Genomic DNA, 71,360 nt, shown 5'->3' with positions numbered 1-71,360 from the left:
TCAGATCGGATGTGGATGCATGCTAGGTTGGAGGATGGGTTGTTGAACCCTGATTTCCTGTAAGGGATTAATGAATTCATCATTTTTGCTAAGAAGCATTTAGAATGTACAGATGGAGATAAACTCAAGTGACCAAGTGATAGATATAAGTGTCAGAACTGTAGTTTTAAAGACGAGAATACTGTTAGATATCCGATGAAGCATGGTATTTACATGGGGAACCTGTCGGCAGACTATTGAGAATCAAAGTGGGGAATATATGCATGAAGCGAATGTCCAATTAGATGAGCAACCTTCCTATAATGCTTACAAGCAAATGTGCATGGATTTTACAGGACCTACTGTATTCCAGAATGATACGGAGGAACCCCAAATCTATCGGCTCAGAAATTATATGATATGTTAACAGTAGCTAATCAGGAGTTGTGGAGTGGATTTGAAAACCATTTTCAATTATCAGCCATTGCACGGATGCTTAACATAAAGGCAGAACATCATTTGTCAAAGAACTGCTTTGATGACATATGCCAATTGATGAAGGAGATGTTACCAACTAACAATGTAATGACAGACAACTTCTACCAAACAAAAAAGTTGGTCCAAGCCTAGGACTACCAGTGGATAACATTCATTCTTGTTTTAACGGATGTATGATATATTGGGGACAAAACAGTGAATTAATGAGTTGCAAAGTTATGAGTTTCCTAGGAACAAATGACGAAAAAGAGGATCTTCTAAACATAAAATGAATGTCCCATACAAAAAGATGTATTACTTTCCTCTCATGCCAAGGTGCAGAGGTTCTATGTCTCAAAATCAATGGTGAAGGATATGAAATGGCATGCTGAGCATCAGATTGAAGATGGTGTCATCCGTCATTATTCAGACTCACTTGTGTGGAAGCATTTCAATAATTCTCAGCATTTGTTCTCTGTTGAGAGTCATAATGTCAGACTTGGCCTATGCATAGATGGGTTCCAACCATTTGGACTATCAGGTCAGCAATATTCATCATGGCCAGTGATTGTAATGATGTATAATTTGCCACCATGGCCGTGTATGAAAGAGGAGTATATGCTTCTTATAGTAATAGTTCCAAGACCAAAAAATCTAAAGGATAATTTAGATGTATACTTGCAGCCACTTATTGCAGAATTGAAATAGTTATGGGATGTAGGAGTTGAAAATATGATGCATCAATGAAGAATAACTTTCAAATGCATGCCGCACTCCTTTGGACGATAAGTGATTTTCTAGCATATTCAATGTTGTCTAGATGGAGCACAACTGGTAAGACAACTTGTCCTTATTGTAGGGAAGAATCAGGTGTATTCACGCTGACAAAATGTGGTAAACAATCTTGGTTCAACAATCACTGCAAGTTCTTACCTCCTGATTGTCCTTTTATAAGGAATAGAAATGCATTCAGAAAGAATAGAACGGTAACTAAAATAGCTCCTGCTGTCTTGTCAGGCATGGAAATTTAAAACAAATTGATGATTTGGGCTTAAAAAGGGTAATAGATCTAGGTGCAGATGATAAAAACAACCATATTGGCAGGAGTTTTGGTTTGGAAAAAAAAGAAGCATTTTTTGGGATTTACCTTATTAGCCTATGAACATGATTTGACATAACCCTAATTCATGCACATAGAGAAAAATGTGTTTGAAAATATTTTCAACACTGTGATAAATGTTGAAGGAAAGACTAAGGACAATGCAAAATCAAGAGAAGATTTAAAGGAATTATAGACGACCTGAGTTAGAAAGGAATGAGATGATAGGGAAATATCCTAAAGCATGTTACACGCTTGAGAAAAAATGCCAAATCAGTGTTGTGTGAGTGGCTAAAAAGTTTAAAATTTCCAGATGGATATGTGTCCAACATGGGGAGATGCATCGACATGCGAAAACTTAAGCTTTTTGGGATGAAAAGCCATGATTGTCATGTGTTCATACAAAGATTAGTCCCAATAGCATTTAGAGAACTGCTACTTGTACATGTTTAGCAGCCATTAACAAAATTAAGCTATTTCTTTCGAGACTTAACTTTGGCATCAATTAGAGAAAAGGACAAGTTAAGGTTGAATGCAGAGATTCCTTTAATATTATGTAAGTTAGAGCGAATATTTCCTCCAAGCTTCTTTGACTCAATGGAACATCTACCGGTCCATTTGGCTTGTGAAGAAAGGATGGCTAGTCTAGTGCAATATTATTGGATGTATCCATTCGAGAGTTAATAAAGTCATATAAATTATTTTATTTATTCCTAATGTGTATTACATGCATTGCATAATTAAACATAAATATAATCCTTTCAGGTACTTGAGAAAATTAAAGAATAATGTACAAAATAAAGCCAAAGTTGAAGGTTCCATTTGCAATGCTTACCTTATTGAAGAAACATCTTCATTTTGTGCTCATTATTTTGAACCACATGTGAACCAAGGCATCAAAAGGTAACACAGAATGCTGATACTGTAGAAAATGAAGAAAATCATGTAGGGAATCTCTCGATTTTCACACATTCTAGTAGGACCTTGGGCAAAGGAAAAGTAAGATTTCTAACCAATGAAGAATACCTTGCAGCACAAATGTACATATTATTGAATTGTCCAGAAGTTAAACCATACATTGAGTAAGTATTTACATCCATAATAAAATTAACTGTGTCTTTAACATTAGCTTAATTGCAATAGTTTAATTTTGTTGTTTTTACATTGTTTGAAGCATTTATGTCAATGAGTTACGTTCGGTGAATCCATTAATCAATGAAAGAATCATTGATGAGATACTGGAGTGGGAATTCGCAATGTGGTTCTATACGTATCTGCATGATCCCTCCCAAAACAACACAAACCAGACCGTTTAAGATGTGTTACATCACACAGTAGCTATGTTGTTAATGGATATAAATTCCAAACTAAGACTCACAGCTCTAACAGGGTAACAATGAATAGTGGTGTTTGCATTAAGGAAAAAAATTACATCATTGACGAGAGTGACTATTATGGACAGTTGGTTGAAGTTATACATTTAGAGTACCCAGGATTACCCATTAAGAGAATTATGTTGTTTAAATGTGAATGGTTTGATCCGACACCAAACGTGGGAAAAAAGGTTTATAAATAATATCAACCAGTGGATGTTAATCATAAGCGTTCATTTAATAGGTATAAACCATTTGTTCTCGTAGTCCAAGCCTCACAGGTTAATTACACCACATATCCTAACTTAAGGCATGAAAAACTTGATTGGTGGGCAATTTTCAAAGTGAAAGCTAGGTCTATTGTAGAGGTCCCTAAAAAAGTTGATGTAATAGCTCCCTCCTCCCGTGAAACACCATTTCAAAAGGATGAAACGGAAGTCCATTTGATACAAATAGATAAGGATGATGCTCCATAAGCATTGAATGATCTAAGTGGCACACTAATTGAAATTGATGAGGAAAAAGTAGAGGATAAAGAAGAGCCTGATGTTGAATAAAAAATCGAGGATGAAGAAGATGACCTTTATGTAGATAGTGAATAAAATAAAGTAATTGTATATGTTAATATATTTATAAAACCCAAAAGACAACAAATCATAAACAATTTACATTGAATATCACAGTTTTGTAAATAATGATTGCATTATTAATTATAATTAAATGCTTATGGAGTGAGAGGGATGGGATGTAGAGGAGTAGCCACTAGTAGAGGTTCGACCGATAGGGCTAGGTTATAGGATGCTCCTGATGACCAAAGGGATCATCCCATGCATGATGCACATGACACAACATCTTTTTTTACTGCACGATCTATTGTTGATCATGCCTTCAGCGATTCTTCACCTGCTGTCCATGCTACCCCATTAAGCCATCATCATTCTTTGCATCAACTTCTGCTGCATCATCATCTTCTTTTCCAGTAGCTACATCAACTTCCCACGTAATTTATTCCCCTCCTACTAATGGAGATGCATCACAATCTCCCCCTACACCTACATAAACCATACCAGCCACACCTATTGCTATTGTCCATCACAGGCCACATATAGGCTACTAAATAACAGGTCAATGTTAATAAGATTTTATGTTGTATATATATAAATTTATTTGATTAGGACAAGTTTTAAATTTGTTTATTGTCAAACACTAATTATTAAATAGGTATGTCTTTATATATGTTCACAGGTTGCATCCTTTTGACATCTGTGCTAGGAAGATCACGTCCATCTTAAAGGGAAGTTGGACATGGAAGGCTATTATTGGAAAACCGTATCGAAAGAGACGAAAGACTTTTACTGGACTAAGTTTCAGGTAATTATACACTTGTCAACTACTGTAACTGAATGTAATTCCTATTCCAACATGAAGCAAACTGTAACAATTAATAGTTGTATTGAATATTATTGTGTATGTTGATGTTGATCTATGAGTTTAGATTGATGCTTGCGTGTGAGTTTGGTTGATGTTGCAAATCTTTAAAGTGTTATTTAACAGGATTTTTAAATGCCTCGTGTTAAGGCCGAATGGTAATTATTTAGGGGAGATTCCATTAGAACTCATTTTTTCAAGTTTCTCATAATTATCTATCAATTGCCCCTCACGTCTATTAGTTGGAAAATTTACATTCTCCTTTTGTTGTTCTAGCTCATACACCACCCAAGACTCAAATTTATAATCTCCTTTTATGAGAAATATGGGGTTATCTTGATCTTGTCATTGATGAAAAGCTCTCATGAATCATGAGATACTTTACAATGTCATACTTTACACTTCTCTAAAGCGTAACATGCCTCCCGTAACATGTTCAACGGATGCCAAGATCGACTTATTAGAACTCGGTGAACACATTACAAGGGATAGAGTACAATTTAAAACCATTTTAAAATCATTTTACTTAATACAAAACATAGTAGTAAATATTTTACTGCAGAACTTCAGACTAATAAAAAACCATCAAAACAGCTTCAAATAAAAAATTTGCTATCACTTATTTAAAACTATATTCAAAATATTTTGTAATCATAAAATTTGTTTTTAAGTCAGACATGCGTTTCTTAGAAAATTTGATAGTTTCCTAATATAAGTCCACTGCAGGACTATTTCTGTAAATATAATTATAACGGTTTCAAACAGACAAATAATAATTTTTTTAAATAACATCTATGTAAGCCTCATGGCAAGTCTACAACCCATCAGTTACACTGGTATCAGAATTAAATACTAACTTTCATTGTTCAATTTATATAAAACATGCTATAAAGTATATATATATATATATATAGTTAATAAAATCGTTTAATACTCTGCTTAAATAGTAAATAAAATATTATGTTGCATAGGTTTAACATCATATATAGATAAAATCAAGGAACCAAGCCACATACATCAAGTCTGTAAGGCTCCTGGATTATTTTCTAACGAGTGCTGCTCCTGCTCTTCTGGATCTTTCTCCTTTCCCTTATTTGCGTTAGTTAGAAAACAACTAACGCTGAATACAAATGTATGCAGTGGTGCACAATAGAAAATAACAATAAATCAAGTAAAAACATTTTATAATATGTCATGACAATAAATACACAATTACTCTTACATATGCTCATAATAATATACATGAATTATAAAAAACAGTTTCATATAATCCTTTTACTCAACAAAGTATCAGTTTAAAACACATTTGCATTTTTTTGAAGTCCAGTGTTAATCTCATCAGCCATATGAAAGACTAATCCGATGGACCATCTTCAAAACTCATCTCACCTCATACATGAGGGAGTCTATATCATATCAATGTGTGCCCACAATCCATATCATATCCTGATCCATATCAATATCAATATCAATATGATCGATTTATCCATCTCAACCTCATTAAATGAGGATGTTATAACATATCAATATCCACCCAAACACTAATATCATCTCAACAAATAAGGGAAGGGTAATAACCATGTCAAGCATTAGCTGTGAGATATGAAAACAATATCACAATTTCTTTCTTTCATGTTAGAGTATGAAAATCACAATATATATACATTTCTTATAAAATCATAGTATCATACCCACATCTACATCCAATTCACAAAACCACTATGGAAATCAAATTTTCATATAAGAATCCTTCGTAACAATAATAAACTTAATCAGTTGTAGAAATAAATTATACACTGGAAAATATAAAATATGTAACTGTAAAATTAATTTATTTATCTTCTTTTCAATATAATATATATACATAAACATATAATAATTTAATACTAGTTGTGCACAGACCTCTTTTCCTCCAAATTAAGCTGATTTAACCCTTTGCAAGTACCTCCACTTTCCTCTCTATGAACTACTATCATTCAAAAAAATATGGATATTTTAGAATAGATTTCTTATCTATTCTTTTTATTTGGTTTGCATTGGCAAATAAACACTTTCGTCCACTAGTTTCGCTGTTTTCTTAAGAATTGTCTACCCGGTTAACCATAAATAATTCTCTAGTCACTTAACCATTTTCTATACATCACTTTAAGTTCATTTAGGCATTTTATCAAATACTTGGTGTGCATAATTCACATGCTTAAATGAACTAGTCCCCTTTATTTTTCAGACCCCCAGAAAATACCTTTGTAATCTCCGTCAAATGCACTTTAATCCTACTATTTAGAATCAACCAATCCACATCCATCCAATATCAAAATAATTCATTGAAGTGGGTGCCCAAAATACAATATTTCCTCATTTCTAACACCTTTTTACACACTTTAACTAATGGAGAATTCTATTCAATATCAAATCAAGTGTTCTAATGCTATATTTCATGCTTAGGACACCTAACTAGCTTATTTAACTTGTTAATTTGGATCAAAACCTACTTTCTCCCAAAGTTCCCATCTTCGTTGAATTCTTCTCTTAGAAATCCTAGGTTAATTTTGTTTCATCTTGCTAAATTAGTGCAAGTTTGGAGTGATGAAAACTTGTTAAAAATGCTAGAAAAACTAGTTAAACCTAATTATCTTCATAAATTCTTCATCTCCTACCAAATTCCAAATCAACCCAACATAAACCCTAGATTCTCTTTCTTCAAAGTTATGAATTTATAGAAGAAGAAGTAGAAATTAATTGTATAGAAGTGATAGGAAACCAATTTACCTTGATTTAGAATTGAAAAATCAAGTTGAAAAGCTTGAATTCTTCCTCCCCTTTCTCCTTCCTCAATTCAGCAACTCTCTCTCTCGCTTTTATTCTTTTTTGTTTTTCCTTCTTCTTTTATGAATTCTTAATATTTATGGTTGAAAATAACATGTGCAAGTCACATGCCAACTCTTCCTTATTCCTATTATGCCCTTAGCCTTCTTTAAAAATGCCATTTATATCCCTTTTTGTATTCTAATGTAACTTATGTCTTTCTTTTTATTTTTTTAACTTATCATTTCTTTATTATACCTTATTTAAGTCTAATTTAAATGTCTTACAGGGTCCCACACTAATTGGAGTAGAAGACAGACCCGAAATATAGATTTAAGTTACTTCCCGACCTAGTCACCCAGTGCTGCAACTCAAGCACATTTAATTGATTTCTAATCCATTTCTTTTGATTATATTAACATTAATTAACCTTTACATACTTAATTTATGACTCCTCATTTCAAATTAAGAGTGGCTTCAGCCATCCTAACTGTCCGAATAGACATCAGTCACCAGAACAGTATAATGCTTGGAACTGTCTAAAGTGAGGCTGTTACATACAATTTATGGGATTTGTTCAACCTATTGCCATTTACAACAATCCTAGCAGTTATTGGATGTTGAAAATCTATTCTTCAGGCTAGGAGTTTGGTTATAACATAGCTCTAAAATGAATGGACTAATCTATGGTGTAGGACATTCATGGCAGTTTTATGTTAATGGTAAAATATTAGAATGAAAGATGACAAATCCCCCTAATGATCTTGATTTGTGAGATGGCGGTAGCAAAATGAATTACAATTAACTCTCCAATATGTTTGTTTAGTGATTAAATTGAATATATGTAACACCCTCATGTTAAGTAGTTTGTACATTCTCCTGTTCCAATGACTAAGGTTTGTCCGGACAGTTAGAATGTCTAGAACTAAACTTAAATTATATAGAGAAGTCATAAATAACATTGATAAAGATCAAATGAAGGTGGATAAAAATAAAAGGAATGAAGCACAAATGGGTTACATAAGCTGAGGTCTCGGCGATGGGTGACCGACCCGAGAAGCAACTGCGAGCTCAGTTGCTACCCTAAATTCTTGTAGGTTCTCATGACACCCTAGGTGAAGGAATAATTGTGAAACTATTGGAAACTAAAAAACTATGGAAATAAAAAGAGAACAAGCTTAAATAAGTGAATCAGAACTCAAGGAGTTCTCAAACATTATTAGAAAGATGGATTAGAATCGATGAGGGGCATTTTAGTGAATTCACTCTTAGAGGTGACTTTTGACTTAAATGTCCATTAAATTGTGTGAGATTAAAATAATAGAAAATAATTAAAAATGAAGAGATGTGTATAGAAAAAAAAAGGGGATTAAAAATCCAAATTCTAATTGATTTATGACATCACCATGACTATTGATGACATCATTAAAATTTAAATACAAATAAATGAAGATAAATACAAGAGGGTAAGACAAAAACTAATCAAAATCAAGAAAGCTATCTTCTTCTTCTTCCTCCTCATAGGCTGAACCACCCTTTTGAAAGCCAACCTCTAATTTTGAACTCTTTAAGCTCATAAAACCCTAAATTTTCTTCATAATTTCCATAATTTCCAACACAAAATCTTGATATTAGACCTTGATTAAGAATTTGAAAGCAAAGAAAAGAAGAAAAAGTGAAGAGATTGAAGTTTGGGAAAAGCTTCATAGAGGTAAGTGATCTTTCAAGTCTCCTCTCTTCTTCTATCTTTGAATTTGAGTGCAATTGTGAGAATTTAAGTTGATAAATTGAAGAAATTATGCTTGACCTTTGGAGACTGAAATTCAGCCAACTTGGTGGGATGTTAGGGTGATGTGTTTTGATGGAATTAATAAAGAAATCTTGCAAGTGTGATGTAGTATGCATGATTAGTAGGATGAGACTACATGATTTTGTATGAATTGTGAAGAAGAGAGTTAGGGTTTTGGTGAGAATTAGGGTTTTGGTGAAATGTTGACCAATTGATATTATCATGCCTAATTGTGGTCATTAGTATATTTTGAGTTGAGAATTGATGTGTGGAATTGAGAAAATTGATGGTTGTTGAATTGCTGGATTCTGGACAGCCTGAGTCCAGTCCACTTAGATGGTTATAAGTTGCATTATATATCTCCAATTAGTGTGAGGCCAATTTGTAATACCCCTATTTGCATAGCCTGGTAAATTTTACTATTCCGGTGACTAGTGTCGGTTTGGACAATTAAGGAGATTAGAACCATGTCTAAGACAACTAGATAAGCCCTGAACACAAATAATTAGTAATTGTCAAATAGTTAAGTATAAATAAGAAAAACAGAACATAAGAAGTTAAATGAGCCGAGAGGCACAGCAATGGGCGACCTTCTCGGGAAGGACTGCGAGGTCGATTTAAACTCAAATTTCGAACCATAAAATGTGACGCCGCGGTCCTTAGGACTATTGCGAAAATAGTGGAAAAGAGAAAATCACGAAAAAGAATTGTTAAGTCAGTCAAATAATTAGGTCAGAGAGCTGTAAGAAATAGTGAATTATTTGAAAACCAGGTCGAACCGGTGAGGGGCAATTTGGTCAATTGACCCGGAGAGCTGACTCCTGACCTAACTGTCAAATAAAATCAGAAAAAAAGAAAATTTTAGAATCGGGAATTAAATTAAAGAACTAATAAAAAAAAAGAGAAAAAAAGGAAAAGTAAAAGTGATGACATCATGCATGACCTCATGCATGATGCAATAATTATTATAACTAAAATTTATTTTATTTAAATTTTGGTCTTCCTAAGGATAAACTAATAAAAGAAAAAGAAAAAAAAAATAGAAAAAACTCATCTTCCATTCCTTGCCGTCTCTCTCTCTCCTAAGCTCTCTCTTTCAAAATCCTCCATGAAAGCTTAAATTCAAGCTTTCAAACCTTCAAAGTAACCATCGATTTCCCCAATTTTATTACTTAAAACTTCTTTTGGCAACTTGAAAAGAAGTTTGAGTAAGAAAGAAAGAAGAAAAGAAGAAGGGAATTGAAGATTGAAAATCAAAGGTTGAGGTTAGTAAGAAAACCTCCATTTCTTAGTTTAATTTCTATGTTTTTGGTTCAAGTAGCTTAGATTTTAACTTAAAATTAAAAGAAACTAATTGTTGGAGGACTAAAGGAAAATTTAGCCAGCTAGGGTTTGTGATGATAATATATGAATTTGATTGAATAAATAGTGCAGGTAAGTTTGAATGAGTTAAGAAAGCATGTGCATATGTGTTTAACTAGTTAAATGCAACAAATAGGTGAATTAGGGTTTGGCACCTAGGTTTTAGAATACAAAAATGTGAGAATGTGTTAAATGGTGTGTTGGACTTGGTTTGAGGTGAGAAATGGTCATTTGTGACCAATTGGAGTATGTTAGAAGTGTTAGAACCAAATGCAAATTCAGATTGCTTAGGGTCATGCTGCAAGGTCCCTTTCAGGGACAAAAACTGAAAATTTACAAACTCAATTGGTGTGATGCCAATTGGGAATGAAACTAGACACAAAATGACACATTTTTCATTTAGGAATCATGCCCAAAAAGTGACCATAGTACAGTGAACAAATTGGCCAAATCCGGATGTGAGTGTTCTGCCCTGTATAAAAATGACCAAATGAATAGTATTTGTTCATTGAACAGTTTGTATAAAGTTTGTAATAAATTTTAGTTTGGATTTTCCTAATGTACATTTTTAGTATGATGTATATAAATTGTTTTACATTTAATTACATATGAATGGAAGTATTTTATTTTAATTTGAATGAAAGTAATTAGTATTATTTTGGATGATATTTGAATTAGAAATTATGGATTTGAATTTTTGGAAATTGATAAGTGATGTTGAAATTGATTGGGATGGTTGTAAAATTGAAGAAGTTGTTGAGATAAATTATTGGAAGTGCTTTTTACAGGTATTTGAAGAACTGTTTTCTCAAAATACAGGTGGCACTCTGCCGAAATTTTTATAAAATTTGCGAAAAAATAAAATAGGCAAAAAATTTTAACTAGTTTTCAATTTTAATTAAATGTTTTAATACTTATTAGAAAATGCTCACCACTTATAAGAGTAAGAAAATTGTTTTAAAATCCCTTGTAGGGTACTTAATGAGTTATCGGTAGGTGAAGTTTGGTAGTTCATTAGGTATTCTACGGGATCATGTTATGCCTTGCAGAGGGGTAATGTGTGACATGTTTTAGTGGTATCAGAGCAAATTTTTGAAGTATGTTTTAATTTATGAATTTGTGTCTTTTCTTTACTAAGTACAATTGCTCAATGTCCTTATTTGTTACATACAGTGCATTACATCATAAATATGAACTAATGGAGGGAAATCTCCTTGTGTTATTTGCTCAGGAGATACCCTAATTTCAAACTGAAATGGAAGAAGGAGATCGCTCAGTTGAGCAATATGTTGAAGCTGAGGCACAAGGGAAAGCCCCCGCTCTACAGAATGTCAATGGGTCAGTAGCACCAGCCCCACAAATACCGCAGTTTCCTGCACAGTTCGCACAGCAGATGGCTGTGATATTTCAACAAATGGCTGGGGGTATGCTTGCTCAAGCTCCACCCCAAACACCTGTGGTACAACCATTGCCTCCAGCCAGACAGTATGATAAGTTATTGAAGTATGGAGCTATGGAGTTCAAGGGTACAGTAGACCCTTTAGAGGTAGAGCAGTGGTTAGAGAGAATGGACAGAGTGTTTAAGAAGCTACACTGCCAAGATGAGTTGAAATTTGAATACTCTGTGTCGCTATTGCAAGGGGATGCGTATGATTGGTGGAAGACCATCCCCCACAGCTTAGCTGAACCACCAGTACTGACCTGGGATGACTTCATCAAAGAATTCAGATAAAAATACATCCCAGACGCATATGTGGATCAAAAGTTACAATAATTTCTGAGTCTAAAACAAGGCAACAGAACAGTGGCAGAATATGAAAGGGAGTTCTCTCACTTAAGCCACTATGCTGGGAGTCTTCTTTCTACCAGCAAGGCAAGGTGCAAGAGATTTGAGATGGGTTTGAAGCCCAGTTTGAGGATGCAAGTAGTGGGATTTAGACACAGCAACTTCTCTGAGCTCATTTCTCAAGCACTTGAGTTGGAAAGAATTGAATCAGAAGCGACCCTAGCAAAAGAAAAATCAGAGAAAGCTGAGAAATCAAAAAAAGATAAAGGGAAAAAGTCAGTAGAGCTAAGTTCTAGTAGTACTTCTGGGAAGAGGAAGAAATTTGGTGGACCTAGTAGAGGTCGAGGTGGACGGTTTGGAAGGGGCCGATTTTCTGGACAGAGACCCCCTAAGTCTGGTCAACAGTCAAGCAGGGGTTCACAACCTCCCCGCCCCTGTGAGACTTGTGGCAAGATTCATGGGGGAGAATGCTATTGGGCTACAGGAGCCTGTTTTAACTGTGGAGGCAAGGGTCATATTGCAAAAGACTGCACTAGTGCTCCTAGATTCGGTCCAGCTCCTACGATTGCAGAAGGATCCATTTAGAGTCCTACTCCCAGAGGTTCACAACCAGTTGGCAGAGGATGAGGTAGAGGTAGAGGTAGAGGCACTGCTTCAGCAGTCAGGGTACAGTTGGTCAGTTAGTACAAGGAAGTGCTTCAGCCAAAGTCTATACGTTGAGACAGCGAGAAGAGGCTGAGACTTCTGATATTTTAGCTGGTACATTTTCTATCTCTGATCAAGAAGTATTTGTGTTGTTTGATCTGGGTTCCACCCACTCATATATTAGTGCTAGCATAATCAGTTCACTTGTTGTTTCGTGTGCCAAAATGGATTTTGAAGTGCTAGTAACTAGTCCGTTAGGACAAGAGATCCAGGTCAACAGAATCTATAGAGACTATCCTTTGGTGATCCAAGGACATGTTTTTCTGTCAGATTTGATTGAAATGCCCTTTAGAGATTATGATATTATCTTGGGCATGGATTGGTTAGCCAGGCATCATGCCATGATTGATCAGAGATCAAGAGTCACTTTTGGTCTCCCTCTGTACGGTGATGTGGTAATACATGGGGAGAGGCATTTACTACCATCAAACATCATTTCGGCTACACTAGCATGAAGGATGATCAAAAAGGGGTGTGAAGCATACTTGGCACAAGTGATAGACACCCAAGTGGGGAGTCCAACACTTAAAGACATCCCTACAGTATGTGACTTTCCGGATGTGTTTCCTGATGAATTGCTAGGATTACCTCCAGAAAGAGAGGTGCAATTTGAGATTGATGTTATGCCTGGTGTGGACCCAATCTCCATAACACCATATAGAATGGCACCTACAGAATTGAAAGAGTTGAAAGTGCAGTTGTAAGAGCTGCTTGACAAGGGCTTTATCCGCCCTAGTGTGTCACCTTGGGGAGCGCCAGTATTGTTTGTTAAGAAGAAAGATGGCACTCTCTGCTTATGCATTGACTATCGACAGTTGAATAAGGTGACAATAAAGAATAGATATCCATTGCCCCGCATTGATGACTTGTTTGATCAGTTGAGGGGTGCAGCTGTATTCTCCAAAGTTGACCTGAGATCAGGTTATTATCAGCTAAAAGTATAAGAGCAGAGTATTCCTAAAACTGCCTTTAGAACCCGCTATGTCCATTATGAGTTCTTGGTCATGCCATTCGGGTTAACTAATGTTCCGGCTGCTTTTATGGATCTGATGAACACTATCTTCAGACCATACCTCGATCAGTTTGTTGTGGTATTTATAGATGATATATTAGTCTATTCGAGGAGTGCAGAAGAGCATGATAGACATCTGCGGATTGTACTACAGACTTTGAGGGAGAAACAGCTATATGCCAAATTATCAAAGAGTGAATTTTGATTGAAGAAAATATCTTTCTTGGGGCATGTAGTATCAGTAGAGGGCATCAAGGTAGATCCAAGTAAGATAGAAGCTGTCCTTAATTGGAGGCCACCCAAAAATATCACAGAGATTCACAGTTTTCTGGGTTTAGCTGGATACTACCGTAGATTTGTGAAGAGATTTTCCATGTTGGCATCTCCATTGACCAAGATGCTTAGAAAAGATGTGAAATTTTAGTGGACGGATAAATGCCAATAGAGTTTTGATGAATTGAAGAAATGTTTGACTGAGGCTCCAGTCCTGACTTTACCTACTCCAGGTAAAGAATACACAGTTTACAGTGATGCTTTTCACAATGGGTTAGGCTACGTGTTGATGCAAGATCAAAATGTCGTTGCCTATGCATCACGCCAGCTGAAACCGTATGAAAGGAATTATCCGACACATGATTTAGAGCTTACAGCTATTATGTTTGCTCTTAAGATCTGGAGACACTATTTGTATGGGGAGAAATGCTACATCTACACAGATCATAAGAGTTTGAAGTATTTGGGCACCCAGAAAGAGTTGAATTTAAGACAGAGGAGATGGTTAGAGTTGATAAAAAACTATGATTGTCTGATAGACTATCAGCTAGGGAAAGCTAATGTTGTGGCTGACGCTTTAAGTCGCAAGACTATGGCAAGTCTATGGGTTACTCCTTTATCTATGGTACATGAGTTGAAATCATTACATGCCAGCTTAGAGATTAATGATGAGGGGTAGATTGCAGTTGCGTGGCATGTACAGCTAGTGTTGATTGATCATATCAGAATGGCTGCTCAGAATGATGAAAGGTATCAGAAGCTGTTAGAAGAAGTCAGACAGGGCAAGAAACCAGAATTCTCAACAAGAGATGGCGGTCTACTGCTACACCAGGGTAGAATGTGTGTTTCTAATGATGTTGAATTAAGGAAGATCATTTTGAAGGAAGCACATGAGTCTCCTTTTTCCATGCACCCTGGTGGCACAAAAATGTATAGAGGGCTAAAGGAGCATTACTAGTGGATGGGTACGAAAAGAGATGTGGCAGAATTTGTTTCCAAATGCCTAACTTGTCAGCAAGTGAAGGCAAAACATCAAGTACCAACTGGTTTGTTGTATCCACTACCAGTACCAGAATGGAAATGGGAGAGAATAACGATGGATTTTGTGATGGGACTTCCGAGGACACAGAAGAGTCATGATGCAGTTTGGGTCATTGTTGACAGACTAACCAAGTCTGCTCATTTTCTGCCAGTCCGGATGGACTATAGTCTAGAAAAATTGGTTAAGCTGTATATTGATGAGACAGTAAGACTGCATGGAGTGCCAATATCCATCGTATCTGGCAGAGATCCTAGGTTCACTTATAGATTCTAGGGTAGTCTTCAGAGAGCCCTAGGAACTAGATTGAACTTCAGTACGGCATTCCACCCACAGACAGATGGCCAGTCTGAGAGGGTAATTTAGATCTTGGAGGACATACTACAGGCTTGTGTGATTGAATTTGAGGGTAGTTGGGACATACACTTACCTTTGATTGAGTTTACTTACAACAACAGCTACCAATCAAGCATTGGGATGCCTCCATATAAAGCTTTGTATGGCAGAAAATGCAGAACTCCCTTGTGTTGTGATGAAGTAGGTGAAAGGAAGATGATTGGGCCCGAAATTTTTCAGCAAACTGAGGAAAAGATCAGGGTGATAAGAGATCGACTTAAGACTGCATCAGACCATCAAAAGTCCTACATTGATTTAAAGAGAAGGGATATTGAGTATGCAGTGGGTGAGAAAGTATTCCTCAAGGTTTCCCCTTAGAAGAGAATTATGAGATTCGGCAGAAAGGGGAAACTGAGTCCTCGTTTTATTAGGCCATATGAGGTTCTGGAAAGAGTGAGTCCTTTGGCATATCGTTTGGCACTACCTCTAGAGTTAGAAAAAATACATAATGTCTTCCATGTGTCTTTGTTGAGGAGGTATCGATCAGACCCATCTCATGTACTACCAGTAGAAGAAATTTAAGTGAATCCAGACCTCACATATGAGAAAGAACCCATAGAGATTTTGGCTTATGAGGTGAAGCAGCTACGGAATAAGCAGATACTGTTAGTGAAAGTGCTATGGAACCATCATTCGGGCCAATAAGCTACTTAAGAACGAGAGGAGGACATGAGGAGACAGCACCCACAGCTGTTCAGAGATTGATACCAGGTAAAGTTTCGAGATGAAATTTATTTTAAGGGGGGGAGAATTGTAACACCCCTATTTGCATAGCCTGGTAAATTTTACTGTTCCGGTGACCAGTGTCAGTCCGAAAAATTAAGAGGATTAGAACTATGTCTAAGACAACTAAATAAGCCCTGAACACAAATAATTAGTAATTGTCAAATAGTTAAGTATAAATAAGAAAAATAGAACATAAGAAGTTAAATGAGCCGAGAGGCACAGCAATGGGTGACCTTCTCGGGAAGGACTGTGAGGTCAATTTAAACTCAAATTTCAAACTGTAAAATATGACGCCGCGGTCTTTAGAACTATTGCGACCATAGTGGAAAAGAGAAAATCACGAAAAAGAATTGTTAAGCCAGTCAAATACTTAGATCAGAGAGTCGAAAGAAATATTGAATTATTTACAAACCGGGTCAAACTGGAGAGGGGCAATTTGGTCAATTGACCTCGAGAGCTGACTCTTGACCTAACTGTCAAATAAAATCGGAGAAAAGAAAATTTCAGAATCGAAAATTAAATTAAAGAACTAATAGAAAAAAAAAAAAAAAGGAAAAGTAAAAAGTGATGACACCTCATGCATGATGCAATAATTATTATAACTAAAATTTATTTTATTTAAATTTTGTTCTTCCTAAGGATAAACTAATAAAAGAAAAAGAAAAGGAAAAAAAAATAGAAAACACTCATCTTCCATTCCTTGCTGTCTCTCTCTCTCCCAAGCTCTCTCTTTCAAAATCCTCCATGAAAGATTAAATTCAAGCTTTCAAACCTTCAAAGTAACCATAGATTTCCCCAATTTTATTACTTAAAACTTGTTTTGGCAACTTGAAAAGAAGTTTGAGTAAGAAAGAAAGAAGAAAAGAAGAAGGGAATTAAAGATTGAAAATCAAAGGTTGACGTTAGTGAGCAAACCTCCATTTCTTAGTTTAATTTCTATGTTTTTGGTTCAAGTAGCTTAGATTTTAACTTAGAATTAAAAGAAAATAATTGTTGGAGGACTAGAGGAAAATTTGGACAGCTAGGATTTGTGATGATAATATATGAATTTGATTGAATAAATAGTGTAGGTAAGTTTGAATGAGTTAAGGAAGCATGTGTATATGTGTTTAACTAGTTAAATGCAACAAATAGGTGAATTAGGGTTTGGAACCTAGGGTTTGGAATATAAAAATGTGTTAAATGGTGTGTTGGACTTGGTTTGAGGTGAGAAATGGTCATTTGTGACCAATTGGAGTATGTTAGAAGTGTTGGAACCAAATGCAAATTCGGATTGCCTGCAGCATGACCCCTTTCAGGGATCAAAATTAAAAATTTACAAACCCAATTGCTATGAGGCCAATTGGGAATGAAACTAGACACAAAATGACACATTTTTCATTTAGGAATCATGCCCAAAAAGTGACCATAGCATAGTGAACAAATTAGCCAAATCGGGATGTGAGTGTTCTGCCCTGTACAAAAATGACCAAATGAACAGTGTTTATTCATTTGGCCATAACTTGGGCTAGGAAGGTCTAAATGACCTGAAATTTACCAGTGGATAGATGAGATATATACCTAAAACTTTCATGAAGAACACAAACCCAAATTATGCCCTTAACCAAGTCATTTAGCCACCCAAAGTTAGTGACCCAAAACTGCCAAAACTAGAATTTGCCCATAAAATCTAAGTTAAGTCTAATCCGGCAACCACGATTCAAATGGCTATAACTTGAGCTACAAAACTCCAATTGGAGTGATTAAAAAAGGAAAATAAATTTAAGACAAAAGGGAACATTTTCTATGAAGAAAATTTTGCCAAATTCTAACAGCAAAATGACCAATGGAACAGTGCAACATAAGACACTAAAACTGAAAATTTGCAAATTTGCCTAAAAAACTTAATATTTGAGTAAACAACCAAAACCAAAAAATTTAGTAACCAAAATGTGGTATGTGGGTGAAGTTGGAATTCCCATACCTATTAAGCCTTAGAAAGTCAACAAATTGACTTGAATAGTGTCATAAATAGTAACCCCGAAACACAAATTTTAAAGAACATCAAGTTTAGCACATTAGAGCTAGGTAAAAGTGAATTTAAATTTATTTTTGGATTATGCTAAGTTATGATACTGAAACACTGTGAAACTGTTTGTTTCAGTGGAAAAAAATACCGGGAAGGAACCTGAGATGTCAAGTCAAGGCCAAAAAGGAGACTCATATAAGGTTTGTGCACAACGTATAATTTCTGTAAATTTTCTTCTGCATATTGTTTTGAATGAATTGAACTATTGAATTGTGACATCATTGTGAGAAAATATTTATTATGCTTTTGATTTAAATTGTTGAAAGTTATTTTTATATATTTGAGATGGCATAAATATTTAGTAAATTGTTAAGATAAGTTTTGAAACCACAGTGTCATGACCATATATTTGAACACCTCACGAGCATGTTTAGTGGGGGTAATCAGTTTCAAATTTTGATTCCTTTTCTGGCTGAAGTGTTGAGGTGTGTGCCAGTAGAAGAAGAAAAAGAATGGGTTCCCATATATTTGAGCTAGCTAGCCTTGAGATGTGATTTCTCCTTAGCCTCTGGCTATTGAGATTATATTTGTTTCGAATGGCATGATATAACTATGGGTTTTATGAAATTGGTTTTGACACTTCGAAATGAAATTGTTTGGATTAAAATCTCATAATTCATGTTTTGTATTTAATTCTCATGTTCAGTCCAATTTTTGAATAAATATGATTTAAATTCTGCATAAAGATTATTTTAGTATATTGTACACCACTGAGTCCTAGTACTCAGTGATGGCTGTTATTGCTATCGCAGATATAGAGATTAGAAGAGCAGCAGAGTGAGCTGCTGAAGACAGAGGAGCTACCTACTCTGAAGTCTATCAGGTATATCTTATACTCTGACTGTAAAAATTTATTTTGATGTATGTAATGTATGTAAAGGTATGGACATGTAAAACTGCTCTTGAACAGTTTGTATAAATTTTGTATTAAATTTTAGTTTGGATTTTCCTAATGTAAATTTTTAGTATGATGTATATAAATTGTTTTACATTTAATTACATATGAATGGAAGTATTTTATTTTAATTTAAATGAAAGTAATTAGTAATATTTTAGATGATATTTAAATTGGAAATTGTGGATTTGAATTTTTGAAAATTGATAAGTGATGTTGAAATTGATTGGGATGGTTGTGAAATTGAAGAAGTTGTTGAGACAAATTATTAGAAGTGCTTTTTATAGGTATTTGAAGAACTGTTTTCTCAAAATATAGGTAGCACTCTTTCGAAATTTTTATAAAATTTGCGAAAAAATAAAATAGGCCAAAAATTTTAACTAGTTTCCAACTTTAATTTAATGTTTTAATACTTATTAAAAAATGTTCACTACTTATAAAAGTAAGAAAATTATTTTAAAATCCCTTGTAGAGTACTTAATGAGTTATCGATAGGTGAAGTTTGGTAGTTTATTAGGTATTCTACGGGATCATATTATGCCTTACAGAGGGGTAAGGTGTGACACAATTGGAGATGAAACTTAGGACATAAAACCACATTTTTCACGTAGAGACCTTATCCAAAAACTGACCATAAATTGATTTAAAATTTGCTTAAATCTGGAATTGGTGTTCCAGACCTAACCAGAATTAATCAAATGAATAGTACATTTTCAATTAGGCATAACTCACACTAGAAAACTCTAAATTAGGTGATTCTTGAACCAATGGAAACTTGAAACATAGTAGAACATTTCTTATAAAGATCATGAACCAAATAATGACCCTAAGTTGGTCAAATTGCTAAGCAAAGTTAGTCTAATAAATCTGCCAGAACCAAACTTGACCTAGAAATCCTGGACAAATGGCCATCTGACCAGTTGTGGCAAAAATGCCATAACTTGGGCTACAAAACTGTAAATGCAGTGATTCGAAAACTAAAATCTTCATAAGACCTAAAACTGCAACTTTGATGTTTTAGCCAGAACCTAGATCCTAAAAGAACTTAGGGAAATTGTTAGGGCAAATTAGGACTTCCCAATATGGAATTCCTCCATTGAAATTAATTTAACCATTTGACCCTAAGATAGTAATTAGACCATAAAATTCCAAATGGGATGAGCCAAAAAGATCTGAAAACCTAAGACTTAGGGCTACAACTTTAGTTCTGAAACCTTACTCAAATTCTGATAATAAGGACCTCAAATGTGAATTGCAAAACCTGATCTGGAACCTAGAATTATGGAGCTGTAGGGTTATGAGTCCAGGTTGATTAAATTACCATAACTCACCCAATATAACCTCAAATTTGGAAATTCTAGAACTTGCGTAACCATGAGACACAGGGGAACAAGTCATATTAAGAATACTAACCACAAATTATGATCATAACTAGTCCAATTAGCTTGACCAAGTTAAGTTCTAGAATCTGCCTTGTTCTAGAACAGTATTGGATACTGGACCAGCACTTGGTAAATTGACTATAACTAGAGCTACACAACTCCAAATGGAGTGATTAAAATTGGAAAATGAAACTAAGACATAGAGGGACAATTTTTATGAAGAACACCTCACTATATTATGATTAGAACTAGGTCGAAATTGGGTTCAAAAGTCAAGAGGTAAAACTATCTAGAACCTAAGCTTTATGAAACTTCCTAAGTAATTTAAGTATGTATGATGCAATTATTGGATTAGTTATTGGAAATGTTTTGGATGAGTATTGAGACACTTTAATTATGTGTTTCAATTGAAAATGAGTCTTCCAAGGAAGGAGAAAAATTGAGTTAAGTTAAGACAAGTTAAGAAGATTTGTGAACAACTATTTCTAATTCTTTGTTTTCAATTTAGAATTGCTTTGAATAAGCCTATATGAATGATTTATGATTTTATTTGCATTGACAATTTTAAATTGAGGAATTGTGTGTTGCTAAACCTATAAAAGAAAAAAATTATGAATGAAATGTGATTATTGACTTGCAATGAAATTTTTGAATGAAATTGTTTAGATTTGTTTTTGAAACCACACTTAGCATGATAATTCATATTGTGTTCCTTCTCCATTCATTGGGGTCGAGTTTGATTATATTTTCTCCCTCTCTGGCTTGCTAATTGAGGTTGAGTTTGGATGAGTACTCATATAGCTAGCTAGCCACCTCCCTCATTAATTTTGGTTAGTGAGGTTGTAGATTGCTTTGTCGTGGTGTACAACACGGCATTAATTGTGAAATTTTGTGTAATGACCTAAGTTGTGTGAATTATTGACAACACTATTGTTTGCAATTTATTTTGATAAATTGTTTTTAAAAATATTGGTATCAGCTTTGTGATTTATGGATTTGTGAAAATTTTAAATTCCTGCTTATCAATTGATAAATTATGCTTTTAGTGACTTTTAAAAATTATAGTTGTGCACCGCTGAGTGTTTTGCTCAGTGACAGTTGTTTCATGCTATCGCAAGTAAAAAAAAGGAAAGAGCTGCAGAGTAAGCAGCGTAAAGCAGTGGTGGATATAATTTCGGGTATATACTAGGTATACCATATTGTATATGTATTTTGATGTAATTAGCATGTATGTACATATAGACAATTGAGCAGTTGTAAGAATAAAATTGTAATAATACTTTGATGTATTTTGGCTTGTATTTTGCATAAGAATACCCAGTTTGAATTTATGTTTATAAGATGAGAATTATTACTTGAGAATGATGAAAATAAATTGATGATCAAGATGCTTGAGTTGATTGAGATGAAATATGTTTATAAATTGTTTTCTACAGGTTTTTGAAGAATTGTTTGTTCTATTTTTAGCCTGTACCATACTGAATTTTTGTAAAATTATAAAAATACTAATTAAATATTATAACATTAATTTGAATAAGTTTTCTTTTAAAATTGTTTTCCTCATCACACTTAACAAAAAAAAAATGATCGTTTTAAAATCCCTTGTAGTATATTTAATGAGTTATCAGTAGGCGAAGTTCGGTAGTTCATTAGATATATTACGGGATCATGTCATGCCTTACGAAGGGGTAAGGTGTGACAATATATATATACGTGTGCACTTATTTTTAAAGATAATATATTTTTAATTAGGCCCCCCTAATTAAAAATTCTGCCTTCATCGCTGAAAGTGTGTAGGAAAATTCATAGTGTTCAATAAGATAAGAACAAAAAAAAGGAAGCTATAAATCATCCAAATCATCAACAACATCATCATCTCTTGAAGGTGGATCCTGATCCATAGGCTGTAAGGGTTATGAGAATTGAAACTGTGTCTGCCTCATCATCTCCTGCATCCGTCTTAATTGGTCTTGCACAAGGCGCTCACACTACTCCTCCCTCTCTTCCATCATGCTCTCGCAATCCTGGTCTCTTTGTTGCAAGATCTCAACTATCTGTCATAGTTGACGCAGCTCCTCCTCAACAGCTTATGCTAGCATGTAGGATGTAGCAGAAGATGATGCACCAGATGATTGGGGATAGAAAGTAGATGCCTGCGATCCAACTCCATAAACTTGTCGTTTTTTCTTGCCCCTAACAACCTGATAATATAATGCTACATCATCTACAATAGCAATCTCATTGGAGTCCTCCTGTGGATGAAGGACTAGTCCACAAGCAGTAGATAATGCTCCTAATAAATTCACTTCATTTATTAAACTGACAAGCAATGTACTATAATAGAATTGTAATGTGAATAATAAAATTTAAGTTACCTTGATAGATTGTGCTCGTGCATTAATGAGCTCTGAAGTGCCCTTCCTTGTATGGGTCACCTTGAAAAACTTGTGGGGGAGAGGATCTTGGCTGATCCTATCTCACTAAAAAATACATCAAATTGAATAATGTAAGTAGGACCTATATAAAAATTCTACTTATCAACATATAGGTGCAATACATACAAAAATACAGAGATTTATACTAACCAATATCTCTGTGTGCTATGCATGGGAAATGGAACTTACAGATGAAGCTTGACGATGTTGTTATGCTTTTCAATGACTTCTAAAGTGCATTTGATGATTATAATACTACCACCTGGCACCACTTGTTAACCATCTCTTTGAATAAAGTTTATATATATATATATATATATATATATATATATATATATATATATATATATATATATTCTTATATAAAAAAAAAAACACCTCCCTTCAATTGAAATTGTGCTAAGGTTGTGTCCTTAACATCCGCAACACGTGTTCAATTCCAATACAACTACAAGTTGCAAATTATAAATAAGTCCCTTTTTTTTGAAAATTTCAAGGGGGCCCAATGCCTCCCTCGGCCCTAGTGTGGCTTCGTCCCTACACATTTTACATTGTATTTATCTATACACTTTACATTATATTTATGGATTTCATGATTATGTCTTTTAATCCATGTCATTTATTTTATTAATATGAAATGGAGCTTTTATTATTATTTTTCTCCAATCGTAGATGATAATATTTTACATAATAGATCTTGTAACACTCCTCACTCCTCTACAGTGTAGTCGAGCAAGGTGTGCTACATTCGGTGCCGGAGCACCCTATCCTGTCTTGTCATGTACAATATTAATTTAATTGTCTATTTAGTATATTATCTTACCTGTAAATTTTTTTTATCCCATTTCATTTTGATGGAGACTCGAACGGAGTCTTCTCATTTTATTAGTGCATGGCGGGTTTCTTCATTTACTTGTTAAAAACCAATCCTATCCATTTCATTACATCATTTCGCATGTCAATTATTCATATACTATATCATATCATTACTCATAGAATTTTCAAGAAAATAAAATGGCATTTCATTCATATAACATTACTTACAATAATGTACCATTATATATACAATCCAAAATTTAGTTACACATCTCAATCTGGCTTACAACATTTACTTATATACAGTGATCCAAAATACAAAATTTAAATACACATGAGCCCTACCCAAAATGAACTGGTGAGGTGACACCGACCCTGTAGCAGATCTGATCCTCTCTATCTGTACTCTCCTACTACTGCTGCAGCTGCTGGTGCTCTCCTGTACCTACGCGATGAAAAAACTAACGCGCAAAGCATTCTGCTTAGTGGTGCAATAATTTTAAAATAAAAATAGCTAAATAATTGAAATAATTATTCCACGTATAACTTTATAAAGAAATATAGATTTCATGAGTTTATAATCTTTTACATGTTTATAGAACTTTGAAAGCAATTAAGGTAATCAGGATCTTTTTATTCATATATTTCATATTCAGTCTTACTAAATCCATAACAGTGATATCTTCATGTACTTTTAAGATGTGTTACTCATATCGGTGCCCAAGTAATCTATGACAAACTATAAAGACTAGATATACGGGAGTATACTAGTTAGATATCCTTATGTCTATCCAGTATACAATGGTCATGTTAGGCACTAGGACAGTGGGCAGGCATAAGCCAGTAATAATAATAATAATAATAATAATAATAATAATAATAATAATAATAATAATAATAATAATAGGCACTATGGCCATCGAGCAGGCATAAAGCCAATAAAACAATCATCTTAGACATATGTTGTTTGTCAATGATCATTCCTGTGGGCAGTACTGCAATCTGTAGTCCCTAATTGGTATACCAATTGATCCAAGCTATATAAATGAGTCTAGGTGTACTTTGGGCAGAATAATATCATTAATTATTTATAATTTCATTAATTAATATTATTTTTATGTTTAACAATTTATTCTAATTCATTTCATCTCATATACTCAGTTATTTTATGAACCTTTCTCAAGGTCCAAATTTAGTGTCTTCAATTCATCTAACCAATTGGCCAAGATGTGGCCACTGTTTGGTTATACTTCCTTCATGGAAGTTGTCCCTCTATGTCTTGTCTTTGTTTTTCTTTTTGAATCACGTCATTTGAAGTTTTAGAACTCAAGTTATGGTCAAATAACCATAACTGGTTCACTATCTCTTTCTAGGTCCAGAATTAGGCAGATTCTAGAGTCTGTCTTGGTCTAATTAATTGGACCTATTACAGTCATTTTTAGGCCTAATATTCTTCATAAAAGTTATTACCCTATGTCTTATGGTTACTCAAAAATTTTAATTACAATTTTCAAAATTTTTTAGAATTAGTTATGGCCAAATAACTGGCCTGGACTCAGGTACCCTCTGTCTTCAAGATCCAGGTTCAGGTTAGTAATTTTGACCTCCATTTTAGGGTTCTTATGTTCATAGTTTGAAGACCATGTCTAAAACAAAGTTGGAGCCCTATTTCTTAGGGTTTCAGATCAGTATGGCTCATCCTAATTGGGTTTTCTAGTAGTAGATATGACTAAATGAGTGTTCTGGGGTCAAATGGTCACTTAGGAAATTTCCAGAATTCATATACTGAATTAACCTAGTAAATTGACCTAGTTTCCTTGGTTTCTGGGTTTTGGTCAAATCATCAATGTTGTAGATCTATGTATTGTGGAAATTTTTCCACTGGTTTTATTGGATTTGAGTTTTTATAGACCAAATTATAGCCATTTTGCCAAAACTGGTCGGGTAGGCTCATGTCTAGAAAATTCCAAGCGGAATGGATTCTGGTCAGTTTGGTGACCTCACTTGGGCCAGCAATTTCATTTGGTTAGAGACATTTCTGGGCTTGGTGTTCTCAATGAGAGTTGTAGTCCTATGTCTAATCTTTCCAATGTATAAAATTCAGGTCATTTGGACCTGTCTAGAGGGAGTTATGGCTAAATGAATATGTATTGTTCATTTGGTCATTTTTTTGGGTTCACAATATGGTCATCCGGATTTGGGCAGTAATTTGGTCAAGATTTTGAAGAAATTTAGGCATGGTATCTTCATGAAAAATGGGTTATTTTGGGTCTAATTTCACCTTCAATTATTCTCATACCAATTGAATTCACACAATTTCAGCTATGGTTCATTAAACATACTAGACTCATTGAGTCCCAAACCTGCAATGAAAAATGCACTCCCAATTTCAAATGTCTCTAACTCCCTTACTTCAATTGGCATACATAGCACTTCAATTAGGCAACAAATAGTCTCAACAACATCAATTACAAGCCAAATCACAAAATCTCCAATTCAAGATCAAACCCTAATTTCAAATTTTCCAAATCCCACATACACTTATGTAAATAAATTCTAACACTTTTAACCTTGTTAATCCACTTCCCTAATCCATTTAAAACCAACAAAACCATCAATTTCATACTCTTTTTAGGGCTGCCGAAATTCAAGTGCCCCTTTTTCTCAAAATTTCTTTTTAATTTCACACACTTAGTTTAGCATGATTTTCATGCTTAAAGAAGAGAAATTAGGAGTTTGGTGCACTAACCTCACTTGGTGACTTGACAACTTTACTTCTATCCTTTCCTTTTACTGTCAATGGCTTCCTTATGAGGTGGAGAGTAATTTTTGTGAAGGCCAATTAGGGTTTTAGGGTGAGAAAAGAGAAGAAATCAAACTAAAAAAAGACAAATTTTAATTGATTTTCATCTCTTATAAATGTAATCTTATCCCTTCTTTTGTATTTGTTTAATTCCTATTGGTCCTCAATTTTTTTAATGATGTCATATGACATCATAAATATAAAGTAATAGTTTTTATTTCTTTTCTTTTCTTTTCTTATTTTCTTATTTTCTTTTACAAAATTTATCATTTAAATTTATTTTTGGTATTTTTAATCTATTTTATTTTAATTGACATTTAGGTCAAATTTTAACTTCGGGGTTAAAATGATCAAAATGTCTTCTATTGTGCTTACCGGTCATTTTTAGTCTGTACCGATAAATAAATTCCTCTGAATTTTTCTTGACATTTTTAATATCATTTTTACCTCAGTAACACTTAAATTAAGTCCCGAAAATTATTTCTAGGGATTTCTTGCGAGTCTGGGGTCGGTAATTGCCTTTGCCATTACTTCCCCGTATGATTACCCATCGCTGAGGTTCCGACTCATTTAACCTAATTGTATTTTTTTTCTTTTATTTTTACTTAATTTTTCTTGGTCTTTATTCAGTCAATTTATATCTCCTCACTCTAGTTTGAGTGTAGTTCCATACATCCTAGTTGTCCTAACAGACATTAGTCGTCGGAACAGTAAAATGTACAGACTACCTAAAGTGAGGGCGTTACAGATCTTATATTAAGTACTTTAATTTAATTAATTTTTCAATGAAGATTCATATTGAGATGGATTTGAAATGGAAATTCATTTTTATATTTATAAACGGAATTAAAACGAATTATCCATTTTAATTTTGAAATACAAGAAATTCAGTTTATAGTTTGATGCTTATTTTATTTACAAATGGAACCCCTTTCTGTTTTAATATTCAAACAGATCAAAACGGAAATGTTACCATTTTTAAATAGGAACGAATTGACTCCGTTTCTATTACATTTGGGATTTTGAAAAGGAATATGTTTTCCGTTTCCAATTCAATTGGCAATGCATTTCTGAGGAACGAATATTTTCCATTTCAAATCCATTTCTGAATTGTTTTAGAAACGGATTGACAATTATTTGGAACGAAAAAATCCGTTTCTATTCCGGTTAAATCTTGTAGTGGGTCTAGCGCTCAGCTGTAGTTTGATGTGTTTTTCTTCCCTGTTACATCAATAAAAGTTTGGCTTATCATATGTATATCATGTACAGAGTTAAGAAAGGACTGCAGTGCAGAATTGAGAGGGGTAGGCAATGGATATATGAATCTTGCTGGTGCTGCTGCAGCTGCTGCTTTTGAATTATTGCAAAGTAACGAATCAAATACAAGGAAGAAAAGAATTTGGCAATGGATGTGCTTTATTTATAAGGAACTTATTCCAATTTTCAAATGTTTAGCTGCACCATGCCCACCTGACCACATAAAACCTGCTTGGGGGTGCAGGTTTTATCTGCCACATGGGTTCTCGAATTCCTGACCTATTTTTACACGTGTGCTTCCATGTCAGCAAATATTGCTACATCATTAAGATGGTGGTAGGCACCTCTGTGAATTATATAATACTGGTGTATATATCTCAATTTTTTGAAGCCTCCCTTCAAATAACAACTCCCCCTTATGCCACATTGAAATTACTGACAATGTTGAGAATCCACCTAAATTAAGTTGGAATATAAATGGAATTTTTCTACTCTTTTTTTATTTCTAAAAAAATTGTAGGCGTATGTGCTATGAATTGTATTAATCGATCAATCTCACTTTGGGAAATCTAAATTATTCTGTATAAAAATATCAAATGTAAGCTATATATACACCTGATTTATATGATAAATTCTTTATTTTATTCTGAGCTTTCTTCTTTTATATTGCAGCAATTAATTTGAAAGATTGATGCTATCATTCAGAGTCTTTGATTGCATTATGCATGTAATCTAATTAATCAATTGGAGAAGACAAGTCAACAGCATGACAAGATCAATGACGTTTATGAAATTTTATTGAGCATAAGACAAAAATCAAAGTGCAGATGTTGAACTCCATAATAGCATTTTACAAAGGTTGAAGGTATGGTAACTATCTACCAAAAAAAAAGAAGGCACGGTAACTTCTTGCCAACACTAAGTGTATTTACCTATATAATGAATAATTAATTTATTATTAAAATAATTATAAACCTTACTATAAATATATTGGGTATTACTATAAAATATAAAATTTTAATTTCTAATTGATTAAATACATCTTGGTACACTTAAAAAATTTCCTAAATGTTGTGCAGCCATTCTTGAATTTGTTTGTGCCATTAAGAAACACACGCAGCCACGTTGTAATAATAATAATAATAATAATAATAATAATAATTATTATTATTATTATTATTATTATTATTATTATTGAAAAAATTCATAGAAAAAAACACATTGATGTTATTATGTTATAATGAGATGAATATTCGATGATTGCGTTATTAATTTAATAACGTAAGAGATTAATTCTTGATATATCTATAAACGATCTGACAATAATACTATCCCATGATGAATATATATATATATATATATATATATATATATATATATATATATATATATATATATATATATATATTTATGTGAGTATTTTGGTGGCAATTCCCATTTTGATGATCAGATTATGGAAAACTATATTCTTTACGAAAGAGTGTACGAATCAATTGCATAATATATTCTTTTTAGATATTTTTAAAAAATTATTTAATTATAATAATTATCTTCTCAAATGTTGTATCAAAATCTTAATTTTCTTTTATCTAATTTATTATTCGTAAAATATTACATTTAAATCAAAGTGTTATATAGCACCACTCTCAAATGAAACATGGATGTAAGAAGTTAGGGACTTAGTGTTGCGAAATTATAAGATTACACTGTATTTTTAATGGGAGAATTTAAATTCAATTATTGAAAAACATATTGTTGGAGGGACAACTATAAATTTCTAGAGATTAGTTAGCTTAAAACGGACATAGAAGAAACCTTGGCGAATAAAATATATATATATATATATTCGAAACTAAGTATTAGAATAATATAAAGCAAGTGATATTACAGGAATTGTATTTAAAACAGTGTTTGATACATTCACTAAGCAGGTCTCACCTTCAAGAGCCCAAGAATAATTTCTGAAGAGGCAGATGTTATCTAAATTAATGTTTTCGTGGAATCTGAACCGGAAGAAAACAATCTGTTGAAAGGCAATGAAAAAGAAAAACTGATAAGAAAATGCCATAAAAGTCCCAGTAATGGAATATTGCAGGGTCTGGTAACAAGTATATAAGGCTTTCCAACCCAAACACCAGACTCACCAGCTCCAAATATACTGTAAACATCAGTAGTGTGCAGGATTAATTCTCCAAGCCTTCAATTTTAGTTCAGGTTAGCCCTTTTTTTTTTTTTTTTCCTTCTTCAGCTTTTGCCTGCTTTCCATATCTCAAAGCAAACACTCTAGGAGGATTTATCGATAACCTTACTATTGGGGTTCTTAAAATTTATGATAGAAGGAGGTTGAGCTTAAAAGTGTAGTTTTAGTATGTTCTTCATTAGTATGTTCTTCATTACCATCATCAGGTTTTGGGGAACTTATAACAGTAGCTAGAATCAAGATAAGTAGTGGAGGGACCTGAAGGGTCTAGTTTTTTTATGCAAGTTGAAAGCTTTTCTGTGATGAACAGAGATGGGTATTTAGTTTTTGTGCTATTCTTTCAGGCCTCTCAATAAAACTAGACTAGAGCAAGTTATCAAAATCAGGTATAGGTCCATCTAATTTTCATAATGAGCATTGTAGGAGAAACAAAAAACTATTAATTAATTACTACTTTCTGTTTCTAATTTCCTGCTCTTTCTGTCTGCAGCAGGTTAATCAGGAAAATGAGCTGGGCAGGAGGAGATTGGATGTGCCCTGCATGCCAACACATAAATTTCAAGAAAAGGGAAGCCTGCCAACATTGCAGCTACCCCAAGTATGGTGGCCCTGATCCAACCACATTCACATACAACCGGCCAGGGGACTGGTATTGCATTGCCATGAACTGTGGATCCCATAATTACGCTAGCAGGTCAAGCTGCTATAGATGTGGTGCAATGAAGAATGATTATGGTGGGGGCTATGGAGCAGGTAAAATGTACGGCTCTGATGGCAGTGTTCCTCCTGGATGGAAAAATGGTGATTGGATTTGCAGTAGGTGAGTTCTCATTGCCATACATTTCCTGCACTGCTGCTAATTAAGATAAATGATTGCAGAAATCAGCCTGCATTAATTACTGCAACTGTATTGCCCTGTTTCTTCTTTGAATTGGGTAGTCATTTAATTAGTGCATTAATTCTTCAAGACAAAAAGAAAATATCTAAGATGGTTGCAGCTTCTATTTGAATGAACAGAATGGGATGTGGAGAGCATAATTATGCTAGCAGGACAGAATGTTACAAATGCAAAACACCAAGGGATTACGGTAAGCAATTTTATAAAACTAATAATATCACCAAGTTTAATTTCTCTCTGTCACTCTGCTTAATTATGAAAATTAATTCAATTATCTTGTGTTTTCAGGTGGTGGAGTTTAGCCAAGAAAATGCAATTACAAAGACCATTTTTTCTTTTGGCTGATTAAAGACCATCTTTCTTGCCTTCTATTTGCAGAAGAATAATAATGATGAGCTTTAGAATTATGATCACGTTCGAAGACGTGCCCCTATTCAAGGGCTTAGTAATGTATTAGAATTTGGAAGGCTTTCTGGCTTTTGTATGATTATTGGTGTTCTTACATGAAAATTAAAGAATCCCTTCTGTTCTTCTTCTTCTTTTTGTTTTCTATTGTTTTCTTCCATAGTTGGATAGCGTAAATGCTTTCCCTGTATCCATCAAAATCACTCATTCCTGAAGTGTGAGTTTGTGCTTTTCATAAGGGTGGCCCAAGGAATAGAGAAAAGTCCAAGTCTCTGTAATGGACCTCCATTAGAGAGCTTTGGATTCAACCAATATTTCAGAAACTTAAAAAAAAAACTGTAAACCCAAAAATTGAACAAGAGAGATTCAGGGAATCTGTACGAGTATAGTTCACTTCAAAAGACAAGGCTCTCTCTCATAGCAATAATTTAGGATCCCTTTAAGCATCAAATCTCCAACGCCTATAAAGAAAGATAAGAAGCAGATGCTCATTCTTTACAAGCTTAAATAACGCAATACTAATACCAAGTTCATAAGCAAGTCAATGCCAACCTTTTTTTTCCTATGGCTAGTTTTAGCATTGAATATTAGCCTCAGTTTCACTTTCCACAATTTAGTAGCAAATAGCAAAGGTCACTTAAGCATACACATTTAGGCTTTTTCCAACATCAGAAAATGGCCCTTTAAAGCTTTAATTTATTAGAATTCCATTTGCTCATATTGTTGTCTCCCGTCTACACCACCATTATAGCTTTTTAAAATATCATTGGCTTCATGTTCCTTCATATGCTTTGCAAGGTGTTAAGCAATTGCCCAGCCCAATTTCAAGGGAATATAAGTAATAGAAGGGTAAGTAGAATTATAATAAAAAAAATCTAATGTTTGGGAAATGATAAATTAATAAAAATGTTAGAAAAGGTAATGTACGTTGTTTATGTTTGGAATGAGGTGAAGGAGAGATAAATTTAAGGGGTATATAAATAAAAATATTCATATATCCTATCTTTCCTTCCTTACCCCTTCTTATACCCCAAATTGGGGTGCAAAAAAAATTTAAGATTTGAGGGGTGAGGGAAGATAAGACTTACCCTTACCCTCCATTAATTCACCTCTTTCAAAATAAGGGTAAAATAGTTACTTAACTTTCCTTACCTTTATTTACCCCTCCCTTACCCTAATCGAAACAGACCCTTAGCACATATATACTCAATATACTACAAATATTAAATGCCTTATTTATCCTCCTATTTTCCTCACTTTTAGGTTTTCATTTTTAATTTAAAAAAAAAAAGGTGAGGAAGCTCCTCTGATTTACTCTAATATAGAGCCAAGGCGTACTAATAACTTTATTAAGGGATTATAGTGAAGTTTATAGATAGCCATGTAAGACTCAAATTGAAAATACTGATTGAGTCTTACTAACTAAATCAACTCTCATTATTGTCACATTCTTTATATTAGTTATTTAAGAAAAAAATGTCATACAAAAAGATGTATTTATAAATAGGTGAACACATCATTACTAAAGTCAATGTCAATGTTAATGTTAATGTTAAAAAAAAAAATTATAATTAGTTAATATTAAATTTAAATTTAAATTTATTAATAATTTAAATACTAAAAATTAATAAATTAATAAATTTACGTGCAAAATGTAACCCTACAAACCTGTAGAAGTCCAAAATTTTACCACAAAATTACTGCCAAGTGAGGTTCATAATTGGAGCAACCTTGCAGAAAAAGAGAAAATAGTGTAGTGTTGGCCAAGCTTAGCCTCTTAATGAGCTAAGTGCCGCTCGGTTGTGTTGAGTTTGGCATACTTAAACTCTAACGCTATAACGAAAAACATGGGCATTTAGCTAGTAAGGTTATATTGACTGTATTTTGAAATATTAATGATTTGTTGATAGTAATTAGGATTTTACCTAATTTAGTAATATAAATTTCATAGGAGTTCCATTTGATTATTAAAAATTTTCTAAATAAATAAAATTAAAAATCCTAATATATTTAATTAACAAATGAATAAACTCCACAATTACCAAAACTATTACAAGTTAAGTTTTCTTTTTTATAAAAATAAACAAAACGTGTTCACTTGCAAAGAATAGAAAATAATATTTTAATTAAAAAAATTATTTATATCTTTCTCCATTAAAAAATAATCATTACAGAATATATTTATAAACTTATTTTATTATAAAAATTATTTAATACATCCTGTTCTTTATTTTATAATAATAATATTATATTTTATTATTGTGAATAAATATTTTTTAAAATAATTATTTAATTTTAATTATAAAAAAATATTTTCCATTTAAAAAATATAACTTTTGTTATAAAAGAAAATAGTTTATCAACCAGATTCAATTACATGCCCTTTTAGACATATTAATTTTAAGTTTGTACATATTTCAAATATTAGTTTGATTAGTTTCCTTAAATAATTGAAATTAAATAATATATTTTTTAAAATATAAAAATTAATTTGTTAATTTTATTATATTATTAAATTAAATAATATTTTTTCCTTAATATAATAATGGCCGGAATGATTGGAGTAGTCGTGAAAAAAAAGGGGCAAATTTTGCGAAAAGAGAGAGGATTAAGATTGAAGATGAACGAAACGACACATCATTTCGGATTTGTCCAAACAATGCGTTGTTTTATGGCGTTACCTAGGGCTTCATATTGCCAAACTACAAGTCGTTCAGGTAAACCTAATTCCCTTGGTCAACCTTTTATTTTCTTTTATTTTTCTTAAATTTTTAAAATTCATCAGAAAACTTGGGAAACCAAAGTAAACAAAAAAAAAAATTAATTTCATGGATTTTTCAAAACTTTTTCAGCCTATAATAATATAATATAATATTATAATTTTATTTTATTTTCGTTTATATAAATATATGTAAATTACTAATAAATACATTATCATCATCAATGTATATTTAAGATTTATAATAATTATTTAATATTCATACATACCAATAAGTTACGCTTTACATTTATTATTATTTAATCTTTATTTATATAGATTTTTTTTAAAAATAACTAATCTATGTTGAAAAAACTAGTTAATATTCATTTTCTTAAAAATAGTTAATATTAAAAATCTACTTTTATATTATTTAAACATAAGTAATGGATGAGCGCTTTTGATTTTCTATTTTTATTTTTTAAAAATATAATAAAATAATTTTAATTTTAAATTAAAAATATAATTATAAAATTATCTGTGCATATCCAAATAGCCTAAAAAAATTATAAAATCAATTAAAAAAAATAAAAAAAATCAGATTAAAAAAAAAAGGGAAATAAAAAGGCGCACAGCTGTTGATAAGTAAGGAGTGCGGGACTTTGGCGTAACAATAGGATTTGATTTGGAGGTTTAGCCTTGTAGGGCCTTAGGCGGTCGACGACTTCTCCGTCTGAACTTTGGATTTCCTTACTTTTTAGGGTTTAATAAAAAGCATAAATTGTTGCCCTCTTCAATTTGGCGGCTAGGGTTTTATTTCCGTTTTCCAGTTGTTATAGGTTTTCCATTTGGACATAAATATATATTTGTGCAAAGTTTTAAGCTTTGATCACTTTCTTATTGGTTCAAGTAGAGGGTATTTTTTGTTCTCTTGATCTTCCCAAATTAATCTTGTTTTAGGCCAAAACTCTCATCTGGGTATTCTTCAATTACTCCAAATCCTTTATCATTACTTCTTTCCTGTAAGTTCAAATTCTCTAATTTTTTTTGTTCAATTTTGTTTTGGTTTTAACCCGAATATCATTCTGGGTATTGCTTTCGATTTCAATCTGGTTTTGTTTGTTGATTTAGTACGATAAGAATAAGAAAGCAGATTATCGTTTTTAAATATCTGGGTTTTTGGAATCACAATCTGCATGTTCTTTGGTCATTGTGTAATTGTGGTTTATTGATTTTTTAGATTGCGTTATACATTGATCTGGATTAGGTTATTGATTCCAGTATTTTAAGATCGAGTAGATAATTTGTTTCAATTTCAGTTCTTGAAATATACCAACACATCATCATGAGTTATCCCGACTCTCGACCTCCTTATATGTCAACACAGCTTCCATATCAACCAGGCAATGATGCCATTGGTGTCTGGCCTCAATTCCCTACAAACAGCAACGAGCAATTTGACTTGCATTCACAGTTTGAACAGCACCAATCCCCTTACAAAAGAACAAGAATCTCTGAGGATAGCAGCAGCCAATCCGTGAATTTTAGGATGCCCCTGCCAAACAACCCCCCTGTCAATAAAGGAACAACAAGCATCTTCTTTAAGACCAGAATGTGTGCAAAATTTAGGACTGGTAATTGTAGGAATGGTGAGAATTGCAACTTTGCTCATGGTATGCAAGATTTGAGGCAGCCCCCACCCAATTGGCAAGAACTTGTAGGTGTAGGTGTACGTGGTGAAGAGGATAGATCAGCAGGGAACTGGGATGATGATCAAAGGATAATTCACAAGATGAAGCTATGCAAGAAGTTTTATAATGGAGAGGAGTGCCCTTATGGGGAAAGTTGTAATTTTCTTCACGAGGATCCATCAAAGTTTAGGGATGATGCAAGGAGGTCTAGGGAGAGTTCTGCAATAAGTATTGGGACTACTGGGCAGCCAGTGATACACGGAATTGGTAGGTTGAATACAACTGAAGTCAATAAGCCTATCAATAACGCTGGTTCAGATGCTACTCGTGCGAATATGAAGCCTGTGTATTGGAAGACAAAGTTGTGCACTAAGTGGGAGACTACAGGTCAATGCCCCTTCGGCGAGAAATGTCACTTTGCTCATGGACAAGCTGGTATGTGCTGTTGGTTAAATTCACGAATTCTTCAATATGCATTGTTATTTGCTCTCCTTCTCGCAACTCTTACTCATCTTGCTAGGCCAAGAAGTTTAATTGGTAGAAGGGGACTATCAAATCAAGGGAAAATTTTGGAATAGATATTATTATAAATTGAACGTGCTTCATATCATGCATTCTTTGGATGAATTGTTATAAAATGAAAAATCTGGTGAATTTCGAATTATAATCCAGCACTACCATTTGTTGAAACAACCCTGGTGGGGTGATGGTACAAGGAAGGGGGGGGGGGGGGGGGGGGGGGGCGGCGGGGTGGTGCGGCGCGGGGCATTGTTGGCATTTAATGGCTTCTATATATACATTATATATGTAGTTGGTTTTGTGTGTATGGTTTTCCATTTGCATTACTAGGCATGATCTGCTTTTAGTTTGGTGTCTATGAAGTTGTTTCCAATTTTAGTTTTATTACAAAATTGCAGCGTGGATGATATGCCAACCCCCACTGGCGGATTTGGCATGGGGACAGTGGGGGTAATTGTGCAAAGTTTTTGTACTTATAAATTTATCTCATTCAATTGCTTCTCTTTGCCCTCACTCAATAATCTACTTTACTTCAACTTAACTAAATATTAATTATCACATTTATAATTTTATATGAACGTTTAGGTTTCTCTGCCATGAACATTATAAAAAAGTCTATTACTCTATTGTATGTGAAATGAGTGGTTGAATGATTCTATGCTTGCTTATATAGAAAAATAAGTTTTTTATAGTATAGATAATGAGAAAATTATACAATTATTCAAGAAATGAAAACATGTTTTGAACAGTTGTAATTTTTATAATAATATGTCATAATTTATTCTAAATTTTACTTGTATGCATATACAATTATTTTTATTTATATAAATATATATATGCATGTGCACATTGACCTCATTTACAAAATTTTCTGGATCCAACCCTGCCTCCTCCCAAGATATAAGTATGCAATATAGGAAATGTGAAATAATTGTGTTCATTTAGCCTTCTCATTATGTTCTTTCATTAATTTGAAATTTAAACATTTACCCATGACCGCTCTTCCCCACTCCTTTTCCTACTGCTGGTCCAGGTATATACAATTAAATGTCAAAAAAGGGTGAAAAAGATTTTGAATTCGGTGCATTACGTTTGGCCCTTTCTGGATTGGTTGTGGATTACAGTTGACTTTTGTCGTACTACTTTCCCACTGAAAATGAGCTAGCATTCCTTTTTCCTTTGTTCTCCTCCTCTCTCTTTCTCCCTCATTTGTATGCATGACCGTGTCTATGTAGAAGGAAATATGAAAAAGTAACAAGTGTTATAATAAGTCGATCAACTTATAGAATTTAGAACCTTTTGGAAGTGGTTCTGAATAAAGCTTAATCGTTATTCTTACACATCTTCTCCCCTGAAAATGGGTTTGCTCTTTTAAGGAGATAAAAAAGGATGCATAAAATAGTTTGGTGCATAATTATTTATTAATTATTACTATTTACTAAAATAAACCTTTTATTGATGTCAGAGTTGCAAGTTCCTGGTGGACGCGTCGAAGGGGAAGCAGGGAATGCTGGCTCCATTTTGACCAAACCACCACCTATTATTGGTAATCATGTATCTCCAATTATGACTGCAAGTGTGCCTAATTTTATTGAAGAAGGGCAGAGTAAGAAATGCTTGTTGAAGTGGAAAAGAGCCAAGAAAATAAATCTCATCTACGGTGACTGGCTTGATGATCTCCCAATAGTGCATAATTTGACAAACCAAGTGAAGAGTTGAGCTCAAATTTGAAATTGTTGCCTTGTAATTATTGACATCTGCTTCTAAATCTAAAAAATTTTGGTCTCTAGGATGTTTTTAAGTCGTTGTGAGGGCAGGGGGATGAAGAAATGTGTTATCGGCCCTCTTTTTTCAAAGACACTGCTTTGATTCATAGGTCTTTAACCTAGGTTCTTCCCTACCCCCCACCCTTATTTCCATTGTTTCTATTCTATTCATGGAGGAAATTGGAGATGTATGTATGCACTAGTTATTGTTTCTTAATGAGAACGAAATTAATAAAGTCTTCTAGCAGCAAATGTTAATGAAATTGTCCAATTATTATTTATTTAGTTTCTCTATTTATAATTTGTTGCTTGATATCAAAGAGCCAATAGCCCAGGATCAGCATGTTCAGAGGGTCAATCCATCGTTTGATTTCTCCATTTTTATTTCCTGAAAGAAAAACATGTGTTTACTCCTCATCTAAGAACTAAAATTCCAATATACTAAACGAAAAAACGATAAAGATCAATGGAATATCGGACAGTTAAATTGCAGAATTTATTTCTAGAAAATATATATTAGTATTATCTGAATTTTATATATTTTAATTAATAATTTATATAAAAAAATTTGTATATTCCTAAAAACTTTGATATGTCATGTAATAATTTTGCCAACACCAGTGTCTCTCCGTTTATTTAAAATCATGATGTCATCAGTGAAAAGACAATTCTACCCTTATTTTGACTACGTTTAATATTTGAGGTAATTAGTATTTTGATTATGCTTTTATTTTTTTTTTTTTTCCCCTTATTGTTTATCTCAAATCACGTTCTGTTGCCAACACCTTCTTGGTTCTTTTCCCAGTAATTCCACTGGAAATGGTCAGAATCTAGCGGGGAAAATAGTGATAACGTGCAAGTAATTACCAGCGTAATCCTTCCGTTTAATTGAGAACATAATTAAGGGAAAAATCACACATTGGTTGAGATTATGCATTGTAGTAGCTTTGAAATAGGCAAGCGAAGTGAGTGTCAATTCAACGTTTGTTTTGACATTTTCTTTTCCATGTATCATTTGAAATTGTTGAAGGGAAAGTATAGGCTCTTGACAGTTGCATTAGCACGCTACAGAAAGCTATTATTGTCTTTTCGTAGCAGAGTGCATGGAAGAAAATAATTATAGAGTGTGCAAACAGTCAGTTCGGTTTTGAATTGAATCAAACTGATAAAATCAAAAATTAAAAGTAAAAATTTTAAAAATCGAATCAAACCGATTAATAAGAAAAAATCGAATCGAATCAAATTAATAAATATCGATTCGATTTGGTTTTAAATCAATCAAACCGAATTTTATAAAATTTCATATTTTTAACATTAAATCTAAATAATAAAACATAAAATCAAAAAAAAAATTAGAAATCAAAACTAAAAAATCTTAAGGTTAGGTTCAGTTTTATTTGATTTCGGTTTGATTCGGTTTAGTATGATTTTTTTTGATTTCCTATATATATTAATAATTTCGGTTTGGTTCGATTTTTTTTTATTTTTTATAAAAATAATCGAACCGAACTGATTAATCAAAATTATCAAAATTATAAACTGAACTGAACCGATTAAATTTTAAAATCAAATCAATTGAATCAAATTAAATCAATTCGATTCAATTTTTCGATTTAAACTGAAAACTGCTCTCCCCTAACAATAACGGCCAGATCACCAAAAAGAACAACACCACTTCCACCAACAATAAATAATTTTTTGAATTATTTTATATGAAAAGATATATTTATTTATAGTGAGATGTTTTAAAAGTTAATAGAAATTTTTTATAAAATTCAAAAATAAACTCATGTATTTAACATTTATATATATATATATATACATATATATATATATACATACATGCGCGCGCACGCAAAGATACAATTTGGGTCTAGTAAAAAACCTAAGAGAAAGAAAGCCCACTAAATTATGGCGAGCTACAAGCCCACTAAACAAACCAAATTGAATCAGCCGAACCCTAACCAGAAATCAAACCTCAAATCAAACCACCCACATTTTAGAACCCTAAGAAAACAGGATTGAGCTCTTAATGGAAACACAACTGCCGTCCACTGCCACTGCTTGCCACCATTAAAGGAGCTGAAGAAAAATTGAAGCCAAATGCCATTAGCAACTACGGAGAAACAAAGTCGCCAATCCAAGCACATCTATCCATCCACAACAAAGCAAACTTCCCAGAAACTCATCAAAGCAAGAAAACCCAGCTCAACACTGGCAAAAAGGAGTTGCTGTAAAGCTCTCTGTCACTCTAAGCTACTAGGAAGGCCTTCCCAACCGTGGTGTAGAAGCATTTCCTAAATATGCAAAAACAACCAAATCGCAAGGAAACCCCTCATCATGCAGAAGCCAATCCTCAGACCCAAGGGACGACAACATCTAAATGTCTCCAATTTACTATCAACCATCATCATTTCTATTCCAAACTAGAGACCTCAACCAAAATAAATATACTAGCGCTGCAAAAGAAGCCTTTTCAATAAAGATCTTCCTGCATGCATCTCAACCGAACACAAGCCCACAAATTATACACATCCTAACCTGCCAAGGGGACAGTTGTCCCTAAGATCCAAGCTGTAGGGGTGTACATGAAGCTGTCCAAATCAATAAAACTGATGAAACCGTACTAAGGCCACCCAATTTGTATGGTTTTCATGAATTATATTAATTATGGTTATAAATTACATAAACCAATATATTTCGATTTGATTTTGGTTTTGATAATTATCAAATCAATATAATCCAAACCCATGCTTATTAAAAGCTCCCCTCTTGCTATAAGTAAATATTTTTATATAGTATATGAAGGAACTTATAAAGATTTATTATTAACAAGTTTAATTTGAATTGGATGCATTAAATTATATTTTTTAATTAATAGGTGATAATAATTTTAATTATTCAATTTAATATATGCATAAGTAAAATCTGAGTTAAAAAAACTTTAAAAAGTATTTCATGAACCTAGAAAATTAAAAAAGAAATATTTAAAAAAAAAGATACAAATTAAATTATCAAACTGAAATTTATCATGAACCTAATATATTTTATTCTAAAATTGGAGATATTAGTTCATAAATTTATTTTCTTAGTTTTAGTTTCAAAATTTTTTAAATTGATTTAATTTGAGTAAATATATTAAATTCAACCAAACGGACCTATTTACTACCCTATTAGAGTAGAGACCCAAAATCAAAGCCCTCTCCTCCATGGGCAAAGAAGCAAATAGAAGACAACGGCTCGACCACCCAAGAGAGCAGCGAAGAAAATCCCAAAGAATGAACATTTGTATCCGAATGCCTATACCTAAATTTTGATCTATATCTCAACATTTTCAATTTAAGAAATTCAGAGGTTTGACGGGTGAACACGTTTCGATTTCCAAATAACATTGCCTAAAAATATATTAAAAAAAAAATCTGGTCTGACAAGGGCAAATTCAAATTAAATGCCTAAGGGTCCCACACATGTACTAACTTCTGAAACTGGACAGTTGTCATTATCTTGCACAAAGCCATACTTCAAACCAACATTAGTAGCAAAATTTAACCATCCAAATGGAAGAACAAAGAGAGTCATGCTCTCTCTCCTCTTTTCATCACCTACAACTGCTCTCCTCTGTTCTCTCTCCAGAAGACTCTCCATCAAAACCACCTTAACAAGAACTCTTCCATTTTTCACTGCCACAACCACCACCATGTCCATTAACCTTCAATCCCATGCCTTTGCTGGCAACCCCCTAAGATCCAAAACCCTCAAACCTACTGATCCTTTATCACCTTCCTTAGCCCTTCAAACCCTCAAGGCTCAACTTTTGGACAATTCCCACCAATTATCTTCCATTAATTTCAAGGTTTTACCCTTTAGAAAAGGTAAGCCCCTTGCCTCTTCCAGTAGTGATGGTGATTTTGTGCCAAATTGGCGCCTTGGTTGGATCAGTTTGGCTGATTGTAAAAGTTTGCTCGCTAGTTCTGGGGTTGAATTGAGTGGAGAGAATTTGGTTTATCTTGGTTCAAGGTCTGAGGAGGATGTGGTTTATTGGGCTGTTGATGTTTCTACTGAGGACAATTTGATCAATGGATTCGGTAGCAAGCAATTTTGCTTTGTTGAGCTGAGGACGCTTATGGTGGCTACCGATTGGGCTGATGAGCTGGCCATGGGGGATTTGGCTATTGCTGGCCATGTAAGTCGTTTTGGTCATTAGTAAATTAGAATTGCAGTTCATTTAGATTCTGCTAATTTATGTATTGTTTTTGGTGTATCTAGTTGGATTAATTAGGATTCTAAGGCCTCATTTTATCAGATTGATAGTGTTTGGCATGAGAGTGAATTTTGGTCACGGAGAGAGCAGGAAAATGAAAGAGAGGGGGAGGGAGGTTAATGATTGAATTGTGCCATTTCTGTTACTTCAATGTTATTTTCTGTATGTATCTGCTGAGATATAGTAGCCTCATAATGGTTTCCATTGTTCTTCCTTTCAATGTCTTCCCCATCTCCCCTCTCCTTTTTTCCCCTTCCTGAATTCACAGGTAAAAGTTGTGTCTCTTTACCTAATTTTTTTAAATGAATTATAACCTACAAAGTCCAGATACAGATAGGATAAAAGGCATCATGTGAGATAAGACATGGCAATAGGATACAATTCTGCTGGGATTTGCACTACAAATATTCATACAGGCTATTCATTTTTGTCTCAAAAGACTGTTCTTTGGGGATTTAGGAGAGAGGTTAGTTGCCATGGGGATTCAAAAGGAACAAAATCCTTATGCTATAGTAGAGAAGAGCAAGGATCGGGTGTAGCTTCATAATTAGTAACGTAACTTGTGGGGAAACTTGAAGCTCAATGTAGCAATTTGACTAATTTACATCTCAAAGTTCCATTTTTTTCCTTCTGCTTTAATTTCCTAGTCGCATAAATCAACATTCAAAATTAGTCTTTTGTAGTCTAGGTTGCTATATGTTAGTTATATGACTTTTTCCTCCAATATTTTCTTTAAAAAGATGAATTATGGTCACATTGGTACTCATTTTCACCTTTTAGCTGAATCTTTATAAAAGTTTGAGTTTGTCCCCAAGTCTTAGCACAGGCTTGAGATTTATTCATAACAAGACAATTTCATTATACCATTCTTTTTTAATGTATGATTAACCATTTCGATTATAAGGATTTTGTAAGATCCTTATAGGTGACATAGATGTTCTGTGGATAATTAGGCTTTATGGGTTGATGATCTACTTTGGAAAGGCTTATTTCTATTAATCAAGTTGATGACATGTGCTTGTCGTAGTTTGTCTTATCTTTTTCCCCATTTAATAGTAAAATCTCTCACCATAGAATTTTTGTTCCCTCCTTAACTGTTTCTTCTTGGTTTTGCATCTGGAAATCTTGTTGTTGATGGCTTTATGGCTTTCTTCCTGTTATCTTCCTCACTCTTATATTGGTAAAAGTTCTACTAATCAAATTGGACCATTGTCTGTGAACATACTCTTATTCAACTAGTGCATATGTTATGCCAGTTGATTTGTTAAGATTTGCATATATGTGTAATGTGTTTTGGTTTTCATTTCGGTCAGGCCAGGGCATTGCTAGAATGGCATAACTTAGCACGTTTTTGTGGACACTGTGGATCAAAAGCAGTCCCTATGGAAGCTGGGAGACGGAAGCAGTGCTCTAATGAGCTGTGCAGAAAGAGGATTTACCCTCGTGTTGATCCGGTAGAGTGTTGTTTATGCCTCTTTGCTGTAGCTGTAGTTTGAAATTCTTAGATGGTTGCTGCCTTAATTTCCCCATTGATTTCTTAACCCCATGTTTTGTTTTGACAAGGTGGTGATCATGTTGGTTATTGATAAAGAAAATGACTGTGTCCTTCTAAGCAGACAGTCAAGATTTGTACCCCGAATGTGGAGTTGCTTAGCTGGTTTCATAGAGGTATGAGTCTAGGACACCTTCAATTTTATCTAAATTTTGAAGCACTCTGTTAGGGTTTTGGATACCTAACAAGAGAAATTAGGAGAATAGAAGAAAGAAGAAGTAACTGAGAGAGAAGAAGTAAGAAAGAGGATCGGAAGAAAGAAGAATTAGGGAGAAAATTAGAGAGAAAAAGAAGAAATATTATTTCTGAGATTTCAGTTATGCAATTACAAAGTAACTCTCCAGTTTTATACACATTAGCAGTTGTAACTGCTTATCTAATCAGTTCCAGCTGTTTACTAATCAATTCCAGCTGTTTACTAATCAATTCTAGCTGTTTATTGACTTCTATAACTGCCATCAGCTACTCTCCTTCAGTTACAACAGCCTTTCCCTCCTTTTTATTCCTAAACTTCTTCCTATAATATGTAACACACTCCTTTACAATGAAGCTGCTAAAGCAGGTTTTATATAGCTACCCAATGTAGGTTCCTCTCACAAGTGATAACATTCCTGTTATGTTCTTCTCTCTCTCTCTCTCAATTATTTTCATTTTTAAAATATTTCTATTGTCCTTAGCCAGGAGAAAGCTTAGAAGAGGCAGTTCGGAGAGAAACATGGGAAGAGACTGGTATTGAAGTGGGAGAAGTTGTCTATCATAGTTCCCAGCCATGGCCAGGTATCATTATATATCCATATCTCGTGTGATTGTTTTATGACCATTTGTTTGCATGCTTAATTCTGATTGTAGCAGTAGTTTAAAGAATAATAGAAAATTAGCTTTCCGTGATTCACTAAAATAAACTTGTCTTTGCCAGCCCTATATTAAGTAGTGGCTGTTTCCATGGATAATCTTGTGTTTTTCCACTGATTTCTCACTTATTCTTTCACAAACAGCAATCATGTTCTTTTTGTGTTCTTGCATGTCCTTGAAATACAGTTATTTGCACCATGGCATTATTTACCCATGTAATGTTGATTTTCAATGCATTTGTTCCATTTCATATAAACTTTCTGCCTTTTGCACCCAACTGTTTTTTATTTGTTTCGCACAAATTTAGTCATTTATCATACTGTTGCTAGTTGTCTTTTTACTTTCTGTCTCAAGTTTATTATTGTATCCACTATTTACCTTAGAGATAGTTGATCATTTTTCTTCCTTTTTTTCTCATGCGGTGGAGGGAAGGAGTTATTGTTTTGCAGGTGAATAATGTTTCTGCATTTTCATGACTGAATATATTGTATTTATGCAAATATCTATAATGCATGTGACTAGTCAATTTTTATATGTTTATATAATATGCTGCTAATTGTTGTACTCTCTATTTGGTTTCTTTGTAGTTGGCCCAAATAGCATGCCATGCCAGCTCATGGTGGGTTTCTTTGCCTATGCAAAATCACTTGAAATAAATGTAGACAAGGAAGAGTTGGAAGGTACTTGAAAATGCAGAACTTTGCTGATTGTCTTGATCTTTTATTGGAAATTTCCCTTTCTCTGAATATGAAAGTAATATCTTACTGCTGTTTAGGAAAAAAAAAAAATCACCTTATTCATGGGAAAATGGAATGGGATGACCATTTGCAGTGCTTTGGTCATAATTGCTGTATCATATGAATTAGCTTAGTAGATCATGCAAGAACCTACAACAGCAACTATGGAGCAGTAATGTGCCAAATTTAGTTTCCTTTAGATGGGTTGTGTGTCTACTGTCTAAACAACTCAGATGTATATAGGCTGATGCTTTGGACACATACTATGGGAAAAAGGGAAAAAAGAAAGGACAACAAGAAAAATAACAAATAAATAAATGTGTCTGCTTTACAACTCAGACTCTCAAGTGAAACCTGATTGATGGAACATGTAAAAGTTGTCAAAAGAGTTTATGCATCCTGTCACTAAATTCACTTAATTGCCACTAGACAAAAGTATGGAGGGAATTCGTAGTTCTAATAAAATTCTGTTTCCAGTCTGCTTTGCATTGTAGCTTAACCCAAAAGTGCTCCCTTTTGAATTTCTAGTGGCTTTTTTTACATATTCAAACTGCATTAATAAGCATTCTTTTATTTCTTCCACTTTATGTGCTCTTTCAGTTGCTCCTAGAAGAATTTATTTTGATTCCATGCTTTATCGGTCATACCCCTTTTAATTTTAAACGCTATCTTGAATCGAAAATGTCATGCAATCATCTTATAATTTTTGTTTCTGCATTTGTTATAGGTAAAAATGCCTGATAAGAAGTGTTTTCTCTATATTAATAAAGAAACCAATGAACTTTTGCATTCTACCTGGAATACTATTGGGAAAAACCCAACTCAAATATTAAGAATCTGATCAGATTTCATTTGAAAAAATCACAAAGTTATATATCTTTGCATGTAATTTGTGCCATTGGAAGTTGCATATGTGGATATCTCGAGTTCAGGATTCAACTCTCTTGAGACTTATGATTCTAATAGCTGATGATTGTTGACTGAATTACTAAAGCTGGAATGGATTTAGGAAAACTATTTTGCTTTAAGGTGTGGCAGAGATGCAAAATGATGATAGTATTGAATTTTCTATTTGTATAGATGCTACATGGCACAGCAGAGAAGACGTCCAAAAAGCATTGATGGTTGCAGAATATGAGAAGGCGCAAAGAACAGCAGCTGCCAAGGTTAATCAGATGTGCAAGGGCGTCGAGAAAGGACAGAATTTCTCAGCAGATTTTAATTTAGAAAGTGGGGAGCTTGCTCCAATGTTTTTCCCTGGCCCCTTTGCAATTGCTCACCACTTAATCTCTTCTTGGGTTAATCAATCTTCAACAATTGGAGCTGGAGTTCAATCAAAGCAACCAAGTAATTCTCTGTCTAATTTGTAGCAATCATGCTTTGCTCTCCAAGATATATTCAAGCTTGAACATTACTCTCTTTTTGTTTTGTAAATTCAGTCACTCCCACGTTGTGATAAAGTCCTTAATGGTTTGAAATTCAAAACAAGGGAGAGTGGCAACATTTTTTTTGGCCTTGGGAGTATATCTGTTGTGTAACCGATTAAAATTATTTATAAACCATTCAAAGATTATGTGATTGAATTCATATCCATATGAATTGTTTTACTATTTGGGCGTTCTTGGTTTGTTATTTTTGTTTTCTAGTCAAGAAAAGGAGTATGTTAATCAGTAAGGTGGCCTTTGGTACAAGGTTGGTGAGAGTAATTATTATTTTATGTATTTAAAAAGAGAATATGTTTACTTCTTTACTTTATTAACATTTACTCTTTTAAGGATTAAATATATTAACGTTGAGGGATTAGATTAAAGAGATTAAAATTTATAATGGTAACATTTAATCTTTAATTTTTTTAACTTTCTATTGAACACATTCTAAAAGGTGAGATGTTGCCTTCATTTTGTTGTTTTCTATTTTGTTATTTTTGTTAGAGAGAGAGAGAGGAGAGAAATGGAGAGAGAAATTTAAAGAAGGGGAGGAAGGAAAAATAAGTAAGAGATTGTTTGATTTAGATTTAATTATTTAATATACCAATATAGTTGATAGTATATCGGTATGTAAAATGATATATATATATCATTAAAATTGATATATAATTATTAATTTATTATTGAGATATATAAAAATTAAAAATATAATTTTTATGTATATACATATTTTTAATCTAAATGAACATTATAACTAATTTAATTATTACTTATAATATTTTTATATTTATATATTATTTCTTATAATTATAAATAATTTATTGATATAAAAAAATTAATTTGGAAACAAAAAATTTTATAATTAATAAAATTTAAAATAATAATATAATTTAAATAAAAAATAAAATCAAATAAATTGCTAGCAACTAAGAAAAAGCTAATGTTTTAGATATGATATAAATTGCTATTGTGATTATAAATATATTGATTTAATTATTTGGATATATATAAAATATCAGCAACATCCAATACGTAAATAAAAATCTCTCTAAATTTAATATGACTACAAAGGTAATAATATATTTTTTTCATATTATCCTAATGGAAAAAATTTTAAAAAATTAAACAGATAAAATAGTTTATTGACAAAATTAAATCGTGATAGTTAATTAATATATCTTTTAAAATAAGATGATTAAGTTGTAAATAATGATTATATATAAATTAAATAGTAGTTTTCTCTTTAATATTGATATGATTTAAAACATTTTTTATGAATTTTTTTTTTCTTATAAGACTAACTATTGTAAAACAAATATTTAAATTTATTCATAAAAATTAATACCCAAAATTTATAATAAAAGTAGGCAAGAGAAATCTCGGATCCATATGGGTCTATTTTTCTCATTTATTGGGCTGACAGACTAAAACAAAAGCCCAATTCAAAGTGAGGTAAACTATGACTTGTGGCATCATATAATTGGCTGAAAATGTTCTAACGCAGCTTTTGCACCATAGCGTATCATTCTTCCTTGTTCCCCTGAGCTGAGAGTGGAGGGTACTCAAAACCCTGATTGCTTGTTCATTGGGTTACGCTCTGCTAACATTTCTCTTAGTGTCCTTCTTCCTTGGAAAATGGCTTCTACATTCATCAGGAGACTGGCGAAAGCCGCTCCAATCGGATTTGGGGGGCAACCAAAGTCCAGTTACGGTGGGTTAAGCATTCCTTTTGGAGCAATTGCAGCAGTTTCTGGTGGAATCTCCTGTCTGTACTACTACTCCTCTCCAAACTTGGTAATTTCTCACTAGTCCCATCTGGGTTTTGTTTCAAATGTGCGCTTATGCAATCACTGTCCCTCTCTTATTTTGTTCCTTTCTATTTTATTTACACTTGTTTCAACTTTTGCATTGCTGGATCAGGTGTTTGCTTACACGCCTTATGTGATTTCTTCTTTTTTTTTCACTCTTTCTTTTGAAATGAGATGCCATTTGGATTGTGCTGAGCATTATAGCAATAGGAGCCAGGTTTTGCGTAATAATGCATTTGGTATAAGCGAAGTATAAAATATTTCTATTGGAATTCTATTTGTTATATGTTTTTGCTGGTTGATTAATATACGTGTTTATTAAATTTCCACTTACTGCACGTATATGTATTGTGTGTAGGTAATGTTTCATGCTCATGTAAGTGTTGTTGCTATTTTATCTATGAATTTGAGTATGATATGCAGCATGAGGTTTTGGAATGGATACCTAAATATAGGGAAAATTAGAATCAGTGTTCATTTTGGGTTTTAACTTGAAATGGTTATCTCTGTGGTTCAGTTGTAGGGTGACTTAATAGGTGATCTATAGATGACATATTGTAGAACAGTGAATGAATTTCATTTATGCTAATTCAAGGATTTAAATGGTTATCTTTATGGTTATAGATAAAATATTGGGTTCTTTAATTTTTTGTTGTCTAGAACTTATGTACTGCTGTGTTTTCTAATAACAGGCTTATCTTGACCAAGTCGAAGAAGAGCCTGCTCGAAAAGTTGGTTAGTCTCCTATTCTCCTCCTCCCTTTTCTTGTTCTCTTCTATGAAAACTAAAGATGCTTTTTTTGCAAAATTTATGATTGAAAGGCTTTATAAGGTTCCTCAAGTTGACGTGAGTAAATCAAGAAAGTTTTGCTGATTTTATATTTTGGTTTGTTTGGCATTGAAGGTGAAAACTTCTTCTTCAAAAAACACCCTTGTAGATGCTATTGTAAAAAAGCAATTTGAAATTGTTGTTTAGCTGTTTTAAAGTTTTAATGACTTGAACATATCAAATTTACCTTTAAAGTATTTTTAATGGCCTTTAATCAACATGTTAGGATGTTGCCTTTTTCAACCATAGTTCCAACAGAAAAGCTAAACAAATTGCTTTTTGTTTAAATTTTAATATAAAAGCAGAGAATTCATCCATTGAAGTACCCGCTTTATCACTACTGGTTTTCCTTATATATTGCTAGCTTAGTCAGTGAATTCTTGTCTCTTCAGCTCTTAAACCAGATAAATGGATTGAATTTAAGTTGCAAGACACTGCAAGAGTTAGCCATAATACTCAATTATTCAGGTATCCCCTCTTGGTTCAGTCACGTATTTGTTTGATATTAGTTGACTGTGACTTGCAAGTTTATGACCAGCTCAATCAGATTGCATCAAAACTCAACCATTGAAAAGCCATCCTGTACACATGAAGCTGTCTGTTACTTAAATTGTTTTGTAACTTTGCTGTCTCTTATGGATAAATAGTGGAGATTTTTCACACCATATGGATTGAAAGTGTTGTTTCCACTTTGCAGTGTCATTATGATATTTCAATACCATAAGGTATAAAGGATAGACTTGATGCTGGGTTTTCAGATTTTGCTATGTTTACATTTGTTTGAATGCCTTGGAAAAGCAGTATACACTTCCAAATTACTTGAATTACTTCAGATTTAGTTCTTCATGTGAAGTCTAGACGCCACCATAGAAAAGTTTAATAATTTGCTAAGAGTGACTAAGTTTTCTCTTTCTCATCAAATTGTAGGTTCTCATTTGATCCCTCTGCCAAGTTGGGCTTAGACATTGCCTCATGCATCCTTACCAGGTATGTTTTCTTGTTTAAACTTGAGAAGATTGCTGTCAAACATTTTTATTAGAATTCATTATTTGGGGTCAATTTGAACTTCAAATTAAATTGTGCTGGAAATCTACTAGCATATTTGATGTACAACCAGCAGGAATTTTTTTTTTTTAATTTTTGGTGGGGGGGGGGGGGGGGGGGTGTTGGTGGGGGCGGCACGCGGAGGGGGGATTTGGGGTGAGAAACAAATTCTCAAACTAAAGAGAAGCTAATTCTCAATTTATTTGCTCAAAATCAATAGTCAATAATCATGATAAAATCTTTAAATATGTAGAGATCTTAGGCCCTAGTTATAGTGTTTTTGCAACCCTAGTTACATTAGGATTAGGAACCCTAATCCCAACTCTAGTTGGGAATCACAAATCAAATAAAACTTCTAAATTCTAAATAAAATAAAATACTATTTCCTTTTTTTTTTTTTCCAGCAGTCCTAAATCTCTAAGATTTCCTACATCATTCCTCCTTGATTTAAAAGATCTTGATTCTGGAGAGTTGGATTAAAAGTAAGAATCCAAGAGAGAGATATCTAAACTGCGAAACTCGTCTTCAGTAATCCAAGTGGTATTGGAATTGGATTGTCCATGCTACTTGTCAATAAATCTTTGAAAACTACCGTGAGAGGAAGTAAAAAACTCATTATCTATCATAGTTTCAATGGAATCTCGTTGTTAGGGAAGAGAGGACTTTGGAGCATGTTGACTTATAGAAGCAGTAGATGGTGAAGTTGGAGGCTTAAAAGTGCCTCAATAAGGTGAAAAATTATCCACATTTAAAACAAGACTAATATTCATATGATTAGGCAAGTCAAGTAAATGTGCGTTAGATCCAAGCTTTTGCAAAATGGACAATGGGTCAATGGCTTGAGCTTGTGGTTTCTTTAAGGAATTTTTAGGGTATCTTTCAGGATGAATACGAACTAAGACATAATCACATGCATGAATTCTTTATTTCTACGATACATATCAATAGCAACTTTGTAATTTTCATTACTTTAAGTAATTTTTTCACCTAATCTCAGCATGCAATCATGAATATGTTGGGCAAAAGATTCAATAAGTTGTGAAATATGAATATTAGGTGGAAGAGGAATAAGGTCAATGGGGGTGCAAGGAGAATATCTATGAATTATCTCAAATGGGCTTTTACCTATTGAACGATTGACAAAATTATTATAGGCAAACTTAGCAATGGATAGGAGCAAATCCCAATTTTCCCTTGCAAGACACCGGAACAAATCACCCAAACTACGATTCATAACTTCAGTTTGACCATCTATTTGTGGTAAAGAGCTAAAGAAAACTTTAAAGTAGTGCCAAACAACTTCCAAAGTGTCTTCCAAAAGTAACTAACTGAACATCCCTATCAAGACACAATAGAAGGAGGTAGACATTGCAATTTGACTACTTCCTTAAAGAATAATGCAGCTATCTCAATGTTGTTGCAACTGCAGGGCTTCATTAGGACAAGATGCTGAAGGAAAAACAAAATATGTCATACGCCCGTAAGTCTTCCTGTTCAAGATTCTAATATGAATTTCCTTTTGCAACATGTGTTTGATTTTTTTTGGTTGTTTTTATTTGTGTTGACTTTCTTTAGATTGAATATGCCTTTTTACTCAAAATGTCTGTTAAATGTCATTAGCAGAAATTTGGTTGTATATAAGGTATATTAAATCTTAGTATGGCTTCATATGTTATTGGATAGAACTGGATGTCCTTAATACCTAGGAATAACGTTAATGCAGAATAGGAAGTTTAGAATTTTATTTAGGAATTTTAATTATTGTAGAATTAGGAAATTTAAAGAGTTTTTATTGTTTTGGAATTTTATTATTACTAGGTCTATTATTTCCTAATTTATCTTATTTAGTATTCCTAATTAAAGTTGAATTAGGGTTTATATTCCTAATTTAATTAGGTTTGTAAGCTCTATAAATAGAGCTAATTTTCTATTATTTAAAAGTTTTATATTGACAATTTTTATGAGATCAATAATATCTAGAGAATTGGCTCTCTCTTTCAAGGATTGGTCCTTGATTTTTCTTCTTTTCGGTTCTTTCCCTTTGTTCTACATCAAACATGCAGTGCAAACTGTTCTCAGTATGAAAGGTCCATGACATAGAAAATTTCAGTGCAGGTTTTTTTTTTTAAACCATTTTTGTTCTTCCTCTTATTCATTGTTATTGTTTTCTTTGTTCTTTTGGCTTTTTTTCCAACAGGAAAGAGAGAACTTTTTTTTTGTTCTTCTTTTGAAATGATGAGATGTTGTTACTTGTAACATGGTTGTTTTGCTGTTGGACTCACACCCAATTAATTTTTGGATGTTGTCTGACTTTCTATATTTAGGTATACCCCTATATCAGACCCAGATGCTAAGGGATATTTTGACCTATTAATTAAGGTATGCTGTTATATATATGGGCAGTTATTTTTCCTTATTGTGTCCTTCAGTTTAGACTTTTAAAGATATTCTTTCATCATAATATAATTTCCTTAAAATGTTGTAGGTTTATCCTGAGGGAAAAATGAGTCAGCATTTTGCCAGCTTAAAGCCTGGCGATGTTGTTGAAGTTAAAGGGTAGGCTATTCACGTATATAAGTTAGCAGAAATTTTATTGTATGCCATCTTTAATATTGAAATGTATTTGCCTGTTGTAGGCCCATTGAAAAGATTAGGTATTCTCCCAATATGAAGAAACACATTGGCATGGTAAGAGCTAGTTATCTAGAATTTTAAGCATATCAAAATCAATGTAGAGCCATGTTGGGACCAAAGGGGGGCCCAAGTACCAACAGCTCCCCATCAACTTGTAAGAAGAAATTTCATTTAATTAATAAATCATATATAATATATATAGTTATAATTAAAGATTACCTAAATTTTTTTTCAAAGGTTTTACATGATTCATTATAATTTAATATGGTTCATTGACATTTTTTTATCCGATCCCAATATTCTTCTATTATTAGCTTGTGTTAATTAAATAACTATTTCTTTTTCATTTATGATTTTCAATATATTAAGTGTTATTTTTATTCCGATGGTTGACAATTGGGTTTGTAAATATTATTAATAAGATAATTATCTAATTAAAATTAAATTAATGATAATCTATCAGGAAAATTAAAAATGACTTTCATTTATTATGTTTTATATATTCTAAGGAATTTTCTAGTGAATTGGTGGTCATATTATTTGTTTTTCTTCTTAATTTTAATAATTTGAGTTAATATGAATTATGGCTATATAATTCATGGCTTCTATATGTGTGTGCACTCACTCATAGACACTAGTATTGTTAATATAGAACAAATAAAAAAAAATAAAGAACTCGGGAAAATCAATAACCAATCCTTGAAAAAGAAAACTAATTCTCAAAATATTATTGATCTCATACAAATTGTTATAGCAAAGTTTGTCTAATAAGAATAGAAACCTTAGGTCTTATTTATAGAATTAGGAATCCCAATCATATTAGGATTTTGTTACCCTAATTCAATCATAATTAGCAATACTGAATTAAACCAAAAGAAATTTAAAAATAATAAAATCCCTAAATAATATACCTAATAAGAATAAATTCCTAAAGAATAAAACTCTTAAATTTTCTAATTTTACATGGAATATAATTCCTAATTTGTATTAGGATATCTTCTTATTCTGTATTATTCTCCCCTGATTCGAAAAAACTCGTCCTCGAGTCTTGAAGTGCGAGAGAATTAGAAATTGCATTAGGAGAACAATCAACTCTTTATTCCTTGAAATCAAACACCTCATGCTTTCCTTTGCATCTTTAAAAGGATCTGGACTTACAAAATCAAATGGATTATCAGTTGAAAGGCTCTTCAAATCAATAGGAATAATTTGATTTCTTTCAATCTCCATTGAAGTTTCTATAAGGTAATCCTCTTTGTTTTGCAATTTATCCTCCTCTTGATTTGCTTTTGCATTTTCATCAACTTCTTGCTCTAGAATAAGCTCTTTAGCAGGTGTATGTTCAAGACTTAAATCTTCAGATTCTTCGATCTTAGGTTCTTCAGGTTGCTTCTTTTCAATTTCATCTTCAATCTCAAGTTGCTTTTCAAATTCAAGCCTCTGTTGGTGTTGGCTTGCTTTTTCAAGACTTTTTGCCTTTATATTTTTAATACTTTTTACTGTAGCCAATTGTTCTCTCAATTGGAGCAAATGTGCTTCTTTCCATGCTTCAAACTCTTCAAGTTATTTATCGTTAACTTGTTTATGAGCCTGTTAATCATGATACTCATTCTTACATTCTTCAAATTTTTTCTCCTTATATTGTAAGCTTAGTTGAATATTTCGATACTCATCAAATAAACCACAAGGAGCATAGTTAGGATCTCCATACAAATCAATCAAGTAACACATTACATCAAGTTGTTCATAATAATTATCAATTTCATCTTGTATTCTTTGAATTATATACCATAACTCATCTTGTACCTTAGAATCATTAATATCATCTTGTAATCTTTCAATCCACATTATGATTTCAAATTAAAGAGGCATACCTCATTGAAGAAAACTGAAATTTCAGCAATTTAGGAGTCATTTTCATCAAAAAAATAGAATCCAGCAAATTCCTTAACCTGACCCAATGTATTTTTGCAACTGGGAAGTCCGGCAGCAGTTCTGACAACAAAGATGGGCAGATTGGCCATTGGAGAAGAAGGGCTAGGGAGGGTCAGATGGTCGGAAAATCTGAAATTCCGGCGGGTTGATATTTGGGTAGAAAACCAACCTGATCAGATCTAGAGTTCCGACCAATTTCTGGCGAGTGGAAGGGCAGCTCTATACTCGCAATAGGCCAGCGAGTGGTGTGGGGCTGTTTTGATTGCTGGATGGTGGCTGGTGAAGGATAAGGCTGAACAGTATTGCTTGGTTTACTGATCGGTATTGCTTGGTTTCTTTCGGAGACTTTGTTTCTAGTTTGGTATTTTTATTTTTTTAAAATAGTAACTAAGGAATTTCGAGTTGAAGAAGATAACAGTAGAAGATTTGAATGTTTGCGGAAGCTTTAGAGTGAAGTTGGCCTTTGATATCAAAATTGATGTAGAACAAATAAAGAACTCGGCAAAATCAAGGACCAATCCTTGAAAAAAATAACTGATTCTCAAGATATTATTGATCTCATAAAAATTGTCATAACAAAATTTATCTAATAACAATAAAAACCCTAGATCTTATTTATAGAATTAGGAATCCCAATCATATTAGGATTTTAGAACCCTAACTCAATCCTAATTAGGAATACTAAATTAAACCAAAAGAAACTTGAAAATAATAAAATTCCTAAATGATATACCTAATAAGAATAAAATTCCTAAAGAATAAAACTCTTAAATTTCCTAATTTTACATGGAATGTAATTTCTAAATTTTATTAGGAATATTATCTTCCTATTCTGCATTAATTGTCTGTAAAGTATATGCCAGTATGTAAATGTATTCTGTTCCTTCAGATTGCAGGTGGCACAGGCATTACTCCGATGCTTCAAGTAATTGAGGCTATCCTTAAGAATCCCGATGACAACACACAGGTTATTGTTACATGTATTTCCATATGCTCAATATAACAAATTTGAGAACATTTATCAGCATTGGATGGACTTGTCAGGACACTTTTTTCACACATGATAAGTTTCAAGGCCATTTGTTTTTGTATCCAATGCATTTAACAAAATTTCATGTTTTGACTTGTTAATAAATCCTTGATGGTGAGCTATTATCCTAACAGGTTTCATTGCTTTATGCCAATATCTCCCCTGATGACATCCTACTTAAACAGAAGCTTGACTTCCTTGCTGCTAGCCGCCCAAATTTAAAGGTGCAAGTTGCTTGAGTTTCAAGAATTGCTGTATTAGCCAAAAAAGGAAATGTTTCTCCATTGAAAACTACTTGCTCCTTCTGTGCTAAAAATTTGTAGGTATTCTACACTGTAGACAATCCATCAAAGAACTGGAAAGGAGGTGCAGGATACATATCAAAAGATATGGTTGTGAAAGGCTTGCCAGGTCCTAGTGATGATGCACTTATCCTGGTAAGTATCAAATCAAATCTGTACTGGAGTTGTAATGCGTTGATTTGAGCATATGTTTTCTCTTTCCAATGTGTTTATACAATTTGAAGACTAAAAAGCAGGGCATTCTTGTTTATTGAATTCAAAATTGTTTTCCCATCCTTGTATTCTGTTTTCTTTTTCTCAAAATATCAGTTATTTACTCACACTTGTGGTCGATTTTAAATCTCATTTTGTAGAAATCGCTTTAAATTCCATTCAACCTGATGAATTTTTATCCATGACAACCGGAAAACAGAAAAAATAATAATAACCTCTTGTTTTGTATACTTTATTAGGGCCTTATTGAAGTTAAAATGATAATTCGTTTTCCTAGTAGTTCATTGCTGCTTCAGAGTGGGCTTTATATATATATAGTTCCATAACAGCTCAAGGCTAAAAGCAAGAGACTTGGTTTGAGTAGTCAATTGCTTCTTGACGGTGGGGCTTCTTTAGGACGTCCTGATAACCTTTTCCTACAACAGATTGGCCTTTGGGAGCTGTCTATGGTTCAGTAATCCACAAATGGAGCAGTTCATCTTGACTATTCAACAGCAGAGTATTGATAGAACAATTAGACAGTCATCATCTTCAATTCCAGTCGATCTTTAAACAACTATACTCAACTCAACTCAGCTAAGCCTTTATCTCAAAAATTTGGGGTCAGCTATATGAATTCACTCTCTCCACTCTAAACGATTTTGGGTTAAATCCTCAGAAACGTGTAATGCTTCTAGGTCGTGTTGTACTACTCTCCTCCCAGTCAATTTAAGTCTACCCCTTTTTTCTTTCTATCCTATAATCTAATGTATTCTACTTGTCTAACTGGAACCTCCGTATGTCTACGCTTCACATGAGCAAATCACCTCAATCTCCCTTCTCTCAACTTATTCTCAATTGGCACCACTCTTACCTTTTCTCTAATGCTCTCGTTACGGACTTTATCTAGTCTAGTATGGCCACTTATCCACCTTAACATTCTCATCTCTGCAACTCTTATCTTAAACGCATACGACTCTTTCAGTGCCCAACACTCACTACCATATAACATAGCCAGTAGTATGGCTGTACGGTAAAATTTTCCTTTCAACTTATTGGAAATCTTGCGATCAAATAAAACTCCTATGGCACGTCTCCACTTCAACCATCCGACTTTAATCCTATGACTAACATCCTCTTCACATTCCCCATCTACTTGAAGGACTGAGCCGAGATATTTAAAGTGATTACTTTGGGACAATACCACTCCGTCCAAACTAACTCCTTCCCTATCACCAGTTCGGCCTTTACTGAACTTGCAATGCATGTATTCTGTCTTCATTCTACTTAACTTAAAGCCCTTTGGCTCTAGAGTACTTTTCCAAAGCTCTAGCTTTCTATTGACTCCTTTTCGTGTCTCATCTATCAGAACAATATCATCCGCAAACATCATGCACCAAGGAATACTCCCTTGTATATGTTTCGTTAATTCATCTAAAACTAATGTAAAAAGGTAAGAACTTATAGCTGATCCTTGGTGTAACTCAATTGAGATTGAAAAATCTCGTGTCCCCTCCTACTGTGCGCACAATAGTAGTTGTTCCTTCATACATATCTTTCAACACTTGTATGTACCTAATAGATACTCTCTTTTGTTCTAACACATTCCATAAAACATCTCTTGAAACACTATCATAAGCCTTCTCCAAATCAATAAAAACCATGTGTAGATCTTTCTTCACATCTCTATATTTCTCCATCAAGCTTCTAATGAGAAAGATCGCTTTCATAGTTGAATGACCGGGCATAAAGCTAAATTGATTGAGAGAGATAGAAGTATCATGACGTAGTCGATGCTCCACAACTCTCTCCCATAATTTCATAGTATGGCTCATGAGTTTAATTCTCCTATAGTTTAAGCAACTTTGTATGTCTTCCTTATTTTTAAAAATAGGTACGAAAATACTCATCCTCCATTCATTAGGCATTTTCTTTGAGTTTAGAATCTTATTAAATAATTTAGTTAACCATGCCACTCCCATATCTCCCAAACACTTTCACACTTCAATTGGTATTCCATTGGGTCCACAGGCTTTACCCACTTTCATTCTCTTAAGTGCTTCCTTTACTTCTAAAGATCTAATCCTTTTAGTATAATTCATATTCTTTTCTATTATTCTATAGCCTATATTCACGCTATTACCATTTTAATTATTATTAAAGAGATCATTAAAATAATTTCTCCATCTTTCTTTAATGTCCTCATCTTTCACCAAAACTTTTCCTTCTTTATCCTTAATGCACTAACTTGATTAAGATCTTGACATTTCCTTTCTTTCCTCCTTGCTAATCTATAAATATCTTTCTCCCATTCTTTAGTTTCAAGTTTCTCATATAACTTTTCAAAGGTCTGTGCTCTTACTTGACTAACTGTATTTTTTGCCTCTTTTTTTGCTATCTTGTACTGTTCATATGCTTCATTATTATCACATTTAGGTAATTTCTTATACCATTCCCTTTTTCTCTTTACTGCCTTTTGTACTTCCTCATTGCATCACCATCTCTCTTTTGAGGGTGGTCCATGTCCTTTAGACTCTCCAAGCATTTTTCTAGCTACTTCTCTAATCTTTGATGCCGTCTGTATCCACATATCATTGGCCTCCATATCTTCCATGCTTCGGACTCGAAAAGCTCATTTTTGAACTTCAATTGCTTTACTCCTTTGAACTCCCACCACTTTGTTCGAGCTACACTATTTATTCTGACCTTACTTGAATTGTTCCTAAACTTGACATCCAAGACCACTAACCGATGTTGACTTGTTAAAGCCTCTCCTGGAATGACCTTGCAATCCTTGCATAGAGCTCTATTTGTCTTTCTGGTTAAGAGGAAGTCGATTTGCCTTCTATGTTGCCCACTTTTGAAAGTCACTAAATGTGACTCTCTTTTTATAAAGTAGGTATTTGCTAGTATTAGGTCATATGCCATAGCAAAATCCAGGATGTTTTTTCCCTTCTCATTTCGACTGCCAAAGCCAAAACCTCCGTGAATATTCTCATAACCTTGCCTATCACTTCTTACATGTCCATTCAAATCTCCACCAATGAAAACATTCTCTTCATTCGGTATGCTTTGCATTAAATCATCCATATCTTTCCAAAACTTTTGTTTACTCTCACTATTTAGTCCTATTTGTTGGGCATAAGCACTAACTACATTTACTGTTTCTCCTTCTAGTAGTAGCTTTACTAGTATAATTCTATTTCCTACTCTTTTCACAGCTATTGCAGCATCTTTCAATGTCCTATCTATGATTATGCCCACTCCGTTCTTATTTCTCTCCTTTCCGGTAAACCACAGTTTGTACCATGAATTACCCACTTCCTTGCTTTTCTCTCCTACCCATTTAGTCTCCTGAATGCAAGCAATATTCACCCTTCTCCTTTCCAAGGCATTCACAAGTTTCATTAATTTTCCTGTAAGTGATCCAACATTCCAAGTACCAACCTTGATCCTCCTCCTATTCTGTTCCTTCCTAATTGGTCTCCTTCTATGATATCTTCTATTATTTTCTATGTCTATCTTTTGTTCTGTTCCACTATCTGTTCTATGGACTAACTTCTTTACCCACACCCGTCTATGATGTGGGAATCCCTTGCTCATTTAACATCACACCCGAGTGCCGGCATGGCGCGTCGCTTTCGGTGAACGCCCTGCAACCTTGCATATTTTTCACTACACCCGGGCTCCGATGTAGCGCATCGTAAGTAAAAGACGCCCCAACTTACAAATCCATATCATAAGGCGTGACGAAATTTTTACGCTGGTTGTCAACTGCCGCAACCCTCTTCCTTTATCCAGGCATGGGACTGGTTAAGCACAAACTACTTAGGCGGAATTCGATCTTTGGACAACCATAACTAACAAAATCTTTGATCAGATCATAGATTGGCATTATATTAGCATCATGGTTTAAATGCGTTGCGGTCGCATTCACGGTCACAGTCGTAGGTAAAGGAAATAGGCTTATGATTGTTGTAATGTAACGGTAATGACCTGGCAATATTCAAATTTTTTTGAAAAATTTATAAAGTTCATGAAATGACTACACATTGATAGATACAAGTAAAACTAAGATAGATAACTATATAATAAGTATAAATACATCAAATCAAGACATTAAATCTATCATTTTTAGACATCATTAGCATTAAACAATTTATAACTAAAATAATTATGCAGATATAGTAGAAAACTAAATATAGTAGAAAACTAACCTTATTTCGGGCAAACTAATCGTTCAAACTTTAAATTTAACAACAAATCTAACGTCAGCAATAATTGTCTTTAACAAATATGGAAAAAAAAGCACATAATGCAAAGAAATAGCAAATAACTTACCTTTTGTAAGAAGTAGCTTTGGAGAATAGAGGTATTTAATGATGATCTTAGCTTAGAAAATAATGAGGAGATCTATAGAAAAAAAGGGAAATTTTTGGGTGAAATTTTGATAGAATATGAAAGAAGTAGCAGCTGTGGAAGAAAAGAGAAGAAAAAACATTGATTGCATGTGATTTGTGGTAGATGCATAATTGAGGTAACGGCCATTACCGTTACTTAACGGTAAATAAAGGCCATTACTTTTACATAATAGTGGTAATGGCTGTTACATCTACGACTTAGAATTTGCTTATATATAATGGGGTAACGGGTAACAGGGCCTTCAAAAACTTGTAAATTACGTAATGGCCGTTGTTTGAAACCATGAATTGTTTCTATACATAGATTGATGCTTGTGCATTGTTTAAGGAATTTAACCATTGAAAAAGTTGGAAAGATTGAATAAAAACCAGGTCATAAATTGAAGTTATGGCTCCTGGAAACTATGGTATTATTTGAAAAGACTAACTTGTGTTATGGACTCCAGAAACTGTGGCATTATTCTTCTTCTGCATCTTTTTTTAGTATAAATTTGTGATTTTGACATATTATTTATTGTGAATATGTGAACATTTAGTAGTTTACTAGTTTATTAAACTTTAATTTTTAGTAGTTTATTTTTATCTCTTTTGGATTATAAACTAATTATTACTTATATATTTGTTAGTTATTATTATATAGTTTTATGTTACTTGAGGTGTGATAGCATAATTATAATTTTTTTTATTTTTAATATATATTTTGATAACTATGTGTGGCATTATCTACCATTTTCAAGGCTTGCTTGTCCATAGTGGTTACAATTCTTGAATTTGTTTTCTCTAATTTACTTATTGGCATATGCAAAGTGGGATTAGACTTTAACTCATTTCAAATGCCTAACTTTTGTTTGCTCATTCAGGTATGTGGCCCCCCTGGAATGATGAAACACATATCTGGTGATAAGGCTAAAGACTACTCACAGGGAGAGGTAAGAAATAGGGATTTCTACATTCTGTTTGTTTGGAACAGTTGCAGAATTGTTAGTTTTTGATACAAGCTTCCTTTTATTTGCTCTCTTGCAGCTTACTGGCATACTCAAAGAACTTGGATATACTGAGCAAATGGTTTACAAATTTTAATAGAGCCATTTAAGCATGTTAAGAAGCCGCTTTCTCATGATGCCGAATTTTCAATAATGTTCAAAAGAAATATGGATGGAAACTTACACATCAAAATAATTGCAAATGTTCAGAGACAAAAGAGTCATTGTGATTTGAAGGTTCATGATGTTTGTGATTTCTTCAAACTTCAGATTAGGTGCATTATGATGTTTGTCCAATGTTTAAACCCTGATATGCAAGATCAACCCAGAAGACAGTTGCATAGAACCTCAACTTCTGTTTGGTATCCATGCTACACTTTTTCCCCCTTTCTTTTGTTTGATATATATTGAGAGAGACATTGACATCTTAAAGAGAAAATCCGGATTGCTAAAACAGAAGAAAATTATAAAGAAATGTGAAATTTTTACTTTTGTCATATTTTTTACAATTGATGTTTTATGGTTATTTCATTTTTAATTTATTTAATGTAAAAGGCCTATTTTACCCTTAAAATATAGGTTAATAGTTATATAAGTTTTTAAAGTATTTTGAAGTTCAATTAACCCTTCAACTTCTAACAAAAATAAAATATATCTTTTCACATTTTAAGAATAGATTAAATAAATTATTTTACTATTTGAAAGATAAATAAGTCTTTTAACTTTTTAATGATAGATAAAAAAAAAGATTAAATTATAATTTACTTGTAATATAAATTCAGTACGAAAATCTTTAATGCATGAAATCTTTATTAGTAATTTTGTGTATGTAATTTGTAACATTAAGTTATTTTTTTTTTCCCAAATAATTTAAGAAGCTATAAAAATAATAGAAATGAATTGATAATAAACTTTCTAAAAAATATTAATCAAATTGAACTAATTTAATATAAAAATTGAATAAAAAAATTAAATTTAAATGATTTAATTTAATTTTTAAATTATAATTAAATTTTACTCATTCTAATTAAATTAAACATTATAAACCCATTTAATAATAATTATTAAAATTTATTTTATAAAAGATGAAATTATAATGAATAAGGGTTTATCAGTGACGTAGAATTAATTTTAATTATTTTTATCATATATTCAACTTTATTTGAATATCACTCTTAACACGGGTATATTTAATAAAATAGAATTATAAAAGAAACTTTCTTTATTATACAATAAAAACAAGGATAATGGTGATAGAATAGGTAACAAGTAAAGAAGGAAACAAGGAGAAATGCAGAAAAGGAAATCTTCCTGAAATGCAAACAAATCATCTCCATTTCCCTAAACCCCAACCCAAAGCCTAAAGCCACATCTTCTTTCTATTTCTCATTCATTTCTAAATAAATATAAACACTCTTCTCCTCTCCCCATCATGTAATTCATCGTCTCTTCTCTTCCTCTCACTAAATTTTCCTTTTTCTTCTCTTCAATTCAAAAATGGAGGAGGAATTGCAGAAGCGTAACACTGATTGCGTCTATTTCTTGGCCTCTCCTCTCACATGCAAGAAGGTTCCTACCCTTTTCTTTTCCCAAGCATCGGCTCACGAATTCTTGCCGCTTTTTTTTTTTATATATAGTAAATTTTCTGTTTTAATTTTCTTTTTTTTTAGGCCTCTGCATTTCTTGGATCTTTGCATTCAATGAATTAGGGTTTCTATGTCATTCATTTTACCGTAAATTTTTATTATTTCTTTGTATTTACTCACTCTAAAGCACTGAGAGATGGATTTCACATTGGACTGAATTTTTAGTATCATCGACGTTCGGGATTTCTTTTTATGTTTGGAGTTCAGTTTTTGTGCTTATTTCTTCCATTTGGGAAGATTCATGCCTTCATTCTATGTTCTTTTGTTATAGAATAATCTCATAGCTTTTGTGTGCTTGTTTTTTTTTTTCCTAGGGAATGGATTGTGAGTACCGGCACAATGAAATTGCAAGGCTTAACCCTAGAGATTGCTGGTACTGGTTGGCTGGAAACTGTCTTAATCCAACCTGTGGTTTTAGACATCCTGTAAGCATATATTCTAATCAGTTCTCTCTACGTGTCTCCCTGTGCGTATATGTGTTAATTAGGATTCATTGAGTTTGTCTGTTTACTTGATACGAATTGCCTATTTAATTTCCAAATGCTGGTGTTCACTTCACTCATATTTTCAATTGGGAATGAACTTGTTATGTCACTTTCTGTATGAAATGTTGGATTGTTTTACCGTCCAGCCCCTTAGGAGTAATATATTCATGAGTTTTGTTTTTCAAATTTGTGCACTCGTTCTATGTGGCTGAGGCTTACGTATTCTAGGAGGCTTTCAGTTTATGCTGGGTCAAAAAAAAAGGATATGATGAGGGAACCTGCATTTTTTAAATTAAGTGTACCTTTTAGTTATATACTTTTCATAGTTAGGTTTGAGAAAAGAGTGACTATGCAATTCAATGTGAGACAAAGTGAATACATTTTTTGTTGCCGAGTATGAACAAACTTAGATTTTTCAGAAACAAAAAGCCAAAACTTTCCTTTTTTGAAATGAGGGCTCTCAGCTTATATTTCATCAATTGAGAAAACTCTCTTTCTTTCTTTCCCTCTCTCTCTCTCTCTCTCTCTCTCTCTCTCTCTCTCTTTGACAGTGAGAAAACTCTATTAGTATTTAGAAAAACTTTTTTGGGCTTGGCCTACCCTGCCAAAAGTCCTCTGTAGTTGTAAGGAAAGTAAATGAGGGAAGTGAGAAGATGAATCACATGAAGGAAAAGAAGGAAATGACAGTGAGATTAAAGAAAACCAATTAAAAAAAATAAAGATTTGTTAATTAGGGTTTAGCATGGTTGGTCTTCCTTCCCCTTTAAAGGTGTTGGGAGTGGAAATGTTTTAAGTTCGATTCTCCTTATCTACCAATTGTGAGATTTATCACCTTATGGTGAGAGTTGTTGAAGGGATGAGGCTATCGCCTCTCCCACTATGTAGCTTACCAATTGTTACCGATCCAATGGACTTTCTTTGAATGGAAAAAAAAAAAAAAATAGAGATCTTATCAGGCACACCATAAAGTGTTACTTTTGCGATGTACTATTTCATATTTGAAGATTGTCTATCAATTTATGGCTGTGTCTTTAACAATTGATTATCCTTTTGGCATCTGAATTATTTTATTTGAATTATATCCGTTATTTCAACAGCCATTAGAAAAGCATGCTGAAGCACCATCAGAATCTGCATCATCATCTCCACCTGCAAAAAAAACCAATGTCCCTTGTTATTTTTATTATAGCGGTTTCTGCAATAAAGGTGACAGATGCTCTTTTATGCATGACCCTGATGCCAGTACACCTACTGGGAAATCTGTCAATACCTTACTGGCAAAGGAGGGCACTCCCTTGGATAACAAGACATCCGTAGGAAATGATATTGTGTCTGCACCAACTGAAGCACATGCTAATCCATCTGAAACAGCTCCTAAGGCAGTAATGGGTTTGAAGTTGCAGCCTAAAGAGGATGTTCAGCTTCCAGCTCCCAAAAATGCTGTAGTGGAAAGTTCCTTTCCAGAGATTGCTGTGACACACTGTGAAGAAGCTGTTAGTTTTAAGTCAGATTTCTTGCTTCAAGCAAACAGCTTTATTAGAAGCAGATCTCACATTAGCACAGATCAGAGTTCAGAAGAGCAAGTGGATGACCATGTTGAACCAGAGGAGCGGTGGGAATCATCCCCTGGTTTTGATGTTCTTGTGGATGACAAATCAGAAAATTTGGGTTACAAGGATGATCAGGAATATTTACTGGCCCTTGACAGGGAACACAGGGAGCTAAATAACCATTTCCTGGGGTATCAATTTGATGACCTAGAGTATGACCTGACATACTGTGATGCAGATGCTATGTATAATCAAGAGATTTATGATTCTTTTGATTGTACGGATAATGTGCACCTCATTGATGATGTTGGAAACTGCTCTGGCTGCTCAAGTGGTCAAATGTTGGATTCTCCATTGCTCCGGAAGAGAAAACTCTTGCCAATGGAACTGCCAATCAATGGCCAGAGAGTTGTGGATCTTCGAGACTGCTTGAGGAAACGCAGGGTAATTGATGGCCATCCAGTGATTCGACCATCAAGAAGGCATGACTCTTCTCGTCTGCATGATCGAAGTCGGGAAAGGCCTCGAAGACCTAGTTTGAGTCAGCGGCTGCATGGAAGGCTGGCATCAGAGGTGGGAAAGAATACTATTGGGTCACTTGGAGATAATGGAATTATGTTAAATGGTACTAACCCGCGTGGCTGGCATAGGCACTCACGGTTGAGCAAGTCCAGATTGCGAAACAAGGAAAACAAGCTGGCTAAAAGGCAGTTTCTTTCATCTGAAATGCCAAGTAAACCGGTTCCCAGGGAGAGGAAATATACTCAGTCATCCGCTGAGTTTACTGGACCGAAGTCCCTTGCTCAGATTAAAGAAGAGAAGAAAAAAGCTGAAGAAAATGGAGAATACACCGGAAAAACTGGTTATTCAAGCAGAATGGTGTCAGCTGACTTTGAGGGTCCTAAACCTCTGAGTGAAATCCTCAAATACAAGAGGAAGATGGGTATTGTGGAAGGGTTTGATAGTATCACAGATGACTATGAGGTGATGCCATGCAGGCTGAAAAGAACCAAGAATATTTAGTACAAGTACTAATTTTGTACAAGATAATGAAGATAAAAATCTAGTTGGACAGAATGTTACAGCATATTCCCAATACTTGAATGGCTTGGATCCTGCTACATAGCATCGTTGGATGAAGAAATAATTTTTTTTTTCAATGGATTGGATCATGCTATGGACCATCAATGGATGAAGAATATTTTTTTCATTCCCGTTGCTAGAAGACATTGAGATGAAGCTTTATGGCCACCTAATTAGGATCGTTTTCATGATCTCTACCAATATGCTGGTTACTGAACACAAATATTAACCTTGAGCATGCTGGTTTCTACTCGTACATTTTGAATAATTTGATTACTTCATCATCGATTATGGGCTTGTCCCCATCTTTTGTATAGAGCTGCCCATAAAATACTTGATCAGTGAATTGGCACTGAAAATTCCATCATCCTGCTTTTTTTTGTTATGTGTCAATTAAACTTTGAATATCAATTCATTTTATGGCCCTACTCCTTTGGCTTCTATGCATGTGCTTGATATGTAGCTATGCCTAGAGTTAATTGAAGCTGTTGAGTTGATGCTAGACCAGGTTGATTCTGGTTCGGTTCCAGGCCAGCTTCACGGTTCACTGTAGACGAGGGCCAATTCAAAGACCGAACCGGCCCTTGGCCTGGTCTAGTTGATGCTATTGCAGGAAAGCATGCTTTTCCTTGATAAAAGATAAAAAGTGGTGTTGCAAAGCGTTTTGTTACCTTGTCAGAAGACGAAATTGCGCACCTCATTTTGTTCAATTCAACATCCGCGACAAAAGCTCAGTCAATACTGAGCTGGGAATGTTGAATTAGCACTTCCAGAAATTTAAATCAAAGATTTTCTGTTCTTTGTGAATCGAACACAGAACTGCAGTCTTGGTTTAATACAAAACTGGCCAATGAATAAAAAAAAAATGGTGGTTTTGTTTGGAAGATGACTGGATCCTTACCAACTGCTAATAGAAAATAGACAAAAGATGTGATAAACCCCCCCTGGAGCATCAAGGCAATGTGTTAATTTGTGTGGAACACTCTCCCCTAATTTTTGTTACCTAGTGCTCAAAATGGGAACGGCTGCTTCCTACTAGTTGTTGAGCACATACATACGAACTTGACTTGGAATTGGCTAGTTGTCATGCAATATATCATTAGCAGTTTCTTTTATTTATTTATTTATTTTTGATAAATCTAAAAAAATATTATAAATAAATATATTTATTATTAAAATTTATAAATTAATTTCATCAGTTTATAAGCTGAAATAAATACCTTTTAAATGTTAAAAAAAAAATAAATACCCTTTAAATATCATCTTAATTTGAGCAAATTTTTCATGTATGGCCAAAGCTAAGGATAGATTGTTAAAATGCATATTTAACTATATTACAACTATATGCATATTCCATGGGGTAATTTACAAAATGCCTCCTGATATTTGGTAAAAATCACAATTATATCCTCATACTTTGAGTTTGAAACAATTTCGTCTATAAACTTTCATTTTGCCAATAAAATGGTTTTTCCATCCAAATTCAACCAAAATTGGTGCTAGTCAACCTAAAACTAAAATTTTCATTTCAAAAATTTGTTTGTAATTTAGACAATTAATTGAGGTTATTTTGGTCATTTCATATTTTATTTTTTTTATTAACGACAATTTCTCTCTAATTTAGATAAAAAAAATTTCACTAACAAAATTAAAATTACAAAAAGAAATTATTTTAAATTCAAAATAAGAGACATGAATTATGATTATTTTTCTCTTATGCCTCATTTTGTCATTTTTCTTCTGCGTCTTCTTATAGTGAGGAAAAAGTTCTAACATCATATAGTTGAAGAAGAGGAAGAAGAAGGAGGAGGAGGAGGAGGAGATGGAGGGTGGCATTCTAAAAAGGTCTGCAACTTCGTTTAGAAGACAAGGATCATCAGGGTTGGTTTGGGATGACAAGTTCTTATCAGGAGAGTTGAAGCAAAACAAAGATAACGTAAAAAGTACTACAAGATCATCAAATGGAAAGATGCAACGTAGTCGATCCGAGGGAGGAGCTATCTACCGGACGGTGAAGGTTTCTTCATCACCAAACGACAACGTCGACCCTCCATCTCCTAAAGTCTCAGGCTGTGGGTGTATTTTTGGCAAACCAGTTTCCACCCATCAACGAAAATCTTGTAAGCGTTAATTATTATTAATCCTAATTTGTAAATTTCCCGGATCACACATATATTGGTTTTTTTTTTTTTTTTTCTTAATGCCTACTCAATGGAAGCAATTTTCTTGTATCTTTTCTTAAGAAACATGGGTCATTTTAAATATTTGTGTTTTGTGTAAATTTTAGTCATAATTTCTTTTTTATTTTTTTTTAAAGTTATTAGTTAGACCTATTTAGTAATAACTTTTAAGATATTATTTAGTATTTTAATTATTACTTTTCTTATTTATATTGTTCGGTAATATAGTTAAAAGTTACTCTCTTAAGAAAATATTTTGACTATATTAATAAGATTATTTAACCGCTAATCCAATAACTATTTTTACTGAATATTTTTATTTTAAATAATTTTAAAATAATTAATATCTAACAGCTAATGGATAGTCAAACAGCTGACAGCAACTAAAATAACTAATAACAATTAATATGACCGAACAAGATCTTAGAATAAAAAAATAATTAAAATATGAGTTGAGCTTCTCTCTTCTTAACTCACAAGCAATTTTAATTTGCATATAAAAAAATTACCTTCACTTGAATGCAGGGGTGGCCATTATTTGGTTTCAAACCGAAATCGAATCGAAATCAGTTCGGTCAAAATTTGTAATGGCTCAAACCAACAATTGTTGCATTGGTATATAAAGAGCTAATTTAACACTATCATATACCATTAATAAATTTTAATTTAATAATATTAAAGTTATTTTTATAATTATAAAATCTTAAATTTAAATTTTAATTATTTTTTAAATTAAATTTTAATTAATTAAAAAATTAATTAATTAAAAAAATATTATCATGTACCATAAAATTATACAAATCATAACAAGTTGCATTTAATTAATTTTTATGGTTTTCTTTTATTGAAAATTTTTTACAAGAAAATTATTTATTTTCCAAAAATGTTTTAGACGGAAAAAGTTTCCTTAAGTTTCAAATCCAATTTTCTATTGTAAACGTTCGATTATTAGCCAATATCTCAATATTTTTACAATTCTGTAATTATTATAATTTAGTTTGTGGGGGCGTAACTAGTTTTGTTGTCGTTGATTATATATATATATATATATTCTTTAAATTTCATCGCCAAACCCTAACTAGCAAACAAGCTGCCGGTAATCGTTGTTATTTCATGCTTGAAAGGCTCCTTCTCTAAATTCTCTCCCTCCGCCCTTTTTTATGCTTGAAAGTTCTTTAAAGTGATCGTTGTTATTTCATCTCCTTTTTCTTTTTATATATATATTTTTTTTCTAATAATCACCAGATTATTGGTATCATTTTGTAACAGATTTATGTTTATACTTAGTTTATTATTTATTGATAAATATAAATTTTTTCTCTTTTTCTGAAAGGATTTATTGTTCTCTCTTTTCCTGTGAGAATTTAGTATTTTCTTAAGTATTTTGCTTTATTACTTGGGTAAGAATATAATAATAGAAAGTATAATTTTTTTTTTTAAATATCAAATTTTAATAGTTTCTAGATCGAGCTAGTAAAAAAACTATATAGTAGAACAATAGTATATTTTCATTAAGTATAGCGTGCTTCTCATCGAATATGACTAAATTAAATACTCTATCAATATGATTAGATCTTTCAAATCAGATAATTATTATTATATTTTATATAAATAATTTATATTAAATTTTCTTATGTAAAATTATAATATTATGAAATTTAGTATTTTAGTCTCCCTACTTAACAAAAAGTTCTATCTTTTATTTTCTAAAAAAAAACAAAAAAAAAGTTAATGGTTTATAAGTGGATTTTCCCCTATCCTAACACTAAAAAGAATGTCGCTTAACCTTAATTATCTCTCTAAATTCTCTTCCTCTTTTTTTCCCTTATAAGCCTTTTAGGGTGATCATTGACGAGTATTTTCACTAGCGGTTACCCTTCTCATTTTCCTTTTTATGTTTTCTATATTTATTTTATACTTTCTTAATAATCTCCAAGTATCTATCTTTTTTTAACATATTTGTGTTTATTCTCGTATCATCTGAATTTTATCTCATCCTTTGTGAGAGTTTATTCTTTCATTTTCTAAACTAATTTAGTATTTACTTTTTTGTGAGGATTTGTTATTTATTTCATTTTATTTTTCTCTTTTATAATGGAGTTGTTAGGTGTTTTACTTTATTATTTGGGTAAAAATATAATAATATAGGAAATATATATTTTTTCTTATTGAGATAACAAAATTTGATAGTTTTCAAATCAAGCTCGTAAAAAGACTGAGGAGTTGAATAGTTGTGGATTACCACCAAATGAGACGTGTTTTTTTATCTAATGGCCAATTAAAATGCACCATCAATATGATTAGGTCCTCCAACTCATGATAATTGCA

At 33.0% G+C, this 71,360-nt stretch overlaps 6 protein-coding genes across 9 annotated transcripts; all 6 read left to right on the top strand.

Annotated features, from left to right (window-relative positions):
* The first annotated feature begins 29,899 nt into the window (after positions 1–29,899).
* Positions 29,900–31,524, top strand: LOC110642938 (transcription initiation factor TFIID subunit 15). Of its 2 annotated transcripts, none has more exons than XM_021795143.2 (4): positions 29,900–30,119; positions 30,599–30,925; positions 31,123–31,193; positions 31,292–31,524. In XM_021795143.2, exons 2-4 carry the CDS (start codon positions 30,612–30,614, stop codon positions 31,303–31,305), a joined length of 399 nt encoding a protein of 132 aa, XP_021650835.2. In that variant the 5' UTR covers positions 29,900–30,119; positions 30,599–30,611; the 3' UTR covers positions 31,306–31,524. The 2 variants fall into 2 exon arrangements, with proteins under 2 accessions (XP_021650835.2, XP_021650834.2); XM_021795142.2 differs by having other exon boundaries at positions 30,596–30,925.
* A 3,232-nt stretch (positions 31,525–34,756) lies between these two features.
* Positions 34,757–38,345, top strand: LOC110642933 (zinc finger CCCH domain-containing protein 39). The gene is made up of 3 exons (XM_058132158.1): positions 34,757–35,128; positions 35,426–36,232; positions 37,782–38,345. The coding sequence occupies exons 2-3, from the start codon at positions 35,452–35,454 to the stop codon at positions 38,033–38,035; spliced, it is 1,035 nt and encodes a 344-aa protein (XP_057988141.1). The 5' UTR covers positions 34,757–35,128; positions 35,426–35,451; the 3' UTR covers positions 38,036–38,345.
* A 3,273-nt stretch (positions 38,346–41,618) lies between these two features.
* On the top strand, positions 41,619–47,094 carry LOC110642930 (nudix hydrolase 19, chloroplastic). 2 transcript variants are annotated; one of them, XM_021795132.2, is made up of 7 exons: positions 41,619–42,265; positions 43,657–43,797; positions 43,907–44,011; positions 44,573–44,672; positions 45,170–45,196; positions 45,335–45,427; positions 46,565–47,094. In XM_021795132.2, exons 1-7 carry the CDS (start codon positions 41,660–41,662, stop codon positions 46,852–46,854), a joined length of 1,362 nt encoding a protein of 453 aa, XP_021650824.2. In that variant the 5' UTR covers positions 41,619–41,659; the 3' UTR covers positions 46,855–47,094. The 2 variants fall into 2 exon arrangements, with proteins under 2 accessions (XP_021650824.2, XP_021650825.2); XM_021795133.2 differs by lacking the exon at positions 45,170–45,196 and having other exon boundaries at positions 41,621–42,265.
* Positions 47,095–48,409: 1,315 nt separating this feature from the next.
* LOC110642918 (NADH-cytochrome b5 reductase-like protein) lies at positions 48,410–62,585 on the top strand. 2 transcript variants are annotated; one of them, XR_002492525.2, is made up of 13 exons: positions 48,410–48,705; positions 49,412–49,454; positions 49,940–50,015; positions 50,475–50,534; positions 52,021–52,071; positions 52,916–52,970; positions 53,077–53,147; positions 53,228–53,279; positions 56,050–56,127; positions 56,325–56,414; positions 56,530–56,627; positions 61,966–62,034; positions 62,129–62,585. XR_002492525.2 is itself a non-coding variant. In XM_021795113.2 (13 exons), exons 1-13 carry the CDS (start codon positions 48,547–48,549, stop codon positions 62,183–62,185), a joined length of 975 nt encoding a protein of 324 aa, XP_021650805.2. In that variant the 5' UTR covers positions 48,411–48,546; the 3' UTR covers positions 62,186–62,585. The 2 variants fall into 2 exon arrangements, 1 of the variants encoding a protein (XP_021650805.2); XM_021795113.2 differs by having other exon boundaries at positions 48,411–48,705; positions 56,514–56,627.
* A 756-nt stretch (positions 62,586–63,341) lies between these two features.
* LOC110642917 (zinc finger CCCH domain-containing protein 34) lies at positions 63,342–67,293 on the top strand. The gene is made up of 3 exons (XM_021795110.2): positions 63,342–63,657; positions 64,049–64,159; positions 65,317–67,293. Exons 1-3 carry the CDS (start codon positions 63,586–63,588, stop codon positions 66,790–66,792), a joined length of 1,659 nt encoding a protein of 552 aa, XP_021650802.2. The 5' UTR covers positions 63,342–63,585; the 3' UTR covers positions 66,793–67,293.
* A 1,381-nt stretch (positions 67,294–68,674) lies between these two features.
* On the top strand, positions 68,675–68,983 carry LOC131172186 (MAPK kinase substrate protein At1g80180-like). Its single transcript, XM_058133129.1, has one exon. It carries the CDS (start codon positions 68,675–68,677, stop codon positions 68,981–68,983), a length of 309 nt encoding a protein of 102 aa, XP_057989112.1.
* Positions 68,984–71,360: the final 2,377 nt, after the last annotated feature.

Source organism: Hevea brasiliensis, chromosome 13 (assembly GCF_030052815.1).
Source record: "Hevea brasiliensis isolate MT/VB/25A 57/8 chromosome 13, ASM3005281v1, whole genome shotgun sequence".
Classification (NCBI taxonomy): domain Eukaryota; kingdom Viridiplantae; phylum Streptophyta; class Magnoliopsida; order Malpighiales; family Euphorbiaceae; genus Hevea; species Hevea brasiliensis.
The sequence above is the reverse complement of the archived record's forward strand: the minus strand, read 5'-3'. Positions and strand labels throughout refer to the sequence as shown.

What these genes read in the sequence shown, in the direction of transcription:
- LOC110642938 (XM_021795143.2), top strand. Translation starts at nt 30,612, where the DNA reads ATGAGCTGGGCAGGAGGAGATTGGATGTGCCCTGCATGCCAACACATA. An exon ending in GGTGATTGGATTTGCAGTAG is followed by an intron (nt 30,926 to 31,122) that starts GTGAGTTCTCAT and finishes TTGAATGAACAG; the next exon opens with AATGGGATGTGGAGAGCATA.
- LOC110642933 (XM_058132158.1), top strand. Translation starts at nt 35,452, where the DNA reads ATGAGTTATCCCGACTCTCGACCTCCTTATATGTCAACACAGCTTCCA. An exon ending in CTTTGCTCATGGACAAGCTG is followed by an intron (nt 36,233 to 37,781) that starts GTATGTGCTGTT and finishes TATTGATGTCAG; the next exon opens with AGTTGCAAGTTCCTGGTGGA.
- LOC110642930 (XM_021795132.2), top strand. Translation starts at nt 41,660, where the DNA reads ATGCTCTCTCTCCTCTTTTCATCACCTACAACTGCTCTCCTCTGTTCT. An exon ending in TTTACCCTCGTGTTGATCCG is followed by an intron (nt 43,798 to 43,906) that starts GTAGAGTGTTGT and finishes TGTTTTGACAAG; the next exon opens with GTGGTGATCATGTTGGTTAT. An exon ending in GCTTAGCTGGTTTCATAGAG is followed by an intron (nt 44,012 to 44,572) that starts GTATGAGTCTAG and finishes TATTGTCCTTAG; the next exon opens with CCAGGAGAAAGCTTAGAAGA.
- LOC110642918 (XM_021795113.2), top strand. Translation starts at nt 48,547, where the DNA reads ATGGCTTCTACATTCATCAGGAGACTGGCGAAAGCCGCTCCAATCGGA. An exon ending in TGAAGAAACACATTGGCATG is followed by an intron (nt 53,280 to 56,049) that starts GTAAGAGCTAGT and finishes CTGTTCCTTCAG; the next exon opens with ATTGCAGGTGGCACAGGCAT. An exon ending in GTGATGATGCACTTATCCTG is followed by an intron (nt 56,628 to 61,965) that starts GTAAGTATCAAA and finishes TTGCTCATTCAG; the next exon opens with GTATGTGGCCCCCCTGGAAT.
- LOC110642917 (XM_021795110.2), top strand. Translation starts at nt 63,586, where the DNA reads ATGGAGGAGGAATTGCAGAAGCGTAACACTGATTGCGTCTATTTCTTG. An exon ending in CTCCTCTCACATGCAAGAAG is followed by an intron (nt 63,658 to 64,048) that starts GTTCCTACCCTT and finishes TTTTTTTCCTAG; the next exon opens with GGAATGGATTGTGAGTACCG. An exon ending in CCTGTGGTTTTAGACATCCT is followed by an intron (nt 64,160 to 65,316) that starts GTAAGCATATAT and finishes TTATTTCAACAG; the next exon opens with CCATTAGAAAAGCATGCTGA.
- LOC131172186 (XM_058133129.1), top strand. Translation starts at nt 68,675, where the DNA reads ATGGAGGGTGGCATTCTAAAAAGGTCTGCAACTTCGTTTAGAAGACAA.